Source organism: Xyrauchen texanus, chromosome 1, assembly GCF_025860055.1.
Source record: "Xyrauchen texanus isolate HMW12.3.18 chromosome 1, RBS_HiC_50CHRs, whole genome shotgun sequence".
Lineage (NCBI taxonomy): Eukaryota > Metazoa > Chordata > Actinopteri > Cypriniformes > Catostomidae > Xyrauchen > Xyrauchen texanus.
In genome coordinates, this window is record NC_068276.1 from 32,211,954 (window position 1) to 32,284,042 (window position 72,089).

Consider the following 72,089-nt stretch of genomic DNA (forward strand, 5'->3'; position numbering starts at 1 on the left):
CATATTTACATTTTTATTCAGGAGTTATGTATATACAAAACTATAACTTTTTATGACAGTAGTTTAGTGCTAAAAAAAATGTGCCCAAAAATCTTTTTTTCCAGTTTTTTTCCCTTCCATCGTAACCTACTCGCGCCCCCCTGGGTGAGAACCACTGCTCTAGATTATTTTTTTTTTCTGGTGCGCCACCTCCCCCTGAGTTCACTTTACTACACACAGCAAGGGCCAAATCTCCCTTTGTGGAGAAGAGGAAGAGTGTGCTACACCAACAACAATCCCAGGAGACTCCTGTTGAGGACCTGGCAAAAGAAGTGAAGGATCCCCCAGACTGTCCTCATATACCCACAAAAACAATTCCACAGCCCTTGCTGCCACAAATATTCTTCCTATGAGTGAGAGGAAAAGAGGGAGCTGGGAAGTGGTATGAGGTGGCACAATCACCCTTTATGTATGGTCATTTTCTTAGCAGCGTGAATCATGGGGGGTGGGGGCAGGAAGGTGTTTAACAAAATCAGTTATCATGAGAAAGTGATAAGAATTGATTGTCAAAGCACAGACAGAGAAGATTCCAAGGTCAGATTCCCAGTCAGACTGCCTCTGAGGTTTTTTCTTCCTTTGACCCTGCAATGCTGTTGATTCTATATGCTCAATTTTCAATCCAGTGCAGAAGATGCCTAGAACTCACAGTCACTCTATGTGTAAGGACACAGTTGGAGAAATTAGAGCAAATTCTCCAACAAAAATACTGGAAAAGAGGAATAAATTAAACTGGAGGGAAAGAAAAAGAGGGTGTATCTCAATCTATGTGACAATAAGGATCAATTGAACACAGTAAATTCACAAGAATAAGAGTAGTTTTAAGTCTATAATCTGATGTATATGATATCCTTAAAGAAAAATACACCAGCATTATTTCTAAATTTGAATTTCATGCATACATTTTACTTGATCAATTTTAATGATTTTAATGATCAGCTATTTTACAATCAAGATACATGATGACAGCATAATACTACATTTTGCAACTATGTCAAGGATTCTAATAAAATTCAAGGTGTCATGAAAATTGATGAAAATTGATTTGAAAAAACACTGCAGATTAACAAAACCAACTCAAAATCAGGTTTCACACTTATTCCATCTCAACAACATCACTATATAGATGATCTAAAGGGTCACGTAAAACATGCTGCCTTTATGGTAAAATATGACATAAATGAGGCCTTCCAAGGCTGTAGCAACATGAAAATTGTTTAATCATTTTTCTTAATAATCACTACCACAGAAAACAAATTTGTGAAATCACACTAGCTGTCCATAAAGACATAATTAATAAAGCATACCTTTTCAAATAAATGAAAATAATATATCTGCCCTCCTGGGCAGTCAACGGGACAAATGATTAAATAGCACATTAAATTGACATGAAGTAGTTTCAGGACAAATTAACTTAGGGTCCCCTTTTCTTTTGATTAACAAGACCATAAGCCTGTCTGTCACATTAAGTTCCTGAGAAACTGAAGATGTCCCTGTGCTGAGCACTTCACGTTTTGTTCTTCTTCCTGCTTCTAATTTTATCAGGCCAGAGGTGCAGTGTGCCAAGGCCTGAGCATGAGGTGCGTGTGTGCATGTACTTCTGTCAGATTCTCTGCAACAGACTCCCTCCACTCTTCGTTTTCACCCTTAGCCTGAGGCTCTTTGGTCTGCACATTTCTTGTCAGGACAAAGCTCATCCTAAGCCAATTAATAAAGTTATGGTGTCAAGGCCAAGGCATAATAAACTCATTCTTGACAGCATTGCCTTGTTCAGAACTATGGAAGGTCAGTGACACCAGAAATTATTCTCTGTATCTCATAACCAGATAAATTTAGGTCCTACTAAACAATAAATGATAAGTGAACAAAAGGTCTTGTTTTACATTGATTTTATTCAGGTGCAAGTCTTTGCAGAGACAGAATGGCTAGTAATTGTGAGAGATGGACTGTAATAAAGTCAACCCTAAAACATTTAATGAACAGTTGGACTGAGGAGTTTGAGAGATCCCTTTGGCGAGTGACTACTAGGGAAACTCAGATCTATTTTGTTTTATTTGTATAAAAGCATGTGTGTGTCATCCCCAACTCAAACAAACTCATTGGCCCCCTGTTTCACTCTCTATTCCTGACACACACTCCTGCCAAGGAAAAATCACATAAGCCCACTTGTGAGACAGTCCAAACTTTCCCTTCAATAGAGGAAGCCTCTGTAATTAAACCCTGCACATGCTTGACAGCTTTTACTGCTTGGGCCGCATCAGCCCCATTCTCAGCGAAACACTGTTAGCTAAACCTTGTGAGGTCCTCTTCCACTAGAATGACAAACAGTGATAGAGCAGATCCTGTCAAGATTAAATTAGTAGCATAAAACATGCACTCTGCAGCATCCATTTATTATGTAACATGTTTGCAGAATATCATGCCTATAGACATGCTCACTCCTCCAATTACAACTTATTTATTCTTTTGTTGGCGATCTTGGGGTGGTTATTCATCAGTCTTAGCACAGAATATGGTCTATCTACAGTATCTATCTATCTATCTATCTATCTATCTATCTATCTATCTATCTATCTATCTATCTATCTATCTATCTATCTATACATATCTATACATATCTACAGTTGAAGTCAGAAGTTTACATACACATTAGCTAGGGTGGCCAGACATCCCGTTTTTCCTGGGACAGTCCCGTATTCAAGTGTCCCGACTTATTCTGAAAAAATTTTGTTTTGTCCCATATTTCCCCTCTCCTAAAATGTATCTATCGCCTATCCGGCTTTCTCAGTCATGTGAGTTTTCTATTCAAAGGTAGCCAAGGATGCAGCTTGTAAAACCAATTAAATCACACCGTGTTATTTGAAGTACATGATTAGATTCAACTATCCAATCACAATCCCATATCAATAAACATCAAGTTAGTGAACTGATTGAAGAGTCAGTTTGAAAGAAAGATTAGAAAAAATGTCAAGGAATTGTGCATTTACATTTAACCCTCTGGGGTCTAAGGCTGTTTTGGGCCCTGGAGAAGTTTTGACATGCCTTGACATTTGTGCTTTTTTCAGTTGCTTAAAAACACATTAATGGCTAAAGTCTGATAACACTGTATTCAGCACAAACTGGGCTACAATAATATGTGAGCAACATGTGTGTACAGGTGTTACGATTCCCTGTTGTCTGCCCCGCTTTTCACATGTCACTGTCATGCACTACATTTCCCATAGTTCCCTACCCTCATCACTGCCATCATTGTGTCATTGTTCGCACCTGTTTCTCGTTTGTATCCTCATGTGTCTGTGTATTTAAACCCTGCCTGTTCCTCCATTACCTTGTCGTTCGTTGTTTCTACTGTTTTGATGTCGCTGATGTTACCCGTGTTCTCATGTTCGCTCCCATGCCTGTCTTCCCGTGTTCTTTCCAGCCGTGTATTCCCAGTTCCAGTGTTTTCGTGTTTTAGTTTCTGTTTGCCCATCGTGGTAGTTTCATTTGTTCCTGTCTGTTTATTTTCCACTCTGTTCAATAAACCCGCACATAGATCCAAACTCCCTTGTCTGCCTCATCCTGCAATGATAACAGAATGAACGACCCACCATGGATCTAGCGGTTTTACAAGCCAACTGTCAGCTGCTCAGTTTAATGCAGGAAACCGTCCGGTGGAGGACCACGTTCGCGATTTCCTTGAACTAGCGAGTGCCACAGACTTTCCGGACTCCTGCTTGGTGGGTTTCTTCCGGGCGAATCTAAACAGTGCGCTCAAGGTGTGGTTGCCACCGGCAACGCGCGACTGGACGCTCCGCGAATTCGTGGAGGAGACTCTGCTGGCCTGCGATTCGTCGTTCAATGTGGGCGCCGTCGAGGAGGACCCCGTCACTCCTCCCACAGTGGTAACCCTCCATTCGCCCATGGTTCGTCCCCTCACGCCTGCCTTCGTCAAAGAGCCAGTACTGCCAGCTTCGTCCGGCCAGAGGAGGAGGAGAAGAAAGGCTTCCGCTCCCCAGTCTATGCCTGCCACGGTCAGCGAGCCAGCGCCTATGCCTGCCACGGTCAGCGAGCCAGCGCCTGCAGCCCCTACCGTCAGCGAGCCAGCGCCTGCAGCCTCGACCGTCCCTGAGCCAGCGCCTGTAGCCTCGACCGTCCCTGAGCCAGTGCCTGTAGCCTTGACTGTCCCTGAGCCAACACCTCCCAAGCCTCCCAGGGCTCCGTCCCTCGAGCCTCCCAGGGCTCCGTCCCTCGAGCCACCCGAGCCACCCAGGGCTCCTCCTCCCGAGCCTCCCAGGGCTCCTCCTCCCGAGCCTTCCAGGGCTCCGCCTCTCAAGTCTCTCGAGCCTCCCAGGGCTCCGTCTCTCCAGCTGTCCAAGGCTTCGCCTCTCGAGCTACCCGAGCCTCCCAGGGATCCGCCTCTTGAGCCTCCCAGGGCTCCGGCTCCCGAGCCCCCTACTGCTCTGCCTCCAGAGCCTCCAGAGCCTTCTAGGGCTCTGCCTCCAGAGCCTCCTGAGCCTTCTAGGGCTCCGCCTCTAGAACCTCCTATGGCGCCACCTCCCTCGGCTCCACCTCCAGAGCCCTCCAGGCCTCCGCCTCCCGTCAGCGAGCCAGCACCTGCAGCCTCGACCGTCAGCGAGCCAGTGCCTGCAGCCTCGACCGTCCCTGAGCCAGCGCCTGTAGCCTCGACCGTCCCTGAGCCAGCGCCTCCCGAGCCTCCCAGGGCTCCGTCCCTCGAGCCACCCGAGCCTCCCAGGGCTCCTCCTCCCAAGCCTCACAGGGCTCCTCCTCCCGAGCCTTCCAGGGCTCCGCCTCTCAAGTCTCTCGAGCCTCCCAGGGCTCCATCTCTCCAGCTGTCCAGGGCTCCACCTCTCGAGCCTCCCAGGGCTCCGCCTCCCAAGCCCCCTACGGCTCTGCCTCCAGAGCCTCCAGAGCCTTCTAGGGCTCCGCCTCTAGAACCTCCTACGGCGCCACCTCCCTCGGCTCCACCTCCAGAGCCCTCCAGGCCTCCGCCTCTAGAACCTCCTACGGCGCCACCTCCCTCGGCTCCACCTCCAGAGCCCTCCAGGCCTCCGCCTCTAGAACCTCCTATGGCGCCACCTCCCTCGGCTCCGCATCCAGAGCATTACAGGTCTCCACCTCTAGAGCCTCCTACGGCGCCACCTCCCTGGGCTCCGCCTCTAGAGCCTCCTACTGCGCCACCTCCCTCGGCTCTGCCTCCAGAGCCTTCCAGGTCTCCGCCTCTAGAGCCTCCTACGGCGCCACCTACCGCGGCTCCGCCTCCAGAGCCTCCCACGGCTCCGCCTCCCACGGTTCGGCCTCCTGAACCTGTCCTTACGCCTGTGGCCGCCTCCCAGGCCTCCTGAACCTGTCCCCGTCCTGTGGCCACCTTCCAGGACTCCTGAACCTGCCCCTTGTGCCCCCTTGGACTGTCCGTTTGCCCCTTGTGCCCCTTGGACTGTCTGTCTGCCCCTTGTGCTCCCTTGGACTGTCTGTTTGCCCCTGGTGCCCTCTTTTGGTCTGCTATCCCCCTCCATCCCCTGGGCGATTCTGTTTTTGTGTTTTTTTGTTGTTTTAGGATCGTCTGGAATCCGATCCTTTTTGAGGGGGGATTCTGTTACGATTCCCTGTTGTCTGCCCCGCATTTCACATGTCACTGTCATGCACTACATTTCCCATAGTTCCCTGCCCTCATCACTGCCATCATTGTGTCATTGTTCGCACCTGTTTCTCGTTTGTATCCTCATGTGTCTGTGTATTTAAACCCTGCCTGTTCCTACATTACCTTGTCGTTCGTTGTTTCTACTGTTTTGATGTCGCTGATGTTATCCGTGTTCTCATGTTCGCTCCCATGCCTGTCTTCCCGTGTTCTTTCCAGCTGTGTATTCCCAGTTCCAGTGTTTTCGTGTTTTAGTTTCTGTTTGCCCATCGTGGTAGTTTCATTTGTTCCTGTCTGTTTATTTTCCACTCTGTTCAATAAACCCGCACATAGATCCAAACTCCCTTGTCTGCCTCATCCTGCAATCATAACAACAGGTTTGTATTTTTGAGAAAATAATGTTTATGCGTGGTTTTTAAAAAACTAAAATTTTAAGTCACTGAAATAAGGCCATTTCACATACTAAAAAAATTTCCACAAGACTTTTGAGAACTGGATCTTGTAGCCTAGAGTGTTTGCTACAAAATGATGTGAAAACCATTCTGATCACATACAAAACAATATAGTACATTAACTTTTTTAAGACAATTTTGGTGTTGAAATGTTATATGCGAGGAGGCGTGAAGGATCATGAATATTGCGGTGATTTACACCTGATGAGACAAAGACCCTCCCCTAGGCCTATCAATGAGGAATGTGACAGAAAGAGAATGAATGTGAGGAGACTTAAAGATCAAAATCAAGTTTTAAGTTAAAAGAAGTAACCTGGCTGTACATTTTCTTTAACTAAAGACTTTACTTAATGAGGATCTTCCAAACAGGTTTACATTTCTTAAAGATAAGTCACAGACAGAACCTAGTAAAGTGAGGAATGAGATTTGTGGCGCTCGTTTTTCCATCGTCCATAGAGGCCGCACCGACATCCTGCAGCATGTTCATACAAAAAAGCATGTGGATGCTGCTAAAAGTTAGTGTGTCACACCAAGTCTTAGCAATTTTTTTTTTAAGCAAGTTCTGTATCTGACAAGGTACATGCAAGTGAAGGACTTTTTGCTTATAATTCTGTTGTGCACGGCCATATCTTTGCACATTCATGCCCTGAGAAAAGTATTGCAGGCCTAGCTGGAGGAATCATTCATATCCTCTGACATTAAAAAGCAGTTGGATGCCTTGGTTGAAGCTGGTGACATGCGAGCAGATGAATTATTTTGTGCAGTGAGAAACTTTTATTCAGCATCGGTGGATTAACTCCAAAATCGGAGCCGCTCATTGGAGAATACAGAAAAACTTGAGTGGGGCCTAGAGACTTCCCAGAGTGGAAAGACATTCCGAGTGTAGCACCAAAGGGGTGGGTTTCGTTGTTCTGGACTCAACTATAATTACAGCACCGACTACGCCACCCTGGGAATTTCACCCAGGGAAATAATGGTCCAATAAGGACACAGGTTCGTTCCCACAAGATAGAGCAGAGACGTGCATATATAAAATGACAATACTTTATTATGACTAAAATCAAAACTCCACACACACACAATTCAGTACACAACGGGTTAATATGGCTTCGAAATCAAAAATAACATATCAGATGGCAAGGAGAAATAACAAACCTACCCAATTCCACTTCACTACAAGCACTTCAAACGTACACTAATGTACTCACTTCACCACAAACACACGTGCATTCAAGTGACAGAAAATTCAGAAGAGTCCAATCACTCAGTGAACAAAGGTACCCAGTAACTTGGACCTAGAGTGGTCAGCACTCCCTCTTAGCCAGTCCAACAAAATCAACGCCAAATTGTCACAAATCAATAAACAAGAAAAAAAAGAAAAAATACAATCAAATTATCATAAATCAAATCAATAAACAAGGAAAAAAATACAAAGTTGATCAACTAAATACAAAAGCAACAAAGTAACAGATACAAAATCACATTACACCTGATCCATGAACAATGTACACACACAAACGACTCACTCCATAAGATAACGCAAACATCAATACTTATTTCTCACGAGAACACACACACACACAATAAACAAACACACTCAAACAACTCGCATCATCTTATGAGTTCATTCACACAACAATCTAACTGTACCATACGAACCCCACAAACAGTCTTTCAGTTGAAACAGTGCGGAGGTGGCCAATGGCCACACGGAGTAATACTCGAGTCTCACAATCTCCCAGCGTCAAGTTCACTTACTGTGGGCTAGTCAAGCAGGCGCAAATGAGGCGAGGCAAGACAGAACGTCGCGGCAACGCGCAACAGAGGTGCTCCAGACAACGAAGACAAAGACCAACAAAAGAAGGGGAAGCCAGGTCACGGTCCCAATCGGCTCACTGTAATCATGCCGACATTACCAGCTCTTGGCCTCTTCACTAAAACAGAGGAGGAACATGATATAAACAATGTCTTTTCGCGGCTATTCCCCCATTAAATCAATAGTGTACCCACCTGATTATTGGCAAATCAGCCCTCCCAGCATCAAGCCACGATGGATAAACACAGCCCGGGATGCATACTAAAACAAACAGAATGCATACAGCCAACAACTCACCCCAAATTAAATATTTCTCTACCTATGGTAACGTACCCAAATGATGTGCGGCTCAGCTCAAGGATCCCCATACGGGAACAGCTCGGAAAGACGGTGTCAAAGTTTGCAGCAGCCTACACGCTTCCCAACAACACAGAAACCTTCCTTATACACACTCACGCACCTATATCGCACCTGGATCGAATTAGGTGATTACCATTCAGTTAGTACTCAGGTTGTTACTAAAATTAAACTAGGCAGCTATGCCTGCTACAATCTACCCCGAACTGGATAGCATTAACTGCCCCACTTGGCCCAATCGCTGGCCTAGGGAGGTGATTCATGTTAGAATGTTGGCCCGCCGTACCTTGACTGGTCTTTCTAACCGTGTTTACAACCTCACAAGGTAAATCGACTGGTCCAGGCCTCACCTCTCTCTCAACACACACAGGGGTTTCTACTTGCACCACACCTGTCCTCAGAGGTGGAACAATATTTCCCAAGTGGTCCTGGGAACGACCTTGACCTGTAAACTTGGGACCCCCAACGCCTACTCTAACAACCCTCACCAGATCCACGTCTTCCTCCTCCAGATGAAGGGAACTTTCCTCCAGAGGAGGGGGATTCCCCTCTGGATCTGCTCTGTGCTCAAATTCATCCGGGGCCTCTGACCCCAATCGACCCTTAATCAAGGAACGATGTACCGTTCTTACTTGGGTCAAGTCATCAACAGGAGCAATAGAGTACACTACACCGCCTCCTCAGGTGCTCGCAAGACCTGAAATACCACAGGGCTCCAAAGGTCACTGATCTTATGACGCCCCCGGACCCCATAATTGCGAAGACCAACTGCCCTACAGTGAGCGGGGCATCCCGAACTAATAGATCATGCTGCTCTTTACGCTTCTTTGCTGCAACTCGCATCCGTTCTCAAGCTCCCTCAAAAGCTACCTGTAGTCGAGTTTGGTGCTCTAACACCCACTCATGTATCTCACCTTCTATGGGCTCCGGAACGCCACCCAGTAAGAAATCCACAGGTAATCGTGCTTCCTGGCCAAACATTAAAAAATGTGGTGACTCTCCTGTAGTCTGGTGAAGAGTGGTGTTATAACAAAACACCACTTGAGGAAGGCATGCTACCCAGTCCCGCTTCCTGGAGCTTGGAAGGGTCCGCAAAAGATTGTGGAGCGTATGGTTAAACCGCTCGCATTGCCCATTTCCAGCTGGATGGTAGGGAGTAGTTCGTGACTTAACAATCCCAAAAAGGGCACATAACTGGCGAATTAAACCAGACTCAAAATTACGACCCTGGTCCGAATGAAGACGCGCTGGGACACCAAATTTACAAAACCATTCAGTCACTAGCAGTCGTGCCACCATCTCTGCCCGCTGATCCCGAGTTGGGACAGCGACTGTGTACTTACTAAAGATGTCAGTTATTACCAGCACGTTCTCCTCTCCTGAACTAGATGGTTCTAAAATCGTAAAATCAATAGCAATGATCTCGTTAGGGCAGGAAGCCAACAAATGGCCCATGGGTCCCCGGGCCAGTGGCCGCGTATCTTTCGCCACTTGGCAGCGTTCACACTGCTGGCACCAATTGGCCACCTCAGCTGTTTCACCAGGCCAGTAACATCGTTGCCAGACAAGTTCAAGGGTGCGTTCCACACCTTGATGGCCATGATTTTGATGGAGTTGGGTCAGAACATCCGTCTTTAAGCTGGTCGGCAAAACCAACTGCAGTGCCTCCTCCTTACCATCAGGACGCATCACCCTTCTGTACAAGATCCCATCTCGCTCTACCAGACGTTTCCACTGCCGTAGCAGGACCAAACCATGTCTCGACAGCTTCCGTCATTCCTCTGGACCAGGATACCTCCTATGTTTCCAAAATCCCAGGACTTCACTAATCACTGGGTCAGCAGCCTGTAAAGACACCAGCTCCACAGGCGAATGGCCAGGGAACATAGACATGGTACACTGGGTGGCCGCAGCTACAAGATCCATCCCCATTGCTCTCCTCAATACAGACGGTATCGTGGTACCAGAGCCTAAGCCCCCTACTGCCACTGGAGAATGCAACCTAGACAAGGTATCTGCATTTGTATTACTCTTACCTGACCTATACTTGAGGTCAAAGTCAAAGGCAGCTAATTAAGCAGCCCACCGCTGTTCCGTAGCACCCAACTTGGCAGTAGCCAAGTGGCTGAGGGGATTATTATCAGTGTACACTATACACCTATTCCCCAACAGATATTCTCTAAAGCGTTCGGTCATAGCCCACTTAAGTGCTAAAAACTCCAGCTTCATGGAGCTGTAGTTGGACAGGTTCCGCTCATTAGGTCTAAGACTACGGCTGGCGTAAGCAACTGGTCGCACCTTACCATCCCGTTCCTGCGAGAGGACTGCCCCGAGCCCTCCATGGCTCGCATCCACCTCGAGGACAAACGGTCTGGCAAAATCAGCGTATGCCAGAACAGGAGCCTACTCTTTAACTCCTCAAAGTGGTCTTGACACTCTCTACTCCAGGCACTAAAGAATGCCTCCTCTTGCTGCTTTGGCCTACGCTTGCCTCCAGTCAGCTCTCCTACCAGCCGATGTAAAGGGGCCGCCAACTTTGCGAACCCATCCACAAAACGGCGGTAATAGCTGGCGAAGCCGAGAAATGAACGCAAGTCTTTAACAGTAGAGGGCCGAGGCCACTGTATCACCGCCTCAATTTTGCAAGGATCAGTAGCGACTCCCTCACTTGAAATAACGTGGCCTAAGTACTTTATCTCAGGCTGGAAAAAGGCACACTTCTCCAGCTTCACCTTCAAATTCTCCCTCTCCAAATGCCTGAACACTACTTCCAACCGCTCCAGGTGCTGGCTAACAGAAGACGCAAATACTACAATGTCGTCCAAATACAACAGAAGAGATTGATATTGTTGGTCTCCAAAGATCCGCTCCATTAGTCGCTGGAATGTGGAGTGAGAATTGCAGAGCCCGAATGGCATCCGATTCCACTCAAATAGTCCAAACGGGGTGTCTTTGGCTTGTCTCCCTCACTGACGGGAACCTGATTGTAACCACTAGCCAGATCTAAAGTGGAGAACCAGCGGGCTCCCGACAGTACATCCAGCGACTCCTCTATGCGGGGCAGTGGAAAAGCATCTCTCCTGGTTTTAGCATTCAATTGACGGTAGTCTACGCATATGCGTGAGACTACCATCCTTCTTTTTCACCAAGACAATAGGGGACGCATATGGGCTGCAACTCTCCCTAATGACCTGGGACTCCAGCAACTGGTTTATATGTGCCCGGACGGTCTCATACTCGGAGGGGGGAATACGTCGGTGTCGCTGCCTCACGGGGTTTCATCTACTAACGGAATATCGTGAGAGATGAGATTCGTACACCCCAAGTCACTTTCATTGACGGAAAAAATGGACTGATACCAATGCAGCAAAACCCTAACCTTGCTCTGTTCCTCATCAGGTAATGAACCCAACTCAACCGCATCTATTTGTGCTCGCTCTGAAGGGCGAGCAACTGGCAAACCTGCAGTAATTTTGTTAGACCGAATTTCTGTAACACCTGCAGGTAAACTAACCACATGTACGCTACTTAAAGTGCCCAAAACCCTGCGCGGGAAAGCATAACATCTAAAGTACCCACGTTAACTATTGGTACATAGACTGTGCCTTTAACAACACGAACCAATGCAGGCGAGACCAACAGATTTTCCGGTAATCCGGACTCAGGGGGTTCAAGGAGCACTACTCCATCCGCAAATTGTTCTGAACAAGTCGCCGCTATCAACGTAATAGTACCGCCTATCACTCGCTGCGTCCGAGGACCCCGCACCCTAACCCACCCTGAACAACCAGGAGGAGGATGAGTGTTTACTTGATGGCACTGTTGCAGGGCCTGCCTTACAAAGGAAGGGGCTCCAGCCACAGAAGGGAAGTTAAAATGTGCTGTACCGTGCTGCCCGAACAACTGCTGGTAGCACCGCCCCAAGACATTCATCCCTAATACGTCAGGGGCTTGGACACCAATGCCTCCTGGGGGATCCTTAACAACCAAAATGCCACAATTAGAGACTGCGTGCCCACATAATTCAACATCCAATTCCAAATAACCTATATATGGAATCGAAAGCCCATTTGCAGCACGCAATAGCAGCCACTGGCAGGACTTCAAACGGTCTTGACCCCACGGTTCAAAATGTCTACGAAAACAGGTCTCCGTAATCGTAGACACCATTGACCCAGTGTCTATTAAACAAGACACAACCACCCCACCTATATGGACATCTAAGTGGGGACACAAAGACACCAATTTTGGTAGAGAACGTGAACTGTAATCTATCTCTGAGCCGCAATTCTCCCCAACCAGCTCGTGGCTCCGCGACCCGGCGGGGACTAGTTTTCCAACTGTTGACCAAAGCGAAGTTGCCTACCATCCGTTGGCAAATCAGCATGACAGGGTAGGTCCCTAGAATGGGGGGCCACTCGCTCCCCAACACATTCTCTGACAATGTGTCCCGGCCTATGGCACCGCCTACATATAATCGGGCCACTACGAGCAGATGGAACACGAGGTGAAGGTCCTTGCAACCTTGTGACGCTTTGGGTGAGCTGTTCAAGCTGCTTCTGCTGTGCCTTAAACATCTCTCTTAATTCGCTCAACTCAGAACGTGGAAGTACACCACCAACCCCCGTATGTGCACCTCCCCCCACTCCATACTGGAAGCCTTGAACCGATGGAACTGAATGGCTACGACCTCTGCGCCCCCCGGGGTCCCTTCTTGTTCCCATCGTATAGCTTCACTTCGCACTTCCAGCAGGGTGGAATTTGGCTGACGACGAACGAGCTGCTTTAATTCTCGACGGAGGCTACTCTCACGTACATGTTCAACGAATTGATCCCGCAATAAATAGTCAGCATTTGGCAGACCACTGGGCGACCACTGTTTAACCCTCTCTAGCAGACCCATGAGTACCAAAGAAAACTCCAATAGGGTTTCTCCCTCATGCTGTCTCCTAGAGAAAAATGCTTCTTGCAAAGCCACATAGGACTGGGAGCAATTCGCGTAAAGCAAAAATTATTTTATCCGTGTCTTCCCGCTCTATCGCTGGGCGATATCGAATTTCTTCTCGAGCTTCCCCTTCCAAATGATCAAATAAAAAAAATGACCGATCGGCAATAGACATATGACGAACCCTCATACAGGCCTCCGCCTCGTCAACCCATTCGTTTATACCCATTCCCGCTCTACCATTAAATTTGGGACACTTACGATCTCGTGGTATAAACACAAACCTCTCTGCAGCCGGAACATCAGAATTTGCAGGCGGAGGGTCAATAGGCAATGCTGACGATGCATTAGACGGACCAGGTCTGGGTTCCGCTGCATCTGCGACGGCCCGATCCTGCCTCAACTTCTCATTCTCAGCCCGCAGCTGTAACACTAGATCTCGCAGTTCACGTAATTCCTCATCCATCCTTAAGAAATTAGTGAGGCTTACCAACAAAAAAAGATAGGACGTTCAGTGCACACCGCCGCCCTGCTTCAATGAAAAAATAGAAGGAAAAAAAAAATAAAAATCACAACATTCACCCCACACAATATAGGAAAAAACAAATTCCCGTCTCAGCCCAAAAAATCAATGTGGGGCAATCCTGCCGATTACGCCAGAATGTAGCACCAAAGCGGTGGGTTTCGTTGTTCTGGACTCAACTATAATTACAGCACCGACTACGCCACCCTGGGAATTTCACCCAGGGAAATAATGGTCCAATAAGGACACAGGTTCGTTCCCACAAGATAGAGCAGAGACGTGAATATATAAAATGACAATACTTTATTATGACTAAAATCAAAACTCCACACACACACAATTCAGTACACAACGGGTTAATATGGCTTCGAAATCAAAACTAAAAGGAACATAAACAAAATCAATCAGACAATCAAAAATAACATATCAGATGGCAAGGAGAAATAACAAACCTACCCAATTCCACTTCACTACAAGCACTTCAAACGTACACTAATGTACTCACTTCACCACAAACACACGTGCATTCAAGTGACAGAAAATTCAGAAGAGTCCAATCACTCAGTGAACAAAGGTACCCAGTAACTTGGACCTAGAGTGGTCAGTCCAACAAAATCAATGTCAAATTGTCACAAATCAATAAACAAGAAAAAAAAGAAAAAATACAATCAGATTATCATAAATCAAATCAATAAACAAGGAAAAAAAATACAAAGTTGATCAACTAAATACAAAAGCAACAAAATAACAGATACAAAATCACATTACACCTGATCCATGAACAATGTACACACACAAACGACTCACTCCATAAGATCACGAAAACATCAATACTTATTTCTCACGAGAACACACACACACACACAATAAACGAACACACTCAAACAACTCGCATCATCTTATGAGTTCATTCACACAACAATCTAACTGTACCATACGAACCCCACAAACAGCCTTTCAGTTGAAACAGTGCGGAGGTGGCCAATGGCCACACGGAGTAATAATCGAGTCTCACAATCTCCCAGCGTCAAGTTCACTTACTGTGGGCTAGTCAAGCAGGCGCAAATGAGGCGAGGCAAGACGGAACGTCGCGGCAACGCACAACAGAGGTGCTCCAGACAACGAAGACAAAGACCAACAAAAGAAGGGGAAGCCAGGTCACGGTCCCAATCGGCTCACTGTAATCATGCCGCCATTACCAGCTCTTGGCCTCTTCACTAAAACAGAGGAGGAACACGATATAAACAATGTCTTTTCGCGGATATTCCCCCATTAAATCAATAGTGTACCCACCTGATTATTGGCAAATCAGCCCTCCCAGCATCAAGCCACGATGGATAAACACAGCCCGGGATGCATACTAAAACAAACAGAACGCATACAGCCAACAACTCACCCCAAATTAAATATTTCTCTACCTATGGTAACATACCCAAATGATGTGCGGCTCAGCTCAAGGATCCCCATACGGGAACAGCTCGGAAAGACGGTGTCAAAGTTTGCAGCAGCCTACACGCTTCCCAACAACACAGAAACCTTCCTTATACACACTCACGCACCTATAGCGCACCTGGATCTAATTAGGTGATTACCATTCAGTTAGTACTCAGGTTGTTACTAAAATTAAACTAGGCAGCTATGCCTGCTACAATCGCAACCTCAAACACTTCTGCTCCAGAATCCCTGATCTCAGTTTGATTGACCACACTCTTAGATGAGTGAGCTTGCATGAAAATCATTGTCACTCGTCGCATCACTGAGTGGAACATGAACAAGACGGCCATGTCTGAGAGATGGACAGATGTTTTTCATGAGCTGGAGAGCAAGACCATCAACTTTGGAGTCTTGTTTTATGCCTACCTGGGACATCTGCATCTTTGGAGGGTGTGTTCTCATTAATGAAGGCAGCATGGACACCAGATAAATCTTGACTGTAACAGTCATGAAGGCAATACTTTTCATGCATCTTAATTTTGGACTGGACTGCTCTGCATTTTACGATAAACTCTTGAAAGACAAGAGCACACTGAGAAAAATAGCTGCCAGCGAAATGTAGAAGGTGACAACAGCTACAGATGCGGATGCACCCTCTACTTCGTACTGATCTGCGTGTAGGTAAGGATACATCAATTACATTTTTGCTGGGAGGGGACTGTCAATTTTCCACAAGCAGGAATATGGTCACCCTAACCATAGCCAGATACATTTAAATACAAGTTTTTCACAATTCCTGACATTTAATCATAGGAAACATTCAATGTCTTAGGTGAAATAAATCACTACTTTATTTTAATAATGTTAAATGTCAGAATAATAGTAGAGAGAATGATTTATTTTAGCTTTTATGTCTTTCATCACATTCCCAGTGGGTCAGAAGTTTACATACACTTTGTTAGTATTTGGTAGCATTGCCTTTAAATTGTTTAACTTTTGTCAAACTTTTTGTGTAGCCTTCCACAAGTTTCTCATAATAAGTTGCTGGAATTTTGGCCCATTCCTCCAGACAGAACTGGTGTAACTGAGTCAGGTTTGTAGGCCTCCCTGCTCACATACGCTTTTTCAGTTCGGCCCACCAATTTTCTATCAAACTGAGGTGAGGGCTTTGTGATGGCCACTCCCATATCTGAACTTTGTTGTCCTTAAGCCATTTTGCCACAATTTTGGAGGTACGCTTGGGGCCATTGTCCATTTGGAAGACCCATTTGGAAGACCAAACTTCCTGGTTGATGTCTTGAGATGTTGCTTCAATATATCCACATAATTTTCCTTCCTCATGATGCCAACTATTTTGTGAAGTGCACAGTCCCACCTGCAGCAAAGCACCTGCACAACATGATGCTGCCAATCCCATGTTTCACGGTTGGGATGGTGTTCTTCAGCTTGCAAGCCTCACCCTTTTTCCTCCAAACATAACGATGGTCAATTTGGCCAAACAGTTCAATTTTTGTTTGATCAGACCAGAGGACATTTCTCCAAAAAGTAAGATCTTTGTCCCCATCTGCACTTGCAAACTGTATTCTGGCTTTTTTATGGTGGTTTTGGAGCAGTGGCTTCTTCCTTGCTGAGCAGTCTTTCAGGTTATGTCAATATAGGACTCATTTGACTGTGGATATAGACACTTGTCTACCTGTTTCCTCCAGCATCTTCACAAGGTCCTTTGCGGTTGTTCTGGGATTGATTTGCACTTTTCACACCAAAATGTGTTCATATCTAGGAGAAAGAATGCGTCTCCTTCTTGAGTGGTATGATGGCTGCGTGGTTTGTACTTGCATACTATTGTTTGTACAGATGAACATGGTATCTTTAGGCATTTGGAATTTGCTCCCAAAGATGAACCAGAATTGTGGAGGTCCACAACGTCTTGGCTGATTTTTTTTGATTTTCCCCTGATGTCAAGCAAAGAGGAACTGAATTTGAAGATAGGCCTTAAAATGCATCCACAGGTACACCTCCAATTAGCCAATATCATAAGCTAATTGCCAAATTGCCAAAAGGCTTGACATAATTTCCCAAGCTACTTAAAGGCAAAGTTAACTTAGTGTATGTAAAATTCTGACCCACTGGGATTGTGATATAATCAATTAAATGTGAAACAATGTGTCTGTAAACAGTTGTTGGAAAAATTACGTGAGTCATGCACAAAGTAGATGAACTAAACAACTTGCCAAAACTATATTAAATCTGTGGAGTGGAACAAAATTAGTTTTAATGACTTCAACCTAAGTGTATGTAAACTTCTGACTTCAACTGTATCAATCTATCCTTTTATTTATTCCCTTTGTAATATTTTTGGTGAAAAGGAGACACATTCTCATCACGTCATTATTTAAGATGATTCATTATCCAATATTAAATGAATCTTCTTTTTTCACATTAATGCTTAGATTGATAACTAGATAAGAATGTAATAAATTATTAGCATATGGACGGACGGACAGACAGACAGACAGATAGATAGATGTGTTTTAATTATAAAACGACTTAGGCCACAAGGCTAATGATGTCTAAAGACTATAAAAACATGTTTCCTTTAAAATAATTCATAAAATCGTAGTGAGAACTATCTTTAAAATATGTGATTCGGTTCGAGCAAACTTGGTTCTTTGATTTTCTTCTTGTTGCCCACTTATAAGTGTGCAGGTTCTTGTAGTCGGGAGGAAGGACAATGCTCCCATCTACTGGATAATTGCCTACAGTGCAATGCTGCACAATTTATGCCAAACAGAAAGAGCACAGCACGACGAAATAATCTGAAATCACAAATAAACTGAAACTAAAAGAGTTTGAAACCATTTTCCTCTCTCAGTTTTCATTTTATAAACTTTAAAATGTACCCTTTCAATAAACACGTTGCGTTTTTCATTGTGTAATACTTGACGCAAGAAGATTATTTACTTTGTTATTTAGTTTTATGACTTTTAATTTGAAATTAAATGTATGCACCGGTTTTCCCGGATGTAGCTGCGTCGGTCAACTATTGTTTATACAAATTGTCACCAAATGCCAAAAAGGTGGATTTGACGCCGTTGTATCTGTATTGTAATACCTTTATTGTTTGCAATCTTAATAGTAATTTAAGCAGCTTGGATTGATTACATGTTTCAAGCGCTTTTGATACTGAGCGACCGAGGGTCAGATGTAGATGTGATTTGTTTGCAGAATAATTAGTTAACGGTATAGTCAGTCGGCCGTGCTCTCATGACACCGGATAACTCAGCGAGAACTGCTTTCTGTCAGTGTCTTTTATTGGTTAGATGCACAATAGCAGGTTGGTTAACTACTATCTCTAGTCTAGACGAGATTGACTCACCCACTGTTGAGAGTGTGTATGGGCCACTGTGCCGACTACTCCGCTCTCATTCTACAGCCAGAGAACAAATGTGTTTTTTTATTATTTTTATTATTGGATTGAATGAGTACGCGTAGAGCTAGCCGCCACACAGAGGTGTTTTGTTGGTGCAAGGGATGAGTAAGGCTGAATGATGTGTCGGGTTAGTGGCGGTCTTCCCGGGAAAGACAGGGGATTGCATGTAATGCTGGCTGACTGAGGACAGAGATGTTGTGGAATAGCCCAAAGCTCTGTCATCACTAACTGAGCTGGTAAGTTTTATAATTTACCTCGAGGCTGGTAATTTCTTTATAACAAATCTTGGCTAAAAGAATAAATATAAAAAAAATACTATGTTGAAAAACACAATATCAGAGTGTTTCTTTAACTTGGTGCAATTTCATGTACCAGACATTGATTTAAATTTCTTTATATGTTTAAATATACAATATTTTCATATAAAACATGTTTTTTTATTATTATTATTATTTATATATATTTTTATTTTATTGAAACTTGCTTGGAAACATGCCTCCATCATTGAATTCTAGTACATATTTGACTGTTTTAGCCTTGTCCCAGATTCATATAGCCAATCTTAAACTATGAAAGTCCATTATAAAAGTATGAATGAAGAGCATGCATTAAATGAAACATTAGATGATACAAGTGGTTTAAAATAAATAAATAAATACAAAAAAAAAAAAAATATATATATATATATATATATACACTCACCTAAAGGATTATTAGGAACAACATACTAATACTGTGTTTGCCTTCAGAACTGCCTTAATTCTACGTGGCATTGATTCAACAAGGTGCTGAAAGCATTCTTTAGAAATGTTGGCCCGTATTGATAGGATAGCATCTTGCAGTTGATGGAGATTTGTGGGATGCACATCCAGGGCACGAAGCTCCCATTCCACCACATCCCAAAGATGCTCTATTGGGTTGAGATCTGGTGACTGTGGGGGCCATTTTAGTACAGTGAACTCATTGTCATGTTCAAGAAACCAATTTGAAATGATTCAAGCTTTGTGACATGGTGCATTATCCTGCTGGAAGTAGCCATCAGAGGATGGGTACATGGTGGCCATAAAGGGATGGACATGGTCAGAAACAATGCTCAGGTAGGCCGTGGCATTTAAACGATGCCCAATTGGCACTAAGGGGCCTAAAGTGTGCCAAGAAACCATCCCCCACACCATTACACCGCCACCACCAGCCTGCACAGTGGTAACAAGGCATGATGGATCCATGTTCTCATTCTGTTTACGCCAAATTCTGACTCTACCATCTGAATGTCTCAACAGAAATCGAGACTCATCAGACCTGGCAACATTTTTCCAGTCTTCAACTGTCCAATTTTGGTGAGCTCTTGCTAATTGTAGCCTCTTTTTCCTATTTGTAGTGGAGATGAGTGGTACCCGGTGGGGTCTTCTGCTGTTGTAGCCCATCCGCCTCAAGGTTGTGCGTGTTGTGGCTTCACAAATGCTTTGCTGCATACCTCGGTTGTAACGAGTGGTTATTTCAGGCAAAGTTGCTCTTCTATCAGCTTGAATCATTCTCCTCTGACCTCTAGCATCAACAAGGCATTTTCGCCCACAGGACTGCCGCATACTGGATGTTTTTCCCTTTTCACACCATTCTTTGTAAACCCTAGAAATGGTTGTGTATGAAAATCCCAGTAACTGAGCAGATTGTGAAATACTCAAACCGGCCCGTCTGGCACCAACAACCATGCCACGCTCAAAATTGCTTAAATCACCTTTCTTTCCCATTCTGACATTCAGTTTGGAGTTCAGGAGATTGTCTTGACCAGGACCACACCCCTAAATGCATTGAAGCAACTGCCATGTAATTGGTTGATTAGATAATTGCATTAATGAGAAATTGAACAGGTGTTCCTAATAATCCTTTAGGTGAGTGTATATATACAATAAGTTAAATATTACTAGTGAGCAAAATATTTTCAATATATTAACTAATATATCTGTTATTGAGCAAAAGTATGCAAAGTGTGGAAATATATTTAATTGCATTTATTTAGGATACATAAAATGTTAACTACGAAATTAGCCTCAGCAAGATAAAGGAGTCCCTTACTTTAAAACCATTTCAAATGTAATTTCCATTATCGTCATTTCCACCACAGAAGTCTATAAACACAAATACAGAATTTGTGATGTGGTAGAAATGATACTGTGGTGGGAATCATGACTTTCAGAAAAAATTACATAAATCTACTTTTATGGATGTGCATAAACTATTGGACAATGTTAGTAGACAAATGAAAAACATAGTTTGAAAATTGTTTAAAAAAAGTGCCTGAAATTAAAGAAGCACCCACCAGTGTTTGCTCTTTCATTAAAACTCAACTAAATTCTAAACAATTATCAATTATCAAAAAATTGTGTTACCCTTGTCGTGTTTCATCAGACAGCATGACATGAAAGCTTGTGAGTATTGTCTTATTAAACTTGTAATGCGTTTCAAAGGCTGGAGTGGCAGCAGAAGGCCTCCCTCTTATGGATGTCTGCAGTAAGAACTCAAATCGCACAGCCCCGGTGGGCGAGGGGGGACTCAGGCAAGCCGATGTGCCCCTGTGCTCTCGGACCAATGGCTGGAGCTGGCCTCCACACCCCTTCCAACTGCTGGCCTGGCTGCTTTACCTGTACTTCGCTGTCATTGGTTTTGGTGTGTTTGTGCCTCTGATCCCCACACACTGGATCCCAGCTGGATATATTGTATCCTTATTTCGTAGTTTGTCATTTGGCCAAAGAAACTATTCCTGCAGACAAAGCTCCTTCATCCACATGTTATTATTATGAATGTCTGGTAACCTGTGGCGTTAGCTTCCTTTGGAGGTTGTGTAAAGCTATTCTGATTTAAATTGGTTAGAGAGAAGTAAATTATTTAAAGAGCTGTATTTGATCTGTGTTGTAACATTTTTAGGATGTTTGGCCTAAACATCTCATTATTTGTTTTTCCTGTTCTTATTCAGCCCATAAAGGTTTACTCATTACATGAACAATATTAAATCTTTAACTCAGTCCTCAGTGTACAGGGATCACATTTGTCTGTCACCTGTTCATGCATCTGATGGCGGTCTCCATCGACCCTGCAGATTATAATGTCAGAGCTAAGAGTTATAGGGGACCCATGCCAGTTTTTGACCACACCAAACATGCACACGTCATCGAGAACTGTCACTGCTACCTCTGTGAAGTTGATGTGTAAGTACAGACAGATGGTTCTGTCATTTTGTCTATGGTTGTGTGGGTATACATGTGCTGTGAGGCACAAAAGCTGTAGTCAGGGCTGTATAGAATGAACAGAGAGGACAGCACACACACCATTTCCTTAATCAGATTCAGTGCATCTTTGATGTCTTCATGCATATTGTACTAAAGCAATTAGCCAAGAGTGGTTGTGCATTACAGTGGCTATCGTAGTGTAAGGGTGTTTTGAGGCATTATACAATGTTCTCTTTTACCCCCTAAAACCATGGCAAAATCTCTGTAATGGAGGTGATTTTTTTTGTTGTTGTTTTTTACTTGAATAAAATGGTGGTTAATACAATTCCCAAGCCTTATATAAATACAATTTGTTTATGCCAGTAATAACAATTGTTCAAAAATAATTCAAAACTTTGTAGACCTATTAATGTGGAGTTCAGTTGATGTGCTATCACAGTCCCCAAACCTTTCTTGTTTTCTTCTTTCCAGGGGCCCAAAATCAAAACACTGTAGTGCATGTAATAAATGTGTGGCAAGCTTTGATCACCACTGTAGATGGCTAAACAATTGTGTGGGCAGCAGAAACTACTGGTGAGTCATTTTTACTTCCTCCATACTCTGTCATCATGTGGGTCCACTTCACTTCCTGTTGTTTCCTTGGACAGCAGTTAGTAGCAAGCTTTTTAATCAGTATGGCTGATTCTTTGTAAAAGACTAATATTCAGATACATAATTTTATAGTAAATGAAACTTTAGCCAGTATGCTGGCTAGAATTGGACATGATTTTATGGCATTGGTAGCATTTTCACAAGTGGAAGTCATAAAGAGTCAAGTGGTGTTGCTTGGCATAACATGCAAACAGACACTCATAACTAAGTTTTATGTAGAATAGAACACCTTTGGGATGCTGAATAACTAATTTTAGCAACATAATTTTGAAAAAAGAAATATGAAGAAGAAGAAATATATATATATATATATATATATTTAAAGAGGTCATGAAATGCTATTTTTGTGTAATTTTATTATATTCCCTGAGATTCCACTAGTAATGTCAATAAGGTTTTTTAGTTTATTAATAAATGATAATTTCCCACCATCTCTGGTCCTCTGTTTGAAACACTCGGTTTTGGCCTCTCCAGTAAACTTCAATGTAAACAGCCACTGTTCTGATTGTGTACCATCGTGCAGCCCCACAAATTTAGCCAATATTTGAAACTCAGTCAGAAGAGAATAAACAAGCTCTCCACAACATTATAAAACTACATTTCAGGGCTCACACATAATGCATATCCAACACATTGCATCCGAATATTGTAAACTATTAAACAGTCATGACTTATGAAATATTCATGAATAAAACGGTTTACTCATGGTTTTGCTGTCAAGTCCAAGTGTTTTTAACAGCCCAATTATTCTTCAATAGCAGTTCTTTTGCAGTGCTTGAATCGTGTTATAACTGGTTCATAAGCAGTCCATGCTGATATTTGCACATACAAATTCCATAGCTCAATGAACAAAATGCACACACATGCACTGCGCAGATTTTATTTTATTTATTTATATTTTATTTCAAACAATAAGACATACATATAGTATGACATATAACAATGGCAGTAAGAAGCATTTGATTTTTAACAACATGATCAGTCAAATGCTCGAAAAGAAACCCACCCCGATCTTTTGTAGTAAAGGGAAAAACAAGAGCGAAAAACAAGAAACAAAAAAACACTAAAAAAAGAAAAGAAAAAAAACATGCACTGCACAGATCAACATAAACACATCCAAACGGTCAAAGACATACAGCTAGTGCTTGTTTACATACACCAACTATTAAAGATAGGGAAAATTGGCACAAGAACAGCAAGTTATAACTGACACCGTGTCTTTTAAAAGTGGCACGATAAACATGACAATGGTCAAAGATGTCTATGTAATGTATGTTATATGCACAAAAACCTTAGACATAGTCCAGATAGGTCCCCTTTTTGTGTTCAAGAATTGGCCTCACTAGGCCTTCTCTCTTCCTCTGTTTACGATACAAACTGAGCACTAGTGGGCGGAGCCAAAGGTGCAATGACACATGTTGTGAGGTGTGTATATACAACTGAGCAATGTCTTGTGATGCCACGAACACACAGTTTTGAAAACGCGATGTGTCAATAGAGTGGGAGATTTAAATGCTCTTTCTGACTGTGGAGGAAATTTTGTTTTTATAGTACAGTTATCTTTTATGTCTAAATATCAAGGAAAATTAGATTTTCTTCTCAATTTGATTAATGACCTCTTTAGCATAATAATATATATATTATTATGCTAAAGTGGTCATTAATCAAATTGAGAAGATATATATTACCAGTCAAAAGTTTAGGGTCACTTGCTCATTCTTTATTATTATTATTTTTCACATTTAAGGATAATAGTAAAGTTGTCAAAACTATGGTAGAACAGGCATGGAACTATAGGAATTGTATTGTGACTTAAAAAATTCTAAAATAAATAAAAACTGTTATATTTTAGCATCTTCAAAGTAGCCACCCTTTGCATAGAATTTGCAGAAATGTACTCTTGACATTTCTAGAGGTATCACCCTAGGATGATTTTAAACAGTTTTTAAGGAGTTCCCATTTATGTTGAGCACTTATTAGCTGCTTTTCTTTATTATTCGGTCCAAGTCATTCATTTCAAAAACTTTTTTTTTTTAAATCAAATTTTAGTTTTGTAATGAAATACACACACACACCAATTTTGTCCTTTCAGCTACCTGTTTAGCCAGCGTGCAGGCTAAGTTTTGAGCTTTGAGGCTTAATTACAGGACTGTGTTTGTTGACACATGACCAAATAAATGCTTTTGCAGGAATCAGACAATATACAATACAAAACATTCAGGCTAAGTTTTGAGCTTTGAGGCTTAATTACAGGACTGTGTTTGTTGACACATGACCAAATAAATGCTTTTGCAGGAATCAGACAATATACAATACAAAACATTATTGATTTCATTCAGTGATTTCAATATATTCAAACTGATGCCTCCTAGTGTCTAGGACCAGAGTGAGAGAATTTTCTGCATTGATTTCTCTCTTTGAAGCCCTGAGCTCAATCTTATTTAATTAATTTCTCTCTCTTTCTGTTCCTTGCAGGCTTTTTCTCAATAGTGTGATTTCTGCTCTGCTGGGAATTGTTTTGGTTGTAGTTATTGCCAGTTATGTTTTTATAGAGTTCTTTTTGGACCCATCAAAACTCCGATCTGACAAGCATTTTCTACAGGGTAAGAGGCACAATCTGTGTCAATCGTGTGTCTGTTTGAATATGCGTAAATTTGATCACAACAACATATTATATTTTGCAGATAATGTGATACTTCTGTCCACATGTTAAGTGTCTCAGCTTCTGTATTTCTCTTGATCTTTCTTCCTGCAGTGAAGAATGAGTCTGTGGTGTGGTTTGTATTTCTGCCAGTGGCTCCAGTCACCACTGCAGGTCCAGCCATTCCTGCTCTGGCAGGAGTCACTATTGCTCTGGGCCTACTGTCTGCACTTTTGCTGGGCCACTTGCTCTGCTTCCACATATACCTCAGTGAGTACACTCTTCTGAAAACGGACTTTAGAGAGAGCACTTCCAACACTGCACTCTTCTGATTTCTATATATTAGCTCCAAAGATAAAATTCTTACTCCAGTACTATACCCTTTTGGCCTGAATTATTCTCTCATAGTGTACATTTTCTCAAGAGTTATGTGCCATTGAAAGTCCACTGGCAAACTGCTTCTGTGGGAAATTATTTGCATACTTTTCTAAAAGTAATTTGACATTAAGCCACACTTGAAAATGTAAGAATGTCATTGCATAAGACAAAAAAAAATTGTAAAGAAAGATAGCACAAGCATGATTTTCAAGCAAAACATAAAAAAAATAAATAAAAAAAAAAAAAGTAAAACTACAACATATGTACTGTTATTTGTGCTTATCTTGAAAGTTATTTTTTCAGTACTGTAGTAAACTACCTGCATTTCTTGAAATTTGACAGTACAGTTACTCTCAGATAGATTGTGTCAGAGATCAGTTAGTAGGCTGTTTTCTAAACACTCATCATGGGAATTAGGATTATGTATTCCTCTGAAACCTGGAGTCAGCACCATTTCGTTTAGGCTTAGTTCCAGTCCATAAAAGAGACCACAGTATGATTGCTATATTGGAAATCAAACGGCTTGGGCCACTTACCATTGTTTGCAGTCAACAGGGCTGTTCAGTTTCAGGCAGATCTGTGCATATAGTGCCATCCCTGGTAGCCAAGGCAAAAGGACACCACAGGCAGGAACACATAATTTTCTAAAGTCATGCCGACAAAGAACATCATCTTACGATCTGTCTCTGGTTTTGTGGTATTTGATCTCCTGTTACTGTGAATGTTATTACAAGTAAAAATGTTCTCTGTAGGTTTTAAGTTTGTCAGCTTAAAGTATAGGATACATGCCTAACAATTACAGTTGAAGTTAGAAGTTTACATTCTAACGGCATGTACGCCTACGTGAGCATGCGCGAAGACTAGGCATGCTGGATAACGCCAGTCTCCGACAAATTTGACAAACTGTGGTAATGACAAATGATTTTCTGATCTAGCATGAAATTTGTTTAAAACCTGAGGTTCATCGTATGCTATGCCCCCAAAGAAGAGAAAAGCACAAACAAAGCACGGAGAAGTGGACCTTGCTCAGCAGGTGATCGCTACAGACATGGCAGCTAAAGAGGCTAACATGAAAGAATTAACCTCTCTGATTCGCAGGATAATGCGAGAGGAACTTGATGAGGTGATTAATAGACTTCAACCGCAGCTTAATGCTGTTAAGGAGCAGGTGCTTGTTTGTGCTACAAAAATTGGTGAAATAGAGGCTTCATTGTGTAGCTTCGACAGCCGTATAGCCAAACTGGAGGGCGTAAATGAAAGTTTACGTAAAGATAATGATGAACTTAAGGAGAAAACTGAGCGCTTGGAGAGTTACAATCGTAAATATAATGTCCGTGTTATGGGTTTGACCTCTGATGTCGAGAAGGGAAATCCTATAAGTTATATGTCTCAACTGCTAAAAGAGTTGTTCAGTGATAAGCTCCAGCTTGAGCCAGGGGTGGAGGTGGCGCATCGTGTTGGATCTAAGAGTAAATCTGGGCAACGGGTAATGATAGTAAGACTGCAGAGGCTGGTAGTGAGAGATGAGATTGTGCGGATTGCGAAAGAAGAAAGGGTACTAGAGGTTCGCGGAATGAAACTTCGCTTATTTCCAGATATCTCGACGGAGATGGCTAAAATACGAGCGAAGTTTTCAGGACGTGAGGAAGAAACTATGGAGTGCGGGAGCTAAGCATGGCATAATTCACCCTGCCACCTTGATTCTGACTTTCAAAGGAGATACAAATAAGTTTTCCAACCATCTAGCTGCAGAGACATATCTAAAGACGGTCATAGAGCCTGAGTTGGAAAAACAAGACAAGGAAGAGGCTCGATAAGAGGTAGCAGGAAGAATTTTGTGAGACTGTAGAACGGAATGTTTCATAATAACTAAATGATTATAAGTTTGTTTATGTGTTTGTTACAGCAGAGTAATGTGAAAATAATTTATGTTTATGTCAGGAGATGGCGTGGCTGCCAATTGGGTTTTGCTCATAAATGTTGACAAGTGGGGTGTGCATAAGTGTGGGTGTGTGTGTGTGTGTGTGTGTGTGTATGTTGTTTAGGTTGTTTGTATGTTTCTATGTGGTTTTGTCTGTATGTTTTTCTGTTAAATGTTATTTTTTGTTGTTGTACAGCTCTACTATTGACAGATGTTCAATCAGATACAACGGTTATGGTAAAAGATGGATTAAATATTAAAGGGTTACGCATAGCACATTTAAATGTCTGTAGTCTGAGAAATAAGATTCAGGATATTTCGGAAACACTAATAAATAATAATCTGCATATTCTGCATATCAGAAACTCATTTAGATACAAATATAGACAATTCATTATTGCATATAAATAGGTACAATCTGTATAGATATGATAGAAATGCATATGGTGGTGGGGTTGCAATTTACGTTCAAAATCAAATACCTGCAAAAATTAGAAATGATTTTAGTTGTGTGGGTGTAGAAGCTTTGTGGTTACAAGTACAGTTACCACATCTTCGGCCTGTTCTAATCGGTGTTTGTTATCGACCACCTAATGTACCCATAGTTTATTTAGATAAGATTTGTACTATGTTAGACAAAGTTTGTGATACAAAATATGAAATATATTTTTTAGGAGATTTGAATATTGATTGGCATTTGAAGAACTGTTCGTTAAAAAATAAGTTGCTTTCATTAGCAGAGATCTGTAATTTATCACAAGTTGTTAAAAAATCAACTAGAGTTTCTTATAGATCTGATGGCACAAAAATAGCTACATGTATTGATCTAATTTTTACAAATGCCGCAGACTTATGTTCAAAAGCAATTTCTATGCCGGTAGGCTTTAGTGATCATAATTTAGTTTCAATTAATAGGAAAACTAAGGTTCCCAAATCAGGGCAGAAAATGATTGTTAAAAGGAGATTTAAACATTTGAATGAAAATGAATATTGTGAAGAAGTTAGAAATGTTGATTGGTTAAAGATATTAGTTGAGGATGATCCTAATAGAGCCTTAGAGGCTTTTACTAGTTCAATAATGCCAATCATGGATAAATATGCGCCATTGACACTAATTACTGTGAGAACTATTGCTGCTCCTTGGGTAGATTTAGAACTTAAGGATCACATTAAGCTGAGAAATGAATTAAAGACTGAAGCAATCGCATCAGGAAACAGTATCCTGTGGAATAAGTATAGGAAATTAAGAAGTTTTGTTACTAAATTAAACAGAACAAAAAAAATAAATTATTATGAAAATAAGATCAAAGAGGCAAAATCTGATAGTAATAAAATTTGGAATATGCTTAATACAATAATGGGAAGAAAAACTGAAATAGTGCCATCTTTTATTGAAGTTGCCGGATCCTTTTTGACTAAACCCAGTGATATTGCAAATCATTTAAGTTCTTATTTCAAGAATAAAGTTTCAACTTTAAGACAAGGTATGAATCTGAAACAAAAAAGTTATTTAAATAATAGAACAATATGTAATAAAATAATGGGAAATAAAACATGCAAATTTGACTTTGAAAGTGTAAGTACTACTACTGTTGAGAATTTATTAAAAGTAATTAAAGAGAAACCATCAGGTGCTGATAACCTTGATGCAAAATTATTGAAATTAGTAGCTGATGTAATTGCTAGGCCTATAAGTTATATAATAAATCTAAGTTTAGAGAAAGGTATTTGTCCTACTAGTTGGAAAGTAGCTAAAATTATGCCACTTATAAAGAATAATAAAGAACCACTGTCGGGAAAAAATAGTAGACCTATTAGTATTTTATCTATTCTGAGTAAGATTACGGAAAGAATTGTTTTTGAACAAATCAGTATGTATTTTAGTATAAATGATTTAAATTCTGTTTATCAACATGCATATAGATAGGAAGGAACATTCTACAACAACAGCTTTGGCTCAGATAACTGAGGACTGGATAAAAGATATTGAAAATAAAAAGATTGTTGGAACAGTATTGTTAGATCTGAGTGCTGCTTTTGATGTACTGGATCATGAAATTTTGTTGGAAAAGTTAATTTGTTATGGTTTGGAAAAATCTGCTATTGAATGGATTAAAAGTTATCTTGCCAAGGGAATTTACTGTAACATTTAATGGGAGTAATTCTGATATACAGACTCTTGATTGTGGTGTGCCACAAGGGATCTTCCTTTTGTTTTAGAGAATTCCACCATGGCTCTATATGCTGATGATTCTACAATTTATACGTCCGCGCAAACCCTTGTTGATCTTAATAAAATTTTACAAGTTGAACTGAGACTAATTGAAAATTGGATTAGGGACAATAAAATGGTGATTAATGCAGAGAAAAGTAAATGTATGGTGCTAGGATCCAAGTATTTGTTAAAAGATCCGCTTGTGTTGAGTCTGACTGTGGGGGTATTGTAATAGAACAGGTCACGGAGGTAAAGCTACTCGGTGTGACTGTTGACAATTTGTTAAATTGGAATAGTCATATAAATCAAATATTATTGAAAATGGGCAGGAGTCTGGCAGTTGTTAAGCATTGTAGAAAATTTATTCCAAATCGAGTGATGAAAATACTAGTAGAATCATTAGTTCTATCACATTTGGATTATTGTTCAATTATCTGGTCAAGTACAACTGAAATGAATTTAAGAAAATTGCAAGTTGCTCAAAATAAAGCAGCTCGGGTAGTTTTAAGTTGCCCTTTTAGGACTAGTGTTAGAGACTTGAATACTAGGTTAGTTTGGCTAAGTGTAAAAAGTAGAATTAATTATTGCATTGTTAACTTTGTTAGGAAAATTGTTGTTACAAAAATGCCAGAAATATTATACAGCAGACTGTCTTTTTTTTAGTGCTGTGCATCAATATTCCACTCGTCAGTCAACAGAGAGTCACTTTTTGTTACCTCCGTGTCGAACTAACCTTATACAAAAGACTGTGCTGTATAGAGCAATGGTGGTATGGAATTCTCTTCTGCAGTTTTTGATTTTGGGAATGAATGCAATGAATTTTCGTAAAAGATTAAGACTTTATTTATTTACATTTGAATAATTGTTATTATTTTATTTTGTGTTGTTTTTTTGATATGATGGTTGAAAAGAGGAAAAACATTGTGAAAATTATGAACCCTATAGTAGTAGGGCTGTAACTGTGTATTGTGATTTTTTTTGTATTGTTATTGGTATGAATGTGTACACTCCTTTTTTGTCTATATAATGTATGGTTTTATGTTAAAAGAATATTTTTTTTGTGTGTGTTGAAGTCTATAGACCCCAGGAAGAATAGCTACTGCATTTGCAGCAGCTAATGGGGATCTTAATAAACTAAACTAAACTAAACATACACCTTAGCCAATAGCCAATTACTTTTAAACGCCGTTATTCTCAAATCCTGACATTTAATCATAGAAAAATTCCCTGTTTATGTCAATTAGGATCACTATTTTAAGAATGTTAAATGTCAGAATAATAGTAGAGAGAATGATTTCTTTCTTTCATCACATTCCCAGTGGGTCAGAAGTTTACATACACTTTGTTAGTATTTGGTAGCACTGCCTTTAAATTGTTTAACTTGGGTCAAAGATTTTGGTTAGCCTTCCACAAGCTTCTCACAATAAGATGCTGGAATTCTGGCCCATTTCTCCAGACAGAACTGGTGTAACTGAGTCAGGATTGTAGGCATCCTTGCTCGCACACGCTTTTTCAGTTCTGCCCACAAATGTTCTATCAGATTGATGTCAGGGCTTTGTGATGGCAACTCCAATACCTTGACTTTGTTGCCATTGTTTGCCATAACTTTGGAAATATGCTTATTCAGGTTATGTCAATATAGGACTCATTTGACTGTGCATATAGACACTTGTCTACCTGTTTCCTCCAGCATCTTCACAAGGTCTTTTGCTGTTGTTCTGGGATTGATTTGCAGTTTTCACACCAAACTACATTCATCTCTAGGAGACAGAATGCGTCTCCTTTCTGAGCGGTATGATGGCTGCATGTTCCCATGGTGTTTATACTTGCATACTATTGTTTGTGCAGATGAACATGGTAACTTTAGGCATTTCCCAAGGATGAACCAGACTTGTGGAGGTCCACGATTTCTTTTTTGAGGTCATGGTTGATTTTTATTTTCCCATTATGTCAAGCAAAGGTAGCCCTTAAAATACATCCACAGGTACACCTCGAATTGACTCCAATTAGCCTATCAGAAGCTAATTGCCTAAAGGCTTGACATAATTTTCTGGAATTTTTTAAGCTGCTTAAAGACACAGTTAATTTGGTGTATGTAAACTTCTGACCTACTGGGATTGTGATTATAGGCAATGAAAAGTGAAACAATCTGTCTGTAAACAATTGTTGGAAAAATTGCTTGTCGTGCACAAAGTAGATGTCCAAAACGACTTGCCAAAATTAAATTTTGCTAATATAAGTGGTAAAAATGAGTTTTAATGACTTCAACCTACATGTATGTAAATTTCTGACTTCAACTGTATTTGCCTATTGCCAGAAATTCATCATTTTAACTGCATGTGATCAACTCTTTCTTTGGGTTAATGCATATACATTAGGCAAGCTCAGGTTGTGCCATCCATGCTTGGTGATTCACCTGCTCCATATTTAGACCACTTTGGAGTTGATCATGCCCTAATTTGCTTGCTCATTCTTGTGTGCACCATCCAAACAGTCCCCAGGATAGAATAACAGAGGAAAAGGGAGACAAATCAGATTTAGGACAGAATTATATAAACAACAGAAAAAACTAAAAGCTTACAATAAAAAAGATTGGCATTTAATTATAGTATATTATATCCATGAACAGACCTTACTATGTGCCACTAGGGAGCATTCGTAGGTAATACAGTGGCAGTAGAATTTCTGAGATCATCACAAAATAAAACTTCTCTTAAGTTATTTGAGATTTTCTGTATTCTGTACTAATAATATGAATAAAATACTCATATCCTGAATTAAATTTGTTCTCTCCTTCAGTGTGGAACAGACTTAGTACATATGAGTATATTGTGCAGCAGCGTCATCGGCAAGAGGCTAAAGATTCCAGAAAGGCATCTCCTGAGAATGAATCTGCAATTCCAAAGATGAATCTTATCAAGGTGAAACTCATACAAATACATTTATGCTTAGCACAGCAAAATTTGGTTAAATTTAATTTGGAGTATGCGGTTTTCTGTAACATTAAAAACTTGCTATAAATTTATATTTTTTCTTACAGGTAACTTGCAAATGTACCTATTTGCTGGTGTATTTAGTGAATGATTACTCTTCAGAGGTGTCACCAATTTGTTGATGCAGGCATAGTTATCGCAACAGATCTGTATCAGGTTCATTCCACCTTTTATAGACACCTGCTGGCATCTATTGTTTTCGTGTACTTGCATATTAATATTTCAGGAGCATAAATCAAATGTACAGTTTTAGGGAAACATAGGTCTATTGATATCATGGCCAGTTTTCCTGGGACAGTCCCATATTTAAGCATTTTTTCTATATCACCTTGCATCTCTTTCCTGGTTGCCCACTAAAGCTAAGCACGGTTGAGCCTGGCCAGTACCTGGATGGGAGACCTCCTGGGGAAAACCAAGGTTGCTGCTGGAAGTGGTATTAGGGAGGCCAGCAGGGGGTGCTCACCCTACGGTCTGTGTGGGTCCTAATGCCCCAGTATAGTGACAGGGACACTGTACTTTGCATTGATCTGCCCCTAGATAAGGATATATCAATCTAATTTTTGCTGGGAGGGGGCTTTCCCGTTTTCCACAAGCAGGAATCTATTTATTTAAGTTTTTGCAAGAATACTTAATGCACGTTTTGTGGGAATGTCATTAATGTTTTAATTTGTGATAATTACATGTATATACAGTGGTTTGATTTTTGTGTAAATGATTAAGATGAGTAGTGAGTATGGACACGGCTCACGCAATTCTTATTTTATTGTGGCTTTATTTGTTGTGCTATTGCTATTGGTAGCCTTTGTAGTAAGAAGTTTGTATTCATAAATCTGTCAGTTTCCCACAAAGACTTGGGCATTGAATTGAAATATTGAAACATAGCAAGTATTGCCCACAAACATAATCACCAGGGTTCAGAGCCCATGGCAACCTAGTTGTTAAAACAACCTGGTTGTTAAAACAACCTTGTGTGGAGATGAAATCGTCTACGCAGTTGCTTCCCAGAGCAATTAACACATTCCCAGGAAAACGTCTCCACCATGCTGCTGCCAAATCCTCACAGGGGCGGCACATTGAGCTCACACTGAACTATGGGAAATGAGCGCACACCATGAGTTCACTTCCTGCCTCAGAACGTGTTCTGTGGACCGTGTGACTCTCCCAATATGGACCATTAGCACTGGGTTTAAATATAAGGCTGTGAGCAAGCGTGACAATAACATATTGCTCTTAGTACCACCCAATACCCAGAAACTCAAAGAAGATTACTTGGTAACATAAGCTATGCTGATGTTACCTTTTGTCAGTAATGTAACAAATTATATTACTTTTGACTTCGTATTTACAACTCCTATCTAGGCATAGCTGTCATATTTAGACAGGTTGGGATTTTAGTGAATGCTTTGCAGAAGTCTTTACTCAGTAGTACACCTCATGAAAGCACTTGAGTCGTACATTTGACTTCACTGTTTCTAAAGATCTGTTTTCTTTGGTCACTATGCAGATTTTCTGTTGGGCTGGGCTGCCATCTCAGTAATCATACACAAGCAAACATGTGCCGTCAGTACCCCACACCCTTAAAGTACACAAACTTGCCTGCACATACTCAAAACCTCATCTGTCCTCATTTACTATTATAAAATGCCTCTTGTTGTGGGCATAGCAACCAATGTCTATTGATTGACAGGTTCTGTTGCTATAATACCAAGAATTGGCATTGATGTGGGCTTGCATCTCATGCACTAATTAAAGCTCTATTAAAGTGGATTAAAGCCATGGCGAATGCTTCAGGAATTGCAGGACAGCTCTATATTTCACTCATCAGTCTAGCCAAGACCTGTGTTAATAGACCTAGTCCATGCCAACATTGTTCAGCAGAAATTGTGTAATTCTTAGATCACTGGAGACTTTTTGTTTAATGATCAATGACATTTACAATCTGTAGTCCATTTGGTCAGTATAGATTCCAAAAGGCTGCGTCCAATGAAGTCCTACTTGAGTTTTGGCATTATGCTTCTCTTGAATACTGCAGTACAGTACCCAAGCAGCACTGCAATTCTATGTAGAGTGATTGCTAGAATTCTAGAGTTTCTGTATCTCACCACTATATTATTTCCATCATCGTTTTCCTGCAGCAGCAAGTCAGTTATACTGGAACGCTCGGCTACACCAACCCTGAGATGGAGGTAGAAGATCCAACTGCCATGAGTGCCCAAGAAGGATCAGTGTAAGTTTTGCTAGACCAGGGGTTTTCAAATTCTTAAACAGTACTTTGCACATTTTGTGAGCCTTAAGGAGATGATTGATTCCTTTTAACAGTTACTCAAATAACAAAAAATCTCATTTATTTTATTGAGCAATTATGGTATGACGTCTGAGTCAGTTCAGCTGGAAGTGAAGGAGAGATATTAAAGCTTTTATTGGGCCTTTAAAATGTGAGCACCAGGATCAGTTTGCTTTTATTTTGTAAATTCTTCAACTGTAGTGGAGGAATAGTTCATAATCCAGGAGTATGCATTTAAAATCCATCTTTTGTGAAGCTTTTTGTTTCACTGAGAAAGCCCTGTGAATTGATTGTAAGGTGTTTTTTAAAGTATTAAGCTTCTTAAATTGACCAGTTCTTCAGAAGCAGTTCCTGGAGTCTGGTTTGTTTATGTGTCCTATTGCATAAGTATCAGTCAGCATTAACGGTAATTTTTTAAATGCCAATTACAAAACATTTCATGAAGTTGTCATAGAGACCGTTTTGTTAACTGAATGAGCAGAATTATTTCCCGTGACTTGAGTAATAAAGGACAGTTTTAAAGAAGTTTTCAGTGCTTCCGTTTAAATTTCCAGGGCATTAAACATGAAAGGCCTCACTGTTAAACTCCTGTAATCCCTATTCAGTGACAATTTTAAGTAATTGTTAGACAACTTATTGTTTTAAAAAAATATTAGGCAAAATATTAGCCTCAGTCAACATTCACTGACTCTGCATTTTTATTTATATATATATATATATATATATATATATATATATATATATATATATATATATATATATATATATACACACACATACACACATACATTGAAAGTGAATAGTGACTGAAACCAACATTCTGCTTAACATCTCCTTCCTCCACAGAATATTTGTATTTTTTTATAAAACCATTCCTTTATAAATAAAAGTCAGTACTCCCCAGTTACTGTACAAAATGGCCATTTAATGTTGACAAAATGCATCGAAATGTGAGAAGAAATCCTGATAGAGAACCTGTCCTATATAATAAGTTTGTTATAGATAGACAAATACACTTACGGAGACATGGTACAATGCCATGTTCCTTTGTATAGATTGGTTTACCAACTCTTAGATACTTATTTAAGTGATTTCCATGTGTGGGAATTCCCTGCATGAACATTGAACATGCAGGAATGATTCAAATTGTGTGCAATACCCATAATCCCATGCTGAATCTCACACCCTGAATACCACTCTTTTGAGGTACCGTGAGCCGACAAACCAGCAGTTCCCTCTCGAGAGGTGGAAACGAGCCTGCTTCCACCGTGCTGCCGCCCCCTCCGTTCTATTGCGTAAGTAACTTACGCTATGGGAAAACTCAGTTTCTCGAGAAATATTGAAGTCTTTATGTAAAACACATTGCAGCTGCACAGCAGACAGCAATGAGCGAGGCAGCTCGGTCATTGGCTGTGCTGCGGCAACTTGCTCGAACCAATGACGGGGCGACTCTGAACGCGCGACCAATGAGCGTGCGCTCCGCGCCCGCGCGCTCAGGGCCAGCCAAGATTAGCATGGCTAAGGCTATATATTAGGCGCCCCGTCATGAGAGTTCTTGAGATTTAATCTCCTTCAGCAAAGACCTTCTCTTCGCTGGATCCTCCGGATTGTTGGAGTCTTTCGCCCGCCGTTGAAAAGCCTACAGCAGGACCGCTAAGAGGACGCGGCGCCTTCAGCCGCCTTCGAAGCCTTCTGCTACGCCATCCGGCGCGCATCGCTGTATCCTTTTACTACAAGCGCTCGCCTCTGCAACGCTTTTTGATTAAGTAAAAGAGCAATTTTCATGGCGTTGTTGCAAATGCCTTCAGCCTGCGTCTTGTGCAGAGGCCCTCTTCCTGACGAGGATCGTCACATCATTTGCACTCGCTGCCTGGGACCGGACCACGCAGAAGCTGCTCTCACTCAGGGCGGATGCCCCGAGTGTGACTCCCTGGGCCTCGCCGAGCTGCGCGCTCGCTTTGCCGCTTTCGCCGCAAACGAGCCTGCTTCCACCGTGCTGCCGCCCCCTCCGTTCGAGCCGCGCAAGAAAAAGCGCCGCTCACAGAGGCTGCCAGAGCACGTAGACTTCAGTGACGTCACGCCGGCCCAGTCCCCGCGTGCTTCACCGCTACCAGAGATCTCCCCGCCGCCAGTCCATTTCACGAGGGCGGACCAGCACCCCTCCAACAGAGCGGTGGGTCTCGTCTCGTTTGGCGTGTCAGGAGACGACGATGAAAAAGATGACAGCCTCTCTATTGACGCTGCATCCGACGACTGGCCGGGCTCGGCTTTCGACCCCGCGCCATCGACATCAGCGGACACGAGCACGGGCAACAGCATGGACTCTGAGATCGTCCGCATCCTGTCCAAGGCCGTGGAAGACCTCGGGCTCGACTGGTCTTCTCCAGAAGAACCCGCCCGCAGCCGGCTGGACGAGTGGTTCCTGCAGGGGCGCCGGCAGGCCCCTCGACAGAGACCCTCTCCTTTCTTCCCCGAAGTTCACGACGAACTCACGAAGTCGTGGAAAGCCCCGCACTCTGCTCGCCTGAAGCCTTCTTTTTCTTCCTCGCTCTCCACAGTGGACGGCGCGAGAGAAAGAGGCTACGAGGGAACTCCGCCCCTCGAGGAGGCTGTGGCCAACCATCTGTGCCCACCCTCCACCGCTGGATGGAAAGCCAAAGCTTCTCATCCCTCGAAGCCCTGCAGATCCACCTCAGCTCTCGCCTGTCGCGCATACGGCGCCGCCGGCCAAGCTGCGTCAGCGCTTCATTCAATGGCGGTTTTACAAGTTTATCAGGCCAAACTTCTCTGCACCATGGACAAGTCTGAACCTGAGGCTTTCAAGGACCTGCGCAGCGCCACTGACGTAGCCCTGCGAGCCACGAAGGCCACCGCCCAATCCATCGGTCGGGCCATGGCTAACTTGACTGTCCTTGAGCGCCATCTGTGGCTGACGCTAACGGAGATGAAGGACGCGGATAAGGCGCCATTCCTTGACGCGCCTATCGCTCCAAGTGGCCTGTTCGGACCGGCGGTAAAGGAATTCGCTGAACGCTTTACTGAGGCCCGGAAGGATTTGCAGGCTATGCGTCACTTCCTGCCCAAGCGCTCCAGCTCGTCTCACCAGAGACCGCCTCAGCAGCAGCAGCGAGCCAGGGCGGCGCCTCCCGTCTCCCAGCCAAAGAGCAGACCTGAAACGGACACTCGACGCCGCTTGCATTCCGCTGGCCGAAGAAAGCCTTCTGAGCAACGAGGTCCTCGGCCCAAGATCGTGCTGAACCCGGAGCCTCGTAAGTCTTCCTAGCAATAGGAAGAAAAAGAGAGAGTACGTGTCTCGCAAAGGCTGGACCACTCTCTCTAAAACATGTAAAACATTACCCAGTCACAGAAATGTCTGTACAGCAGTCAATGGGCCAGTCACAGAACTCGCTCACCTGCAATCAAACGCGACACACAGAAATCACGAAAAGAGTCATTTTCTGCCTGTGTCACTAAGGGTTCACATGTCCACACTAAAGTGCGCATTCCCACATATCAATACTGTCCAAACAGTGCCAAATACTTCCCCAGCTCAAGCTGGACGTCCCATAAATGTAGATCGTGTGCCTATTGTCATGTATGCACCACTACACACAAGCACTGTTCCCAAAGTTATAAACACTTCCCCAGTAAAAGCGGGAAATACTATAAATGTAGCGCGTGTGCCTGCTGTACTGCATGCACCCCTACACACAAACACTGTATGCATAGCCAAAAAACCCCCGCCGCGAGCTGAAGACTTTATGAAAGTGGTGCGCGTGCCTACTACAGTATATGCACCCCCACCCATAAACGCTGCCCATACAGTTTCAAACAGCTCTCTGTCTCATGCCGCAAGCATCACAGATGCGATGCACGAGCCAAGAGACTCCCCGCTAAGAGCGGGAAGCTTTATGAATGTGGCGCGCGTGCCTATTACGATGTATGCACCCCCACCCGAAAACTCTGTCCATACAGTTTCAAGCATTTCTCCGACTCATGCTGCAAGCATTTCAGAGACAGCGCGCGTGCCTGTACTCTCACACGCACCCCTGCACTCGGCACTCAACACGGCTGCTCAGCGCCCCTGCGCCTCTGAGAGCTGTAAACTCAGTGTTAGCACAAGGCAATTTGCCGGTGGGGCCCATACGTCACTGCAACACGCCCCCAGCCGGCATTCAGCCCATATCTGTGCGAGCAAATGCCTGGTAAAAAATCCCCGACATGCCGAAATGGGTTTTGAACATAATAAAACACGGTTACTCACTTCAATTCGCTCGCAGACCACCCCGCTTTTCAGCGGTGGTCGAGACGAAAATGAGGAAAGATGTGTCACATGTTCTACGCACCGAGGTGCTCAAACTGATAGAGAGGGGCGCTATAGAAACTGTTCCTCCTCCTATGAGCGAGGCGGGTTTTTACAGCCGTTATTTTCTCGTCCCGAAAAAGGATGGTGGCCTCCGCCCCATCTTAGATCTCAGACATCTGAACAAAGCTTTAATGATTCGCTCGTTCAGAATGTTAACGACCAAACATATCCTCGCGCAAGTTCACCCCGGGGATTGGTTTCTATGAGTGGATTTGAAAGACGCTTACTTTCACATTCCGATAGCGCCTCATGACAGGCCTTTCCTGAGATTCGCTTTCGAGGGACAGTCATACCAGTACACAGTACTACCATTCGGCCTATCATTGGCCCCCGTACATTCCACGAAATGTATGGACGCGGCACTTTCCCCTGAGACAGCGGGAGTGCGGATACTGAATTACCTCGACGATTGGCTAATCATAGCACAATCAGAGGGTCAGTTAACAACGCACAGATCTTGGATTATCAGCCATCTAGAATGCCTGGGTCTGAGAATCAATTTTGCAAAGAGCGTGCTATCCCCCAGCCAGAATATCTCTTTTCTGGGAATAGTGCTAGACTCAGTGCAGATGACAGCCGCCTCTCATCAGAGTGCGCGCTCTCTAATCGACGCCTTGCAACATCATTCAGAACGGCGCGGCGCTCCGTCAAACGATTTCAGAGAATGCTCGGTCTCATGGCCTCGGCATCAGCTGTACTCCAGCTAGGATTGTTGCACATGCGCCCTCTCCAGCTGGCTCAAGAGCCGTGTCCCCACTCACACGCGTGGCGCTCGGGCCACTTTTTGATCAGAGCGAATCACGGCTGTATAAAAGCCCTGACGCCCTGGAAAGCCGTCAACTGGTATCAAACCGGGCGTGAGTCTGGGTGTGAATACGCGGAGAAAAATGATCACGACAGATGCCTCCAAAATAGGATGGGGGCCCTTTACGAGGGCAGGCCTGTCTCCGGCTTTTGGTCAAACCCGGAAAACGCCTACATATAAACTGTCTGGAAATGAAAGCGGTCGCCTTGGCTCTCAGAGCCCTGCTTCCGTACCTGAAAACTGAACACGCCCTGGTCCGAACGGACAACATGACGGTAGTTTCAGTATATAAATTGCCAGGGTGGACTCAGGTCGAGCTCCCTGCACTCTATGGCCAGGGAGCTCATCTTATGGTCAAGGCACCACCTGCACTCGCTGAGAGCAGCGCATGTGCCAGGCGTCCTGAACCAGGGAGCGGACATGCTGTCCAGAGACAAGGTTCTCCCAGGAGAATGGTCTCTCCACCCCCTGACGGTTCAGTGGTTATGGCAAACCTTTGGCGAGGCAGAGGTCGACCTCTTCGCCTCCAGGGAAAATGCGCACTGCCCCCTTTTCTTCTCAAAGAGCACGGAAGGGCTCGCCCAAATCTGGCCGAGCCGCCCCTTGTATGCTTTTCCCCCGATCGCGATGCTACCTCAGGTCATCAGTCGGATCAGGGAAGTGAAATGTGCAGTGTTCCTGGTAGCCCCACTCTGGAAAAACCAGACGTGGTTTCCAGAACTGATGCAGATGATGCAATCTGCCCCATGGCCGATTCCGTTGAGGCTAGACCTCCTCAGGCAGGCCAACGGGATGATTCTTCATCCCCGCCCCGATCTGTGGGCCCTCCATGCATGGCCCCTCAACGGGTTCCCGAGAACCTCCCCAGTGGAGTTTTGAGAACCATCACTGAGGCGCGAGCGCCCTCTACGAGGCGCTTATATGCCCAAAAGTGGAAAGTGTTCAGTGACTGGTGTGATACCAAGAGCTTGAACCCCAAATCGTGCGAGATACCAAGTGTACTCGCCTTCTTGCAAGAGCTGCTGGAGGCTGGCCGCACACCCTCCACGCTCAAAGTCTATGTGGCTGCCATAGCGGCGTCACACAATCCTGACAAGGGACGCTCATTAGGGAAAAACAATCTAATCATTCATTTCCTAAGAGGCGCAAGGAGGATGAACCCTCCTCGCCCCCCCCTCGGTGCCGATCTGGGACCTGGCCACGGTCCTGGACGCACTCAAGAGTGCCCCGTTCAAACCTCTCCGAACCGTGCACCTTAAACAGCTCTCGCTCAAAACGGCGCTCTTGCTGGCGCTCACCTCAGTCAAGAGAGTGGGCGACCTGCACGCGCTGTCATCAAGCGCTGCTTGCCTGGAATTTGGACCTAACGACTGCAGAGTTGTCCTTAGGCCAAAGCACGGGTATATTCCTAAAGTGCTCTCCACACCCTTCAGAGTACAGGTGATATCTCTGGCAGCCTATCGTCCCTCAGCAGACTAAAGCGACGCTAATTTACTCTGCCGGGTCAGGGCGCCAGAGTATATTTGGAACGTTCTGCCCTGTTCAGACAGACGGAACAATTATTCGTATGCTTTGGCGGCCGCACTAAAGGTCTTGCAGTTTCAAAGCAAAGAATATCGCGCTGGATAGTGGATGCTATAGCGCTGGCTTATGAAGCCAAGGGCCTTCAATGCCCCTTAGGCGTCAGAGCTCACTCTACGAGGAGCATGGCCTCCTCGTGGGCGTGGTCGAGTGGGATACCCATTGAAGATATTTGTGCGGCGGCAGGCTGGGCCTCACCTTCGACATTTATCAGGTTTTATAACCTACAGGTCCCCTCATTGCATTCCAACATTCTATCAGCCTGACTATAGAATGGACTGGAGTATGTATATGCTGAGCATTATCTCCTCCCTTATAGGTCCGTCTCTGACTGACTTAAAGGATTTTTTATGCATATCAGTACATAGAAAACTCAGTACATAAGATATGTGCTTGTGTTTTTACAATGAGCGCCCCACCATGGACCTCCTTGGGGCAAAGGCGCTCTGTATTTTCCCATTATATAGCTCGCCGTTGGCCGGCTTGTTGGATAATCACTTTGCTTTAAGGCTCAGGCATCCGCCTCTGGCTTTATAGAGCGAGGTCAGCACGCACGGCGTTTTGCATGGTGTTCCCATAGCGTAAGCTACTTACACAATAGGAGAGACCTCTCGAGAGGGAACGACTCTGTTACTAACATAACCTCGGTTCCCTGAGAGGAGGGAACGAGTATTGCGTAAGCTGCCGTGCTTGTGCTTGGTCAGTTCGCTTCAGTCGATTGAACCTAAAGAACTCTCATGACGGGGCACCTAATATATAGCCTTATCCATGCTAATCTTGGCTGGCCCTGAGCGCCGGGCTGGCTGCACGCCATTGGTCGCGCGCTCAGAGTCGCCCGTCATTGGTTCGAGCAAGTTGCCGCAGCACAGCCAATGACCGAAGCTGCCTCGGCTCATTGCTGTCTGCTGTGCAGCTGCAATGCGTTTTACATAAAGACTTCAATATTTCTCGAGAAACGGAGTTTTCCCATAGCGTAAGCTACTTACGCAATACTCGTTCCCTCCTCTCAGGGAACCGAGGTTACGTTAGTAACCGAGTTGTTATTCAGGGTGATCAGAATTTGGAAACGGTTTGTCATAACTTTTTGTCATTTGTCTTTTTGTTTTCATCTTTTTGACATAGCTGGATAAAACATCCAAGAGCTTTTAGCAATCATAATCATTTATTTTAACAAACTGATCTATGGCATAACATCTTAAGTTAATACGAGTTGTGAATGTGAAAACATTGTGTATGTCCACGCAGGCATTATGGGAACGGCCGAGTCAAAGGTCCATCCGAGCAAATAGGTGAAGAAGACCACCTCCCTGCTGTCTCAACAGAGCGCAAAGCATCACCTCGCCCTCGTAAAAACACGCAGGTGTGAAACAATCACACATACAAGAACAACTAGACACACAAAAACGTTTTTATATCAGTGTCATTTTAAGGGTTTAAATACAAAACCAATGGCCTGTTCACCCTACTGTGTACTTTGACTGAAGTTAGCAGTTTGCCTCAGTATGTGAAAACTTTCTTGATGATTTGCTTAGAAAAAAAAGAAGAAAGTGCGCAAACTTGCATCTGAGATAAGCAGTGACCGGTCAACTGACACCAGCACCACCAGAGGCATGCCAAAGACTTCTGCTGAGCAGGGTAAGACACATACACATCAGATGATTACTATAATATCTTATTGTTCGTTTTATTTCGAAAATTAAAAATTCTGGAGAAAAATTTTGATTTCTAGAGATTCTATTTTTTGAGGTGCATCACTGAATTAGGATATTAGTATGTTAAGAAATGCATTGCTTTGTTATGATATTAAACAGTGCAGGTAAATTAGTATCACAGAACACCCAGTTTTCTTTCATCTTAGAGTGTAGAATAGCACTTGATTAAAGTGCAATAGGGTGTAATTATGTAATATGTTGGTGGAGAAGTAGTCTTTTCTTGATTTATAACTTTATTTTTAAGTTGTGGTTACACTGTTTGAAAATTTCTGTGCTCTAGAGTTATGCATGTCTAGTTCAAATGTTTGATCTACTGTTTATATCCCTGTTCAAGCTGTTCTTGGCTGCAATTTCAGTTGTTCTGTGTAGCAGTGTTCAGTGTTGTTGAATTTTTTTTATAAACTGGGTGATCATTTTACTGTTCAGAACAATATTTTCAGTGGTGTGTTAAGTAGTCACCTTTGTGATCTGTGTCTGTGTGTGTACATGTATTTGCTTTACACAAATAGAGTCCTCTGTAGCTGCCACCACTGTGTCCTCATCCCTTGGTCAACGCTTACCCTTCCCAGCATTTCCTCTGCGGGCCTCCCTCCTTCCTCTTGCTCTTGTACAGGCTGCTGGCCCCCCTGCTGAATATCATTCTGACTCTGCAGAATCTCTGGAGGAAATCCCTGTAGCAATGGCACGCCTTGGCAGCGCCGCCCTGGCAGGGGCTTCGACCCCCATCTGCACTACTACTGCTGCTGCTGCTGCTGCATGATGCTGCTTCTGCCAACTACTCCTCTTCTCTCCAGTGTGCTTTGCCTCCCTCAGCAGCTGGACAGCCGCTACCCTCCCCTCTACCCAGGACCAAGAGGAAAGCATCAGCTCGTAAATCTTCAGAGCAGATGTTTGAGATTGTGTCCCATAATCTAACTATGTTTGTGAGTCGAGAGAGTGGTGAGCCTGCCATGCACCGAGAAGGCATTAGCTCTGAGGAAAATTCACGCTTAGCAAAACGCAAACAGACAAATAAAAAGAGAAGTGTGGAGGATCCTAAACCCGGCATACGAGGAGGAACCCCACTGGCATAGCAAATACTACACACTACAGAGACACAACACTCCTAGTCAGGACTCATGGGCATTGATCCTCTCTCAAAAAAGTTGAGTTGTTTTGAAAACAAGAGGATCAGATAAAGACTAATCTGATATATCTGATCTTTTTTTACTGGTCTTTTTTACTGGTCCATCTACTGGTTTAAACCAGTAATGCTTGTTGTCATCGGTCAGTGACGTTTGGTCTAAACTCCAGATGTGAAAGCTGATGTTAGATCCTATGCTTTGGACATTGATGCACAATAAAATGATCCATCAATAAATCTTTTGAAGAATCCTATCAACAATGTTCATTACAAACTAACTAACTTAGCTTTTCAGAAATTCCGGTACGTTTCACGACAATTTCACTGTAGCATTGCAAAAATATGTTTTAAAACGTAATGCAGCTGTCTGTATTTATTTATATATGTTAAATGCCAAAGTTCATTTATGATGCATAGGTTTTCTAAGCTGAAACATGCTATTTGACAAATTATTATGATTTTTTTTTTGTCAGTATTTGTACATTATTCCAAAAGTTACCTTATTTTTTAAAACTGTTATTATTATCAGTCTTTTATTTATTGTTGTTTTTATAAGCATTTATTTGGTTGTTTGAATCAAATCCACATGTGTTTGTGTGAACTTGACTCTTCAGTATGCACTACAGAGTGTACCTGTAGTAATATTTGAACCTAAAGTCTCTTATGTTTTCAGTTATTTCACTGTTTCGAAACTGCTAGCTGTGAGACAGTTGTTGCCTGATAGGGAAGCAATAAGAAATATGTTTTTGTGCTTTTTTTTTTTCAGTTATTATCCACCAATTTCTTTTTAACTACATTTTCTTCTCAGTCACCAATGAGCAAGGTTTCAATGGCTCTGTTTTCATTTAAGCATTTAAATATTATATGAAAACTGAAGTGTATATTTGTAACATTTTAATAAATGTTTGCACTACAGAGGACTTTTGGGAAATGCTTTCTATGAAGCCTGTACTTATAATGCATAATTCTTAAAGGAATATTCTGGGTTCAATACAAGTTAAGCTCAACCGATAGCATTTGTGGCATGATGCTAATTACCACAAACTCATTCCTCCTTAAAAAGAAATGCAAAAATTACAATGCAGGTTACAGTGAGGCACTTACTGTGAAATATTCTGGAATACAATGGAATGGCACTTACAATCATGTTTTGCTACTCAATCCATTTAATTCAAACCACTATAAAAATATTGCTGCTTGTTCTGCTTCTAAAATAATTAAAACAAAAAACATTTATAGGTATATTAACAATTGATATGATGTTTCTAAGCCTTTGAAACCCTTTACAATAAGATGTCCCTTTCTCAAGGGCCAATTATTGATTTTGACTTTTTTTTTTTTGACACTGTCCTTCTGGAACTCAGGTGGCCCATTTTGCAATATCAAGGATAACCAGTGTGTAACCATGGCATCAGGACACTACAACATTGTAACATTGACTGGTGGGGAGAGGCACGTAGTATAAATTGTGTCAGGACTCGGTGACAGCAGTAGCATTACTGACACAAGCCTTTAAGCTGGAGCCTGACCCCTGGGGCATCCTGGATGCTATTGTTTCAACTGATGTAACCACAAGAGCTGTTTTTAAAATCCACCTGCAGTTGACTGATGTGGTCAGATCATTCTCACTGGTACATGTTCATTGACTGCTAATCATTATAGTCAAGCAAAGGCTGTATTATGATTTTTTTGCTTAAACAAATACTGTATAAATAAAAGATTTTAAGACATGGAGCTTTTCAGGTTTTGTATACACATACAATTCCCCTACATATTTCTTTTTAAAGCTGATCTGTTCCATTTTTGCTCCACTGAACAGAAGCAAAAATAAAAATTTCCCGCATCCAAAATCGCGTACTGTCACAGTACCATATTTGATTAAGGATGTACTTCTCGGTCGTAAACAGTATGTTCTTTTAGGAATGTATGATAGTAGTATGAATAGATTTTAACATACTTCATTCAGGGACATTTTCATTGTCCTGTGACCCAAATGTATGTTGTAAAAACAACAACTGCAAAAAATAATCTACTTTGGTTTTGATAAACAAGCACCGTATATAGGAACAACTACCTTGGTATAAATGTCACTTTCAGTTGAGAAGAGCCACCTGACTCGCTGTTCATCACTATTTGTTTTGTTTTTTTAATCCAGCATTTGACTGTGACGTCACTTAAACTCCTGAGGGATTATGGGATCGTAAAGTGTCCAGTCGATACGCACTTCGGAATCTCACCGGAAAAAGTTGATCATCCAGGTATTTCTTGCCTAGGCCGGGCATACATGGTCGTTTTCAAAACAAAATGTCCTATCGGGAGAAATCGGGTGGAAAATGTTGGTGGTCTTGGCTCACATCATGTGAGAGGAATTTCTAGCAGAGGTGAGTTGCTTACAAGCAGCTTGCTACCTCTCGATAATTTTTAAACATCTAAAAACAAATTATACTGTCGGACTGAATTTGTGAGGAGTGTGGAGTTGAACGAGAAGATTTGTCGATCTACGTAAAGTTGACTGATCAGGAGAAGGCATCACAACTAGCACAATCTATGAAAACTGAGTGTTCATGAAGATTTTACACATTTGTAATGAGAAAGATTCAACAGAAATGTAATAATATTCTCTGTTCTTCAAACAAATCCTGCCATACGGATGAGTTGTAAAATTTCTATCAAATTCTATTTTTATCCATAGCCTGCTTGTTTCCATTTTAGTTCTAGGGCTACATTCAGGGGCATGTAGCATCCATCACATAAAGGTATGTACACAATAGTGGATATAGAGTATGATAGATTTGTTTTTTTTTACACCCAAAGCGTGAGTCTGGTGAAATCAAGGACTTTTAGGATGAAAGTATACCTTTTCAGAGAACTGCTGCGCTAAAACGCAGATCTTTTTCAGTATACGCTTATCAACATGCAGTGACAGATGAGAAGCAAGCACATCTGAAGCCCAATTATACAGATACTCCCCTACAATAACTCCCAAGTTCTGCTATAATTGTCATGTTTCCACTTAGAATAAATCCAGGTATAGTTGGCAGAAATGGTGCATGAATCTTTCACTGTTTATATTGTATAATTTTGGGTGCTTTGTTTTCATGCAGTTACTGGCAGTAACACACTGGCACGATGATTGATGTAAGCAGACAGCATTTGGAATATTTTCAGTCGGTGTTGCAAAAATCTGTAAATGATGGATAGTTTTAAGATAACGCAGCCCCTAGCCATACCTGTATTTTTTTATTTCTAAATTGCAAGCTATTAATGCCACAAGAAATTAAAATCTCCTCCTCTGGCTATATGTTTATAATGATAAATAGCATGTAAATTCTTACGATTGCTTCGGAGTTCACCAGGTCATAAAGTCAGGTTGTGCACCACTGCATCTGTATGATTATCAGATAAACTGAATCGTAACATGTTCATGACCTCCCGAGTGTCAGAACTTGCACCGTGTTTTCCCGGGCTTGCTGTTTTATGATTACTGATGATTTTAACATACTACTCCATTGGCATACTGTTTTTGGCATACAATATAGTAAGGAAGTATGGACATTTGGAGGCAGTGTCTGTTTTCAAACAGCCTTCCAAATATACCTGCCCCAATCTAATGCCATTGGTTGAGCCAATGCAGTTGTATTGGGCTGGACATCTTGCTGAAAAAGTGGTCAAACATTCATGCATGTCCAAAATGGGTCTGTTCACTTATCATGTCTCTCAGTCTTTTTCATTCATTTCCAACAGTGATCTCATCTATATTCCTCCACAGAAAAAGGAAAGAAAATCAGCTATGCTAGCAGCAATGGTATCTATGACAACATTATAAACGAAGGCTGAAATATGAAGTGACCATTTGCTTGACCCTCAAGCGGCTCCACCACATCTCTTTAATTCTCCCACTGCCTGGCTCTTTTCATCAAAGTTGGGCAACTTTAGATCCAGTACCTTTTTTTTTTTTTTTTTCAATGGTCAGAAGTCTGTACACTCACACATATAGTACACACATGTACATGTAGGCTTCAAAAACACATTACACACTTAATATTCTGTCACATGCAATAGTTCCCTTAATGACTCATGCACCAGTGGTTGGTGGAATAACTGTTTTCCATCATACATCAAGCATGCAAAGACACATGCAGAAACACACACCCTGTGTACAGCTCCAGACCTTTTGTTCTAAGCTGCACATCTGTTTTCTTTTGGCTATGGGCTTTTCTCTCCTTTCACACAGCTCACAAATGAGCTGAAAATGAGGAGCAATTAGTTTTCTTTGAGAAGTGGTTAGGTAAATGAAGCAAATAGGATGAAAAAAAAGGGAGAGAAGGAAGAGTAGATTATTTGATATTTTGGTTTGGAGCAAATCATCTGCTGACCACTATATTGCACTCACATTGAATCGTAATGAAAGGGTAACAATGATAAAATATAAAAAAAATCAATTGATGATGGCAAACCTCTTTGCAACCACCTGATTGCATAGTCTCAAAAAGCCTGCAAGAAGATAAAAAGGCAACAGTGTCACAATATCCATTCTTAATTTTTTTGTTTAGTTTCGTTTCATTATTTTGTGTGTTTGTCTATAAAATGTCTTATAGGTTGTGTGTAGGCTATAAACAATAACTGCTTTATTTGTACTGGAGTTCTGAGAATGAGAGGGTAAAATTGGATGTTAGCTGAGACTGTGTGGCACATGCATTTCATGTATCAACTGATGCGCTGAAATACTGTATTGAAAGTGTTCAGCCTCTCTTTGACATGTTGTACTTTTGTAAATGTCAGATTATGGCAGAAAATGCATTGTTCACTTCCCTCATGCCAGTTTGCAGTGTGAAGTTTGATATAACAACAAAAAGTTTCCATGACAACACACACCTACTAAATATGTAAATCATCTTATTGTCATATAGATTTCAGTGTGTGTCTTAGTCGCATGCTTTGTGCAACAACTGAAGCTGAAAGTGTAACCAGCATAACTCAGCATTTTATTGAAACTTAAAAAGTTTGATTGATGGGGCTATGAGTGTGTGCAGTGTATCACACATATTTACGATCATGTCATTGTTTTTACAGAAAGAAATTATCCAATCCAAAGTTTCCATATTAAATGATAATGTCTATAGCAGAGCCTTTTTTTTTTTTTACAATTCAGGATGTGAGGGGTTTTCAAAGTGTAGGGTGGTTTATTGGCCTGGCACTGCAAGTTCAAGTTGTGGATGAACTCTTGCTCCCAAACAGAGAGAAGGGATTGATGGGCCTCCATCTTCTTACATGTCCATATGCCTACAGCCAATCCACTGAGCACATTGTCATCTGTGTGTGTATGTATGTACTACGTCTTAATATAAGTGTGGCATATCATAGGGACTGAAGCTCAGAGCAGAAGTTTGCTGGTCCAAGTCTTGCAAGTAGCCAGTCATAAGCCACCACTGAGCAAGACAGATTACTCACCTCATGTAGTTCCAAACCCTTATGATTTTTTTCTTCTTCTGTGGAATGCAAAATTAGATGTTAGGTATAATGTTAGCCTGAGTCTCCATTTACTTTCATTGCAGAATACAAATATTACTGTTGCTTTGGATAAAATGATCAGTAAAGTGATGGTCATTTAGTAAATATTTATGTAGTTTGCTGAAACTGCTTGGGATTTATGGAACTAATCTATTCTAGAACTAAATATTCTAACAAAAGATGCTGAGTTTCTAATAGCTTCCATATCAGTGAACATCTCTTTCTCTTGAAAAAATAAACAGCACATACCCATTGCATTATGGAATATGGTGTCATATAATTTGTGTTTCTGGTAGAGGAAGCTGTAATATAATCTAATCAAATGAGTGATGAAAGATCGTTTCATCATATCACTTTTTGGGAAGGTGAGAAAAAAACAAAATGCTTCAGATAGCTGCTTATCTACTGTTTAATAACCACCTTGGGTGACATCCCAAAAGCACACTTAAATATTTGCATTGTAATACACAAACTCAACTTAATTGTTGTGCTCAGGAAACCACACCACCCAACTGGACAAACGAGAAGAGGCTAAATGCGGTGCTGTTGCACTGTAAGTATAATCTTCTAAACTTGATCATTCTAGCTTTAGATCATCTGATTCTCCTGACACTTCTGCTCTTGTTACAACAAAGTCATCAAAAACAAACTGGGTAATTCTTACAACACCTTTCCAGAACATTTTATGGTCCTAATTTACTCCAAAAGCAAAAGAAACTAAAATAAATTATAGTTTGCATATTGTAATTGAAGCCTATTTTAGGGCAATTATTATAATTTTTTATAATTTGTGACATTGTTTTCTTGACAGATTTGCACATTTGACCTTCCAATTCTCATTATCACAATGCAAAAAAGATGGCTATTATGATATTCTCATATAAAATGTTATATATTGTGTTTATAAATCACTGTACAACAGTATCTTTTTCAGTGGCTGTTCTGGAAATGAGAATAATCACTAGAAACACTGTGTATGCATTGTACAATATATTCTTAGAAAACCACAAAAACATGATTAAATATCCATCTAAATGACTTTTGCTCATAAAAATTACGTTTGCTGGATGCCACAGTTTAAAAAAAATGCTTCAAAGAGATGCTTATAGAGTACCGTAAACAAACACGTCTCTGTATAAATGCAAATGTTAAGGTAATCAGAGTGAAACAGTAAATCTTTCAGAAAAATGATTCAACATATGACCAAAAGTGCTCTTTTGCGAGCAGCTCAAGTCAGCATTTGGCAAACAGTTTGTATGAAATGCAATTTGAACTGTCAAATGTACAGTCTTACGTAGAATTAGCAATGCAAGGCTCTATCACACTTTTCTATATTTATGAATTATTCACTTCAATATTGGTTATAAAATGTAATATGCTCCAATCATTTTTCATGCGTTTACAATAAATTGATGCTATACAAGTACAAACTGTTTTTAATGTGTGAATACTTTATGGCCCTGCATGTTGTGCCACTTGTTAAGTTATAAAAACAGCATTGTTTTCATATACAATGTGACAGATTAAGAATATGTTTAGAAATAAGAGTGATATCCTTTTGATTTCAAATGATGTATATGTGTTTGTCTGTAAATGTGATGGTTGAAAACATAAACAGCTCCCCAACAGATACAGTGGATATAAAAAGTCTACACACCCCTGTTAAAAGCCCAGGTTCTTGTGATGTAAAAGAATGAGACAAAAAGAATGTCAGAACTTTTTCCACCTTTAATGTGACATATAATGTGAACAATTCAATTGAAAAACAAACTGAAATATTTGAGAAAAAAAACCTCACAATAACCTGGTTGCATACGTGTGCACACCCCTAATACTTTGTTGAAGCACCTTTTGATTTTATTAGAGCACTCAGTCTTTTTGGGTAGGAGTCTATTAGCAAGGCACATCTTGACGTGGCAATATTTGCCCTCTCTTCTTTGCAAAAGTGCTCCAAATCTGTCAGATTGTGAGGACATCTCCTGTGCACAGCCCTCTTCAGATCACCTCACAGATGTTCAATTGGATTCAGGTCTGAGCTCTGGCTGGGCCATTCCAAAACATTAAGCTTCTTCTGGTGAAGCCATGCTTTTGTGGATTTGTATGTGTGCTTTGGGTCGTTGTCGTGCTGAAAGGTGAACTTCCTCTTCAGCTTTCTAATGGATGCCTGAAGGTTTTGTGCCAAAATTGCCTGGCATTTGGAACTGTTCATAATTCCCTCCACCTGAAGAAAAACAGCCCCAAAGCATGATGCTGCCACCATCATGCTTCACTGTGGGTATGGTGTTCTTTGGGTGATGTGCAGTGTTGTTTTTGCACCAAACATACCTTTTGGAATTATGGCCAAAAAGTTCAACCTTGGTTTCATCAGACCATAACACATTTTCCCACGTGCTTTTGGGAGACTTGATGTTTGTTTTTGCAAACTTCAGCCGAGCTTGGATGTTTTTCTTTGTAAGAAAAGGCTTCTGTCTTGCCACCCTACCCCATAGCCCATTCATATGAAAAATATGGTAGATTGTTGTCACATGTAGCACACAGCCAGTACTTGCCAGAAATTCCTGCAGTTCCTTTAATGTTGCTGCAGGCCTCTTGGAAGCCTCCCTGACCAATTTCCTTCTCGTCTTTTCATCAATTTTTGAGGGATGTCCAGTTTTTGGTAATGTCTCTGTTGTGCCATATTTTCTCCACTTGATGATGACTGTCTTCACTGTGTTCCATGGTATATCTAATGCTTTGGAAATTATTTTATACCCTTCTCCTGACTGATATCTTTCAACAATGAGATCCCTCTGATGCTTTGGAAGCTCTCTGCGGACCATGGCTTTTAATGATGGCAGGTGTGTAATGACTTCTATTTAACATGAGTTTGAATGTGATTGGTTAATTCTGAACACAGCCACATCCCCAGTTATAAGAGGGTGTGCACACTTATGAAACCAGGTTATTGTAAGGTTCTTAATTTAAATTTTTCCCCCACAAAGATTTCAGTTTGTTTTTCAATTGAATTGTTCACATTATAGGTCACATTAAACGTGGAAACATTTCTGACATGATTTATCTTTGTCTCATTCTTTTACATCACAAAAACCTGGCATTTTAACAGGGGTGTGTGGATTTTATATACACTGTATAAACAAAAATGTATTTCTCCATGATATTTAGTTCCAAACAAACACATTTGGCTCCAGGTTATTGCTGACTCATGATTCTAGTCTTTATGTGTCCTGTTCTATGGACCAACAGAGGAAACATTATATGTTTCTGTAAATTATAGGACAGTACCAGCACAGTCATTTCATTTAAAAGCTACAATACAACTACAATATTTTCCTCACATACTGTATGTCAAATGTAACATTGTAATACACTTTGATGTGTTTTTGTTTGCTTTAGAGAGCATTAAACTCCCAATGAAGAAAAGCCCTCAAATACTACAAAAACACTCACAAACATATTTGAGCACATCCTGCTTTCTGGTAATTAACCACTGGCTGTCCCAGGATGAGCATCTATGTACACTTCAGCTCACTACACTGAAAAAGTTGTAAGGTAACCTGCGATTTTTACCTAAAAGGAATAGTTCACTCAAAAATGAAAATTCTCTCATCAGCCAAAGCCAACCTCAAGCCATATCAGATTTGTATGTGAATTTCTTCAGAAGAACACAAAGATTTTTTTGAATATTTCAGCTCAATGCAAGTGAATGGTGGCCAAAATCTTGAAGCTCCATAAAGCACATATTGCCATCATAAAAATAATCCAGATGACTCCAGTGGATTAATTAACGTCTTCTGAAATGGAATTCCAGGTGTGTAAAACATCATCAATATTTAAAAGTTTGAACTCCACCCTTTTGAACGTGCATACCACAGCCGTCCAGAAGCAAATACATTTTGTAAAATAGTAAATTAATAGTAAATATTGAAACATTTCTTACACACACTTAGCGTTTCAATTCAGAAGACATTATTTAATCTACTGAAGTCATATGGATTATTTATTGATGGATCTATGTGCTTTTTTGAGCTTCAAAATTTTGGCACCCATTCACTTGCATTGTGAGGACCTACAGAGCTGAGATATTCGTTCTCTCTCACACACACACAGGCAGAATTGGATGCTTTTGAGTATTCTAACACATGCCTACTAACATACACATGAACTCTTAATCAAACACCCACAGACAGTTGTATGAGTAGCATTTTCATACAAACACAACACAGAAAAACAGAAGATAATCACAAATAAAATAGAAATACCCCACTCTGGACCATGTTTAAATGCTTTCAGTGGCTTCCCTGTACGTTGCTATGCTCAGACCTCTAGTTTACCTCGGTTGATAAATGAACTTGTTCACTACAGCCAGAGTAGACTACAGTCTCTCTCTCTCTCTCTCTCTCTATCCTTTATTGCCATTGCTTGATGTTAAACAGGACATCTCCATGGATACAGGGATAAACACATGATAACAAGCCCTCAGCCTTTTAAAGCCAATTTCAGAAGGGAGTAACAGTAGAGACAGTGAAAGAGAGAGGTCAGGAGGGATAGAAGTTGTCCACTGGGTGTGTGGATTGGCAGCAGCTGGGACACGGAGGAACAGGTAAGAGCGATTTCAATCATACTCTTATTCTATGTATAAATGCAGATGCACTCTACACCTGAATGGATAATATTCTTGCCATTCACTTTGGATCATTGAGACCACCACTGTTTTTTTTTTCCCCAAATCTACTGAATATTTGCGTGCACGTACACACACATACACACACAATAGTCATGCCATGCATTGAAAAATAGCAGCTAGCAATCATGGTTGACATAAAGTATCATTGTTGTTATCTGCATCAATGTACTACTGTGTATTGTGAGTTCAGTGGATATCACAAATGCAAAAACACCAAGCAGTGTAATTTTATGATAAGATTATATCTCTGATGTCCGCTGTACTAACATGCTGCACTGATCTGGCCTTTAAACAAACACAAATCTGAAGTTTGAAACAACACTTGCATTCATTACTTTGAGATGCAGGTGTTGAATGAATATTCTTGATGTCTTAAATGTTGCTGTTTTTTTTCTTGTTTTACTGGCCATAAATGTAACAGAACTAACAAAACAGAATGCAGATGTCCTGTACATGGTTCTTTTATGATTTTAATAACTAAAAACTGCAACTACTATTTTGCAGTACTACTCTTTCTGCTACTTTTACCCAACTTCTGCAGTCTGGCTAAGGTCCATCAAGTGCCAAAAGATGAAACCATGTTCACTTTTGTGATCATTATAAGTGTCACTAACTAAAATTATTTAGATTGCAAATATTAAGATAAATCATGCTGTTTTCCCAGTGACAAATTGGCACATACAGATCCTATTCATATTATCATTGCTGTACAAAACATAGTTGACATCATCAGGTTAAGTATAGTGTTGCCGACTCTCTTATCCTAAAGTAAACACTCATTAAGATGGCTATCAAACCATATCAGTTTGTATGGGTTAAGTCATTATCACACACAGTACATGTAACTCACTTAGATCCCTCTTAGTTGGTTATTAAATCCACGATACTCTAGTGTGCAGAATAAATCTAATATAATTTGGTGTGCAATATACTGTAGACTGTGTGTTTAGAAATATGTTGCATGTATTACATTCTGGAGAATACTATATCTTACAAGTAGGGTGGAACTGGGGAAGATTATGCTGCGTCTACACATAAAGGGCTGGACAAAGTTGAAGTCTAGTTATTTGGATGTGTGTACAGTATGTTTGAGTATGTTGTGTCTTGATGGGTGGGTAAGTGTTTTTGAGTTTCCCCTTTTATACAATGGTTTCCATAGTCACATTCACAAGGTCTTGTCTGGAGTGAGGGGATCTCTAGGAAACAGTGCTGTGTGCTTACTTAAGTGGACGGGTGTGTTTGTATGTTAGTTTGTGAGAGACTACAGTATGTGTGTGTTATAAAAGGGTGAGGCTCATACTCACAATGATGTCTTTATTCAACAGCTTCTCATCAGGGGGCAAGGCTGCACACTTTGGGCATAACCTCAACAGCAGGCTGCATATGATCCCTTTTACACACACACACACACACACACACACACACGCACACGTTGGTGTGGTTAACCTTATGAGGACTCTCCATAGACATATTGATTTTTATACTGCATGAATTATAGATTATATCCCCTACCCCTAAACCTAACCCTCTCAAAAAACATTCTGCATTTGCTCATAAATCTACTCGTAATCCACCCAAACCCACACAACCATACACAGGACATAACGTAATTCAGTGATGATTATCCTTATCACATATGAAAACAAATTGACCTTTGAATATAGAAATGACTCAAAACTAATTTTCTAAATTGTAAATCAGACAAGCATAACACACAAAATCAGAGAAGCACATGGTTTAACAACACTAATGGCTTGGTCAGTGGTGTTCTGTGTGCGTGTGTGAGCTGAGAGGAGACTGAAGATGGCTAAAGGGTTTGGAGCTGAAGTATGGTCAAGCCCACCCACTGCTTCTGTGCTCTCATCGCCTCTTTATGAAGCAGTCGCTGCCAAACATTTGGCAACAATCTGAAACATTCCACAATCACTCCAAGACACATCAGACCATCCACAAACCAACCCCTGGTTTGAGCATAGCAATGTACAGGGAAGCCATTGAAAGCATTTAAATGGTCCAGAGTGGGGTATTTCTATTTTATTTGTGTTTATCTTCTGTTTTTCTGTGTTGTGTTTGTAAGAAAATGCTACTCATTCACTGTGCAGACACAGTGTGGAAGTCTAGAATCAACCTCACTGGTCTTATAAAATTCCATTTCATTCAAACAAAAAACACTACTCTGACCCACAGTTCCAATGAATGTATGCAGTTACAAGTAAAGAGACTACAAATTCACATTTTACATAATTTGGGACATTTGTTATTTACTTCAGCCTGTTAGTATTGTCCACAATATACAGCCTTTGAAGCTGAAAAATGTAATTGCTCTGTTGAGCTGCAAATATCCAAATGAATCTGTTTCTAATAGAGTGCTCTCTTTCTCTCAGTGCACTGTTAATGGGAAAGAAGGCAGTGACAGACAGTAATAAAAGAATATAGTGTCAGGGCACTGCAATGCTAAGATGTTTTTATTATTATTATATTACCGTGATAGTTTACCAAAATAATTTAATTCTCGCATAATTTATTCACCCTGACATGGATGACTTTCTTCTGCAGAACACAAATGAAGATTTTTGGAAGAATATTTCAGCTCTGTACAGTAGGTCCATACAATGCAAGTGAATGGTGGCCAGAACTTTTTTCAAAAATCACATAAAGCCATGTAGCGGCAGAGGTTTAATTGGGCCGGAGCGCAGCTCCGCCTCCTCAGGTCCACAACACACCCTGCCGGAGCTCAGCTCCGTCTCCTTCAGCACCAAATATTGTTATTCCACTTGAATTATTTTTAATCTCCTGACTCCTGGCAAATACATGGCATATGAGACTGAATAATTAGCAAGACTACACAGAGACACCCATGCTACATGGAATTATCAGACGTCATAAATGCATTAATCGCTGGTTCAGCACCCCGCCCACAGCCATCAAGGGAAAACTGTCACTAAGCGTAACAGCGACGTTACCATGGCAACCCGCTAACGGCTAGAGCGATCGAGCCATTACCACTGAAGACCTCTGTTCACAGTCTTGAACCTCTGTGCCTCTCCATTGCTCCGGTAAGTGATAGGAAAACAATAAAACTAGGTAAAAAAAAGTTTGAGCTGAAAGAAATGTTAGTCTGTATGTTTAACCGTTCAATTGAGCAAAGCGAGCTCAGTAACATTCTCAGCACCTCCGTGGTGAACAGCGCCCTTTGTTCCTTTACATAGCAAACGCTGAAATGCTTTTTAATCAAATAAATGTGTTGTCACCTGACACCTGGCCCTCTCCAGTTCCACTGCTTTATGGAGAACAAGAATTGAGGCAGCTGTGTAATAGTCTGGCGATGAACTACTGTAGTGTCAAACAAGGTTTCAGGGACTACAAGGAAAACCCAAACATGGCAATTAAAGAGGGTCTTCTGAAATTAAAACACACAGTAGATACACTGGCTGTGAGCACAGCTGAATGTGAAAGGGGATTTTCAGCAATGAATACTATTCTTTCACCACTGAGAAATCAGCTGAAGATTGTCAATGTGTCCTCTTTGATGTTTGTAAAGTTAGTGGGTCCACCACTAGAGTTGTGGAACCCAACTAAGTTTGTTAGGAGGTGGGTGATGACAAGGAGGTCAGCAGACCATGCTGCCTGTAGACAAAGGCAGCATAAACCAGAGGAGCCTGCCTTTACTCCTATTTGGAAGCTGATGAATGCATGAATTGTAGTATGTGAATAAGTAAATATGATGTATTTAAAGTGTAAACTGTTATGTCTGCACACAAGTGCCTCAAGTGTTGTTCGGGTTGTTTCATAATGCATTGAGTTGAGTAATTACCTCCCGTGTCGGTGTGAGTAAATCAAACATAACATAAACTGCCAAAGAATTTGGCCCTGATTCTTTTAAAGTGCTCATATTATACTCATTTTCAGGTTCATAATTGTATTTAGAGGTTGTACCAGAATAGGCTTACATGGTTTAATTTTCAGAAAACACCATATTTTTGTTGTACTGCACATTGCTGCAGCTCCTCTTTTCACCCTGTGTGTTGAGCTCTCTGTTTTAGCGACCGAGTGAGGCATCCCACTTCTGTTCCATCTTTGTTGGGAGTCGCACATGTTCAGTAGCTAGGTAAGCACTGCTAGCTAGTCAGTTGCAGAGTATGAGGGCATGCCATGCTAGGTAAGCATTATAATGTGTGTTACAAAGTGACTCACGTTGGTCACAGAAGTAAAGGCTGGACTATAAGAGAGCTGTTTGGAGCAGTTTGCGAACAGTGTTTTCTGTTGGAGATAGTAAGTCCCTTTGGGCTGGACTTTGTAAACCTATAACATGCACAAAAAACATATATAACACAATAAAGGAAAGGGAAAAAGCCAAAAAGCATAATATGAGCACTTTAAATCAACATAATTATTTTTGTATAAAAAGGTTTACATATTTGCCAACCAATATTTTCAAACATGTTCATTTCATACATTTTCCGAGGGTGAAATCCGTTTCCTGCCTGTTAACGTTCAAGGTAAAAAATAATAATAAAGTAAGTGAATTGTAAATTATTTGTCTTTGTTTGAATAACTTCTCAACCCTACCTTACACATTAATACTGGAAAAAGATCCCCTTTAAGTCATTTTACGGCAGGATTTTGAATGATGACCATTCACTGTAAATAAGGGCTCCCCCTCTCTACAAAAGCCAATTTAACCACTGTGTAGGGGTATAATACAGCTATACCCAGTAAAGAAACCAGTTTGAACAATGAAGACCAGGAGTCAGAGTTAAAGTTTCCACCAATTAAAAGAAAGTTTACTGAAGACAAAATTCTCCACATTGCCAAAGGCAAAAGACAGAAAGAGAAAATTAGTTCAGGATCTAACCTCGAACTAATTTAGATTACTGAAACAACAGTAATTATAGCCATGTGCAAATTCATTGATATCATATCTTACAAATACAGGGTTCTGATAGGTGATCAGTACAGATTCTATTACAAACATGGTGTTCTGTACCACTATGTAAATGCCATAATTCAGAGTTGAATCACTGTTTATCTTTCAACACAAATCTTAAGCAAATATTGTAAGGGTTGCACTGCAGGTTGTCATAAATCTGCTCTTCTTCTTTTAAATACCCATTGATCTCAGCTTATTTGGCTTAATCACATGACTCAAAACAAGTAACTGCAATGACATCATTAGAATGAGGCCTTTTTGCCCTCATCAAAGAATATCTTAGATCATAATCGTTATGTTATTCACCAAGGTGCCGCAACAGCCACTATTCATATTTCGTGGCAATGCTGGGTGCCAATTTAATCGTTGTTTTTGCACTGTATTTCTTTTATTCTCATCTTTCCCCACCTAAGCAGATCTGGTGTCAAGGCTGCCTCCGCACAGGCTACTGCTTGGCTGTATACCCCCTACGGCTGTGCACAGGTCCTTTCATCCTATTTCTTCCAGAGTGGTCCCTTTAGCATGAGGCTGCCTTCACAAATGGGCTATATTACAGTTTTAATATAAAACGAGGGAATCAAAAGATTAATAATTTAATTCAAACATTATTCCAACACACTCCAGCGTTTCAATCTGGTGTCCTGAAAATATATGCTACTTATTAGGATGTGGTACCAATGCTATATTCGCATTGTTTTAGGATTGGGCTTAGGTTCAGGGCTTAGTAGCCTACAACCTCACACCATATCAAACTTTCTGATAGTTATGCTGGTAGCACACCCTGATAGGTATCATCTGCCTGACAAGATGTGCTACCTAGGTTTTTAACACATTTCATGCTGTTCATACATCATACATACCGGTCCTCCTATGCCTATTACTGTTTTTATTACTGCTTCACATCCTGAGCAAGTAGCATAGACTGTCAGAACACTGGTTCTCCCGCACAGTTGATTCCTGTCAGCCTGATAGGTAGCAGTGCAGCTTGTTTAGCACTTGTTCCATTCAGTGATCACATGAATCGTATGCTCTCCCATTGAACGCAGTGCGGTCCCACACTCAAGGATTCAACCCATTAATATTGCAAAGAGGGGAGGGCTCTCGTTTTAAAGGAACTTTAATCAATTAATTTGAATGCAGCACAGACTCTCTTGTTCGAATGCAGCACGAGTCACCACTCCCATTCAAATGCAGCACGGGTCTCCCATTATAATCACAGTAAAAGTCCTCCCATTCCTACCGCTGTGAAGGCCCTCCAACTTACATGAACTTAAGGGCTCTCCGCAGTGAGGGTTCTCCCATGCGAATGCCTAAGGCGGCAGGGACCTGCAGACCTGCCCAGGTGGTGGGAGGTTTACACCCCCTTCCTCCAGAAAGGGGTGGCCTTCCAGCCTTTTGGAAGGTCAATTCTACATGGCTGCAACTGCTACTGTTTCTGCTGTGTTTCCGTCTCTGTTTACTCTACACATTCTCTACCTATCCTGTAGCTCTCAGTTTTCTATCCCCCAAGCAGACCCTAGTGTGAGTCTGCCTCCACATGCAGCAACTGCTTGTTCTATCATTTGTGGCACTCCTTTAGCCCCTGCATGCTGTTTTGGGTCTCGTTCCTGTCATAGTGACTGTTGTTCATCATCTCAATATTCCTACCCAAACACATTGCTTTCTATGTTTCACAAGACTTTTATTAGCCCAGTATTGGCTTTTTTGAGGGGCATTTGAGCTCAGGTCAAGTCTCGAGCCGTCCTCCAGGGACAGAGAGCCAAACACATTTACACTGTCCTCATGGCAGGATTACATTAACTTGCGAACTACTGAACTATAAAATTCCACCTATGTAAAGCCCCAACCAGTAGTTGTCGATATGCACGAAGAATGTGAATCACCAAAAAGTAAAAGAATGTGAAAGTGAAAGCATTTATAGTAAAAAAGGACAGTTATTAGTCTGATGAGTGTTGTTTGTCACCTTAAAGGCTCACTGCATTACTGGTCTTTACATCAGGTTCTGCTGCTCCACACACACCTAATGTGTGACTTTTGGCTTGTGCTTTAATTGACCTTTTTTATTAAGGCATGTAAAACCCAAATGAAAAACATGCTGAAGAAAAAGTTTTTATGGTGGACCACTTCCGAAGTTGGCTGGGCATGTTCACTTGAGAGGCAATAAACCTGCAACAAGAAGATCAGTAGTCAAATATCTCAAATCAGAAATTGCAGGACAATTTAGATCATTCATATTATCTGTATAATTCAGAATAAATAAATCAGCGCATAAGGTTTTTTGGGGGGCTCAACATCATCTGTACAGCCAGAGGCTTCAAAAGATTATTTCTTTATTTGTTTTTAAAAAGATGTCTTCAGCAATTATTCAACATTTATTATGACACTCTAGCATATTTGGTCAATACACACCTCTTTGACAAGATACATTTTTCCTTTAAAGCATAGACTTAATATTTGCTTGGCAGAATACCCAGTATGGCAGAGAGCACAGACATGGACCAGCTTCTGAACTCCTTTAAGAAGTTTGCCATCCATGGTGACACCAAAGCTAGTGGGAAGGAGATGAATGGGAAAAACTGGGCTAAACTATGCAAAGACTGCAAAGTCATTGACAGCAAGAACGTCACCAGCACTGATGTAGATATTGTCTTCACTAAAGTCAAGTGAGTTTGTAATAATTTTTGTTATTTGTACTTTTTTTAATACACAATTTTATTATGCATGCATTAGAACCATATAATTCTAATAGATCTGTATATTTTGCATGTTTCATAGATTTAGTATAAGAACATATTTGCACCATATTGATAATAGAGATGTTCTCAATAAGACAATTCACCTTATATCGAAAAAGCTACTTGTACCTTATGATTCAGATCAAAGACATCTCGGGTCATAACATATGAGGAGTTCCAGAAAGCGCTGGAAGAATTGGCTCCAAAGAGGTTTAAAGGTCAAAGCAAAGAGGATGCACTGCAGTCTATATATCAGTTAATTGAGGGCAAAGAACCTACCAATGTTGGAGTAACGGTAAGTCAGTCAACTGAAAACAATCATCTGAGGTATTTTTTTGACCACTTGGAAATTGATTAATGATATTATATTGTACACATGATAGCATAAGCAATGGCTTCAAATTAAAACTAAGAATCTGAATATTTTATTGACGCGGACTACCACCCTTGGAGTCGTGAGTTTGAATACAGGGTGTGACTCCAGCCACGTGGAGGGTACCCCATATGACTCTACCGTCTGAGGTCGCATTTATTGGTTCTCACTCTCAATGGGCCGTGTGGTAAGTTATGTGTGGGTCGCGAAGAGTAGCATGAGCATCCGCATGCTGAGAGTCTCTAAGGTGTCATGCATTATAAGATGTGCAGATTGACCGTCTCAGAAGCGGAGGCAACTGAGACTTGTCCTCCACCACCCGGATTGATGTGAGTAACAGCGCCACTACGAGGACCTACTCAGTAGTGGGAATTGGGCATTCCAAATTGGGAGAAAAATAGAAATATATAAATAAATGAATAAATAAAAGTACTGTTTGAGCTGATGTTTAAAACAATAACATTAATATATATATATATATGTATCATATCAGTTATTATAAATAAATAAAATCACTTTAAAATTTTGTGTTATAAGTTTTATTGATAGCTCAGAGAACTGCTATGGCTCTGGAAGTTAAGCACAAAAAGACCTGTTGTTTTTCTGGTTTCCCACTTTAGGACAACTTGACTGTTATATGTGAGCTTCTTGCCTGAATACTTTCACTGTAATATGAACTAATATGCCTGACAGACGTAATAAGGCAAAGTTTCTCAATCCTTCTTATGGAGGCTTCCCAAAACTGCACATTATGGATCTCTTCTTTATCAAACACATGGTTCATCGTCTAAAGAGTAGAGTTCTCCATTACCTGAATTGAGTGTGTCAAATTAGTGAGACACCTACAGTGTTTGGGGGCTTCATGGAGCAAGATTGAGAAACACTGTAAAAAAAGTCTCTTCACAACACTAGAGGGCAGTAAAAAAGCAAAAACAACAAAATAGTAAATAAAAAAACTCTTAACTGCTAATCTCTCCCTCCTATATATGATTTGTCAGCTTAGCATACTGTATATCACCTGTCTTATCATCTGTTTTGATGTAAGGGGTTAAAGAGGAGTTTCAGAAATATTTAATGTGATGGTGCATAATGTTCACCCAACAAAGGTTCTGAAATAACCTTTTAGAGATTATCCAATGGAATAGCATTGCTAATAGTTTGCTGGAACACAATCATCTTCACATTCAAAGTATATTTTCTTTTCCTTTCAGTCATCTGATGAGCACTGTCATTATATCTTCTGCCACAATGTTATTGCTATATATTTAGTATAGGTCTATTCTGTCATGCCCATGGCTGTTTGCCAACTTTGATCTTGCAGTAATTCATTTTTATTTCATTTAATTAATTTAGTAATGGTATTTATTTTCGTTCTTTCTCTCACCATTGTAGAAAGTGGCAAAGACTGCCACAGTGGATAGATTAACTGACACATCAAAATATACCGGCTCTCACAAGGAGCGCTTCAATGAGAGTGGGAAAGGCAAAGGAAAAAGTGGGCGGGAGGAAATTGTGGAGCATACAGGCTACGTAGGAGCATATAAGGATGCTGGAACTTACGACGAGAAGACGAAGGCCAAGTAAGGCCTCATGATCTCCATGTCAACATGTTCTAAGCTCTGTGCTCCATCTTCATACTTAGTTCTGGACCAAAGCCAATCTTGAACTTTGACATATACAACACAGTGACTCAGGAAGTGTCATTAATGTTTGTCTTACAAGCATAATGATACAGGACATGGTATTATGGTCAGTCTTCATATGAAAGTTGACATAAAGGTCAGAGTGTAACTTGTGAGAACTGGTCTCTCTCATTTCGAGCTGTTACCAGCCTCTGCAATTCATAAGATTTCAGGAGAACATCTGAAAGAGCAAGTATTAAAACAAGCATAAAGGTTGGGAAACATTTAAGAAATGTATCCTTTTCAGTTTTAATGTTGCTTTGTAATTGCTCCAGTGAAATGAGCATCTGAAAATCTCTGTTCCAGGGATGAAGAGAAAGAATAGACATCCCTTTTAAGAGTTTTTTGTTTTCACCCAACATTAGTAAAGATGCTTTTAATGAATTGCTATCATTAATTTCTCTCACAAATTCCTCGCTAAAAGTAAAAAAACAGCAAAGTGATTCTACAATGGCTCATTCCTAAATGGTAAACCAGTTTAACGTGTGTATCCTTCTGTTGTATCTTTCTTCTTAGTTATTCTACTTTATTACTAAAACTGGAAATTGCATTTAAACAATGTTGAATAAACTGTTACTAAATATTATTTTGGTGATACATTTTAAATCTTTTGTTTTTTATTTTGTTCTAACATAAATAACAAATTAGAAAAAATAAGTTTTTCAGCAAAACCCTTCATGTGAGGTCCAATATAGAAGAAAACACAAAATAACATTGTTGTAATAATAATTGGTTCTAAAATAAATCAGAAATGCTGATCTATCACATTAATAATTCTCTGCTTGCAAGTTGTGTCCTCAGTTGTTTAGCATTCGGGGCGCATTAGAAGAGGTCTCATTATTGAGGTCCACAGTAATTGCCTGTTCTGCCACTTATGATCCTTTTTTTTTTTTTTTTAAAATGGTAACTATTTCTCACTACATAATTACAAGTTGTTTTTACTGAAGTAAACCACTGGTATACCTGCCACTATCATCAACATAGAATAAAAAGTTTCATAATACAAAGTCAACAACACTTTCTGCTGAACTTTTAAGAAACACTTACTTTGTTCACTGCCATTTCAGCATTATGCACAACAACAAAAAGTACAAAAATTAACACAGAAAACAAAAACTGATAATACTGAATACAACTGTAGGCAAATAAGTATATAAAAAGAAACAGACAAGGGGTTCATCTTCAAAGAGGACTCTTCAATTATACCATCTTTTAAGAGTCTTCTTCTAAGATTAATCCCTTGTCTGTTTTTTTGTGTAATGATTGTATGTCTTTTTCAAAAGAATTGCACATTACAATCCATATTAAATTTGTCTCTTAAAAAAATCATTACATGGATAAATGTCACTGATACGTTTGAGAAGACTTTTTTAGCCTTTGGTTAAATTTTAAAAGAAAGATATTTCGTTCTAACCCTTACCACCACCTCTTTCGTATAGCAACAGACGAGAAGTGTGTGGAACCCCGAACCATTTGTTTGATGTCCTCATACAGGACACCGATCCCAGTCCCTCTGTTGTCATGGCTATGGCACCTGGCTTCAGCAGTCTTCCCAGGCACGGATTTAGGACCTGGGCACAAAATCTTGGATGTTCATACTAATTTTTTTAAATTCTTTTTATGTTCATACTAATGTTAAGTTTGCTGAAAATAAAAGCAGTTGAAAGTGAGAGGACGTTTCTTTTTGCTGAGTTTACTTTCTACTGTCCAAGTGTGTAGCTCTTGATTTTCACATTATATGACATAGCCTATTTATTTTCTATAGTGAGTTGTCTAACATTTTCTGTAAGTCTACTATATGTAGTACTGTATGTGTCTGTGTGTGCTCATTAATTTCTTTTAAGCAACAACAGCTTCCTGGGCTCCACAGATAATGTAGAGGATCACTATGATGTAAGAAAATGCTACACTGCAAAGCTATAGTAGAAGGTACAGTATGGGCACAAAATAATTCAAACAATTCAAGTTAGAGAACATTTAACTGTATTTGAGGTGCATGATGGAATGATGCAATATTCTGAGTATTTTAGAGTTAAAACCTCTGCCTTCTACCCGCTCTGCTCTGCATTCTGCAGTACACTCTCCATTCAAAAGAGAAACTGAGATTGACCTTCCAAGAAAGCAAGGGCTTCTGCGAGTGCTCTTTTCATATAGTCTATAGAGAAAGACAAAAGTGACTACTCATTTCAAATATCCCATCTGAACCATACAGTGTTTATGTTTTCAGCAGGACTTGCGACCCCAAGCAGAACCGAAACCATGATATTCTCAGACTTGATCTCCAGTAAGGCCCACTGGCTCTCACACATACCTAACATTGGATCAGAGAGAAAACACCTGTCACAAAGGGACTCTAAGATGGAGTCACACTTTAACCATTTGCTCCAGTTCACCTCAGGTGCAGAAATACTGTAAACTGGTCTTGGTAGTCAGCTCTAAAATTATAAAAAGCCTATAGCTGCACAACTGGAATTCTTGAAATTATTATTATTGAAAAAAAAAAAAATTATTGCTCTCTAGACCTGTATGTAATGACCCTATTTGATGTTACTGTACCTGAGGAGACGTTTCCAGAGGTGTTTACCTCAGTATCCACGATGCTGTCAAACTATAGATACTCTTTTCATGTTCTCTCTTTTAAAACAATCTGTTCAAATAAGAACATTTACATGGTAGGAATTACTAAAGAAAAAACTGGCTAAAAAAAAACTGTTTTTGAAGACTACAAAAAGGTATGTGTCAGGATGTCTCTGCAAACACAGTCTGTTTTACAAGAATAACAGCAACATATCAGCCACATGGAGCAAACCATGGACCTTCTCATAAACACTCATAGGTGAAAAGCAGATTCAACATTTATCAATGGAAGTCACAATTCAGTGGCATTTTTTCCCCATGGCCCAGGAGATTTAGAGATGCTTTAATGTTATGCTCAATTTATAACTGTCCTGTGTAATATAGGCTACTAAAAAGGAAATTTTAATTATTATGATGAGCTGCATTTAATGATGAACTGTTGTTGTTATGAATATTAATTACACTGATCAGCCACAACATTAAAGCCACCTATTGGGGGCCTCGGTAGCTCAGCGAGTAAAGACATTGACTACCACCCCTGAAGTTGCGAGTTCGAATCCAGGGCATGCTGAGTGACACCAGTCAGAGACCAAATTGGCCCAGTTGCTAGGGATATAAAATGTGATTCTCGCTCTCGGTGGGGTGCATGGAGAGTTGTGCATGGATGACGCAGAAAAAGTGTGATGCCTCCACAAGTGCTATGTCTCCAAAATAATGCACTCAACAAGCCACATGATAAGATGCATGTATTGACAGTCTCAGACACTGAGGCAACTGAGATTCATCCTCTGCCACCCGGATTGAGGCGAATCACTACACCACCACGAGGACTTAAAGAGCACATTGGGAACTGGGCATTCCAAATTGGGGAAAAAAAAAACAACACCTGCCTAATATTGTGTAGGTCCCCCTCGTGGCACCAAAACAATGCGAACCTGCATCTCAGAATAGCATTAAAGATTATATTCTTCTCACAACAATTGTACAGAGCGAGTTAACATAGACTGATGGGCTGGTTTGAGTATTTCTGTAACTGCTGATCTCCTGGGATTTTCACACACAACAGTCTCTAGAATTTACTCAGAATGGTGACAAAAACAAAAACACATCCAGTGACCGGCAGTTCTGTGGATGGAAATGCCTTGTTGATATGAGAGGTCAACAAAGAATCGCCAGACTGGTTAGAACTGACTAAGTCTATGGTAACTCAGATAACCACTCTGTGCAATTGTGGTGAGAAAAATATAATCTCAGAATGCTATTCCGAGATGCAGGTTGCCGCTGTTTTGCAGCACATGGGGGACCTACACAATATTAGGCATGTGGTTTTAATGTTGTGGCTGATCGGTGTATAATAAAAATATGTGTTATTTGAAACCATTATTTATTTATATATTGGTTCCATCTATGTCATTGGTGTCTCTTCATAATTTACTGGGGGAGTTGAAAAGGAGTATGTATTGAACATGATTATTTTTAATAAACAATTTGAGTGTTTCAATTGGGGCAAATCTAGAATTTCAATCAAGGGGGGCTCATAAGATGTGCACATTTAATGTATACCTCTCTTCTGATAGTTCTATAAACTTTGAACTTTTTGTATTATTAAGTCTGCAGCTGTTTATTTAAACATTTTAAATAAATATTTCCAAAATTACAACAAATTTATGACTCTGTGCAGCCTATATTTTTAAAGTGTAAACCTTATGAATGCGCACATTGTGATTACAGATCGGATGGGCACGGTCTCATCTCCAAGTGTAACATTAAGATACAACATCATATACATTTTCCACTTCTTGAAATGTTAATGTTTCACATGATTCACATGTGATTCTCATGTATTTATTTATAGCCTAAAACTTTGCAAAATGTTAAATTACTGACCTGAAATAATTATTTCACTCGTCTGTCTGTCTTTTAAAGTATCCACATCAGCTATTAAGGTTATTGACTGGTTATGATGAAAACAAGTTAAAATGCTCCATAAAGGTTTAAATGCTCCATAGAGTATTCATCTATTAGGAATATTCCTTCTTATGTAAAATGAAGAAACTGAAATATTCTCAGTCTATTTTCTTCTTCTTTTTCTATAAACTGTGCTACATTTGGAAATGTTCAGTGTTCTTGAACTCTGGTAAGGCGCTATACTGTATATATTTAACATTATTATTATTATTATTATTATTATTATTTAACTAAATAATGGTGTCCTGGTTCCTGATAGACTTAAGGGACTTTCACCTGTCTGTAGGCTATATTGATTTAATTTGAATTTTTTTTAATGTTTGAATTTGTATTTATTATTCACTGCAAAAATGTGTGCCTGACATTTCTAATTTTTCTTGACACCTCCTGCCTCCAGAATAATGTTGTTATACATGCACAGACAAAAGAAAATTCTGTTTCATGGAGATATTAATATTTAAAATACCAGGAGAAACCACAACATATTCTACCGTAAATGTAGCCAACAAATTAATCTTCATCTGGTAAGAAAACAAAATAATAACAATGATAATAATAATAATTATTATTATTAGAATATTATTATGAAAAGGCACATACAAGGCATATTTTATTAATAGAAACTATAAATGTAAGAGTAACACTTAAAAACAGTTAAAAATGGGCGTTTCATTTAGTTTTGACACACTTCCGGTTTAAGCCCCGTCCACACCCAGTTCTATCCGAATACAGAGACAGATTCAGATAATTTTTTCATTTGAACAGATACAGAAACAAACACAGATCATGGATTTGCTGCACACCCTTACCCAACACATTTTATCTGAATGCATCAAAATGTTAACTCAAGCACAGCAACTATCAAACATTCATGACATAAATAATCACATGGTGCAAGAGAACAGGATCGAACACGTGAAACACGCTAGGCAAGAAGTCCGTGAACACGTCCAAGTTTAATTGAAACAAGCACAAAAACACAAAAAACAAAAGGCTTTGCATTCAGACTCCTTAATACAACTACAGCTTATAAAAGGTGTCCTTCTAGACTATCAAAATGACCTTCTTTACAAGTTAAAATAACAGTTCTAACGCGTTTTACACGTTAAAATATCCGTTTCTCTTTCCATCCTGCTTGCACACATTCAAACTATTCGAAGACACTGGAATTTTTCATCCAGCCGGCGTTGTCAGCCAAAACTGAAACCGAAAACAAAATACACATATAGGCATAAAATAAGAATGCCTGAATTACATAACAAAGAAACAAATTAAGTTACACTTTAAACCCGTAATACTTAGCAAAGAAAATAAGCAACATGCAAATAACATTAATATACCTGACATAAATTACACAAGTTATTGATTTGGCTCTTACAATTGTCTTCAGAAAATGATCCATAAAACACAAAGTAGAGCAATAGTATCACCCACAGAATAGAACTAGAACATGGTAAGACCTGTGACTTGTGACTTCCATTGAGTTTTTAGGTTGTGGCAAGGACAGTGTCAAATATATTTAATGCAAATATTATTAGGTAATAATTAACAATCAATTTAAGATTTTTATGTCTTTAATTCATTCAGAATTTTGTAAAGCATCTCAAAGAATCTTCTTTTAAAAGAGACTTTTATTTTGAGTATGTCTTGCCAGGTTTGTGCTCAAAAAATGAGCCACCAGTTAAAGGAGTTGTTCACCTAAAAATGGAAAATGTACTTTTACTCACTCATTTACTCACCCTTATATTAAAATACTTGTATAGTATTTTAATAATGTTTTTTATTCTCTCTCTCTTTGGACCTTGACAGGATTGGTAGCAATTCATACATAGTGCTTGTCAGGTACAGTGTGAACTTAAAATTAAATAAAATAAACATTATAAAATGTTGGGACTTCATCGAATTTAAATCAGAAAAGGATTGCATTCACTCCTTTAAAGGACCAAAGACAACCATTATATTTGTGACCTCAACACCTGTGATCACCAACCCCCAACATGGTATGGTGTATATGGCTGTATATATGAGCCATGTAATTATATGTTTAGTGGTTTTAAACCTGACCTTCATCAAACACTGCAAGCAATTTCAGCAATTCAGCTAACAACCACATACCTTCTCTCTTAAAAAACACATAATGTTGGAGCCATTGTGAATTGTTATTTATTTTTTCTTAATTTAAAAATTATTTATCTTATACCTCAGAAATGTTGGAATGTTCCAACTAATTATCATTGCACCCCTATACATATCAGTCACTGTGAATAGGGAGCAGAATAATGTTTAAAAGTGAGGTCATGTATCAACGTGGCTGATAAGAACAAACACTTTTTCAACTGGAATGCAGTTTTGGATTACTGTTTCTAGGTTTATTTTTTGTTTTGATCATGTTGTTTTGTATAAATGTAGCCAAGTGGAGACATTTTATGTAATTTAACTCTAGACATAAACTGAACATGGCCCCTTTAAGAGCCCACACACACATATTTTGATCTATCATTGCTGCCATGTCTGAGTACCGAGAGTTCTCGTGCAAATGCCTAGTAATTTAAATGAAGAAAACTAATAGTAGTAGTAGTAAGGGTGTCGATGTTTGCAGTAATGGGACAAACACACAATCTGAAATAATGAATGGAAAATTTTTATTGGTAATATACATAGCCGTGGCCAAAATTATTGGCAGTGATGTCAATTTTTGTGTTTTGCAAAGTTTGCTGCTTCAGTATTTGTAGATTATTTTTTCACATGTTTTTGTGGTATACTGGCAAACAATGATAAGCATTTCATAAGATTTAAAGGCTTTTATTGGCAAAAACATTCAATATATGCAAAGAGTCAATATTTACAGTGTTGACCCTTGTTCTTCATAACCTCAGCAATTCGCTCTGGCATGCTGGATATCAGCTTCTGGGCCAAATGGCTCATGACTGATGACGATCCATTCTTACTTTATTAGTGCTCGTAGTTGATCACAATTTGTGCGCTTCTGCTTGTCCGCTCACCTTTTGAGGATTGACCGCAGGTTTTCAATGGGATTAAGATCTGGGGAGTTGCCTGGCCACGGATCCAAAATGTCAGTGTAATGATCTCCGAGCCACTTCATT

The 72,089-nt window shown here is 40.6% G+C and overlaps 2 protein-coding genes across 2 annotated transcripts; both read left to right on the top strand.

Annotated features, from left to right (window-relative positions):
- The first annotated feature begins 18,218 nt into the window (after positions 1–18,218).
- Positions 18,219–45,684, top strand: LOC127632843 (palmitoyltransferase ZDHHC1-like). The gene is given in 12 exon segments (XM_052111689.1): positions 18,219–18,867; positions 21,097–21,345; positions 21,659–21,834; positions 22,327–22,428; positions 24,982–25,109; positions 25,262–25,417; positions 32,461–32,582; positions 34,790–34,881; positions 42,936–43,050; positions 43,223–43,325; positions 43,912–44,144; positions 44,146–45,684. Coding segments are annotated over 11 exon segments (1,776 nt in total). The 5' UTR covers positions 18,219–18,867; positions 21,097–21,126; the 3' UTR covers positions 44,476–45,684.
- Positions 45,685–54,495: 8,811 nt separating this feature from the next.
- LOC127633785 (tubulin polymerization-promoting protein family member 3-like) lies at positions 54,496–65,121 on the top strand. Its single transcript, XM_052113139.1, has 4 exons — positions 54,496–54,636; positions 62,116–62,313; positions 62,527–62,680; positions 64,151–65,121. The coding sequence occupies exons 2-4, from the start codon at positions 62,126–62,128 to the stop codon at positions 64,340–64,342; spliced, it is 534 nt and encodes a 177-aa protein (XP_051969099.1). The 5' UTR covers positions 54,496–54,636; positions 62,116–62,125; the 3' UTR covers positions 64,343–65,121.
- Positions 65,122–72,089: the final 6,968 nt, after the last annotated feature.

Bases quoted from the DNA above. Each gene is read 5' to 3' on its own strand.
- LOC127633785 (XM_052113139.1), top strand. From the start codon at position 62,126: ATGGCAGAGAGCACAGACATGGACCAGCTTCTGAACTCCTTTAAGAAG. The intron at 62,314-62,526 runs GTGAGTTTGTAA...CTTATGATTCAG, and splicing joins ATTGTCTTCACTAAAGTCAA to ATCAAAGACATCTCGGGTCA. The intron at 62,681-64,150 runs GTAAGTCAGTCA...TCACCATTGTAG, and splicing joins CTACCAATGTTGGAGTAACG to AAAGTGGCAAAGACTGCCAC.